Genomic DNA, 71,256 nt, shown 5'->3' on the forward strand with positions numbered 1-71,256 from the left:
CCCCAGGCTAAACATACCCAGCTCTTTCAACCGTTCCTCAGAGGACTGGGTTTCCAGACCCCTCTCCATCCTGGTCACTCTTCTCTGGACATGCTCCAGTTTCTCCTTCTTAAAATGGGCCCCCCAGAACTGGGCACAGGGCTCCAAATGTGGCCCTAGACTGATGCAGAATAGAGCAGAACTATGACTTCCCATGCTCTGTATGCTATGCTTCTGTTAAGACAGCCTAGGATTGCATTCGCCTTTTTAGCAGCTGCATCACACTGCAGGCTCATGTTCAGCTTGTACTCAACTAGGACACCCCTGGGAGTGTTTTGGTGGCTGCTGTGGGAATCAAGGTGGACTACAGGGACCTTTGCTCTGATCCAGTAGTTCCGCCACCAGCGACAATCTACCTCTGAATACCAGCTGCTAGGAGGAACAAGATGGGAGGTGGGTTGTTGCCCCCGTTTCCTATTTTTTGGGCTCTCTGACAACATCTGGTTTGCCACAGTGGGTGACAAGGATGTTGGAATACATGGATGCACTGTAGCCTGAACCAGCAAGTCCCCTGTTACAGTCTCATAAAAGGCGAAATTCACAGAAGACAGGTTGGTGAGCTGCTATTATGAACACACTATCTATTTGGGATCCCATGCATATATTAAAAGGCAGCGGAGGCGGAGAGGTCGATACACAGCTATTCTCCATGATGCCAAAATAGAACCTTCATATTCAGAGGAAGTCTGTCTCTGAATAATCCAAACGACAAGTTAAGAAGTATGCTTCAATTTACACGGATGTGCATATTACACACACATAAACCAAACGCGTTCATGAGGGATCTTTTGGTGTTGAACTCTGGGTGCTCACGAAAGCACGATACTCCCAAAGCTGAGTGAGCCAGGGGCCGCCAACAACATCCTCGAAAGCAAATCTTTTAAAGAATAAAGAAGAATTTAAAGTTCATTAAAATCACACATCAGGGGAATGAGAACCATCTGTCCATCAGGCTGCATTAGGATCATACATGAACACAGAGAACCAGGTCACAAGCATGTACAAATCAGTAGTAAAGCTGGGTGCAACGGGATACATGGAAAATGGGTGTGTGTGTAGCTGATCATGGAGAAGGGGGAAGAAATGGGAGGAGAAAGATGTTTCAGCCTGGGATAAGTTGAATGGGGAGAAACAGACTGTTTTTGGAAAGGTGAGGGCATTTGTGTGTGTGGGGGCGGAGGGCGGTAGAGGAAATGCAGAGGTTGGAGAGGCTGAAAAGAAGGGCCAAGGGTTTTAGAGCTGGGGATAGGGTGAAATATTAGGAAAATGGGAGGAAACAGAATAATTGGGAGTATGGACCAATTAGAAGAAAAATAAAAGTTAATGCAAAGATTTAACTCTCTGAATCAGATGACTTGTGAAGTGATGGGAAGCTCTGTTGAGCTCCTTCTCTGGAAAGGAAGGGGACACAGAGAGAAGGAAGGGGGTTGCTCTTCTGAGCAGCAAATGTAAGGGGTCTTTCTGGGCAGAAAGACTCTCTCTCTCTCTCTCTTTCTCTCAAATCCAGGGATTTGGGTTGCTCTTTTTATGCCTCCTCTTAGGATTTAGCAATTAAGATAAAAAACAAAAGAAGTTCTTGCTTTGGGATTGCTCACAGGATGTTGGGAAATTGATGTTTAGGTGTCAGATGTTGAGAGAAGAAAGAAGACCACGGCTTGCTTTCTCCTCAGTGATGTGAAGCGATCACAGGTCCAGATGAGCAAGATAAATCAGGGGGATCTGGGTGAGGGTCTTAAACAAAGGTGACAAAAGATTTGTGGTGGCACATCTGCTTACATCATATTGGGGGTTTTAGGGTTTCACAGCTTCAAAAGGTATGGACCTGGTTCAGACAACATGACAACCCAGTGTCTGGGTTGAGTATTGGTCAAATATTGGTTGTCATTGAATAGTGGGTTATCGTTGAATCATGGGTTGTTGTGTTGTGTGAACCCAGCTGTACAAACAAACCATGGTTTGTTATCCACAAACAACCCAGAGTTCACAACCTAGCAACCAACCATGGGTTCTGTTCTTGGATTGATCGTGGTTAACAAATCATGCTTTGTTAGCATGGCTACTGTCAGGGTGGAAACTGAGCCGATAGAGCCCCAGAGCAGTTCTGATTCTGAGGAGGATCAGCAATCCATGGGAGAGGAGCTCGCTCATCTCTCACAGGCACAGCAGCTGGCAGAGATTCCTCCTGCCAGCATTCCTGGGATAGATAGTGACCCTGGCAGCGAGAGAGTGCGGGGGGGGGGCTTGCTAGACGCTAGACGCTCTACGCAGACGCAGGGAGGGATGAGCGATGGAGGGTGCGGAAAGGAGGCGTAGCGCCCGTTTGGCACACAAGCAACAGCCACCTCCCGTGGACCCAAGGGAAAGAGGGAGGATCTCTCCCTAGCCCATAAGTTCAGGGTCTGCAAGTGACTCTCCTTCAAACGGGGACCAACTGCCTACTCGGCGCATAGACTACTCTGCTGTTCCTTGCTTAGTCACTGGTGATTAGCATCTGAAAGAGTCATTAAGTTGTAAAAGGATTAAAGCCTTGAAAAGAATCCTTTCATTTGTGTCTTGATCTATTGGAGTCTACTGAAAGAGGCCGCTAGGGCACTCCCGACAGCTTGATCCCCGTTCCTCTTTTTTTCCCCTCTCTCTCTCTTCTCCTCCTGCCGAATGGAGGGTGCCAGGGACCCGGCGGTGCAAGCTCTGGCGCAAGAGAACCAGATTCTCCGTGATCAAGTAGCTCAACTGACGACTGCCGTACAGAATCTACAAGCTGCGGTTCAACCCCCACCACCTCCGATTCCCCCCCACCGCAAGTGCCCGGTGGCTTTGCCAGAGAAGTTTTCTGGTGAGAAAGGACTTTTTCAGATTTTCTGGGCCCAATCGGAGCTGTACATGCGTCTTCAGCCTGAGGATTTCCTGACGGAACAGGTTCGTGTCATTAACCTACTTTCAGGCGTGGCCGCTAAATGGGCTTCGGGACTCCTTCTCGCTAATGACCCTCTGCTCGGGGACTATCAAGGTTTCATGACAGCGATGGCCAGATTTTTCAGTGACCCCCTGGGCATGCAGACAGCTTCTAGGGAGATTCGCCACCTCAGGAAGGGCAAGGACTCAGTTTCCAGCTATGCGACAACCTTTTGCTTGCTGATGCGGGATTTACAGTGGAATGATGCCGCGCTGGTGGCTCAGTTTTTGGACGGTTTGAATGACGAGATCTTGGACGAGTTGGAGCGCACGCCCAGCCCGCCGACTTTGGAGGACCTCATCCAGACCTGCCTCCGGATAGATAGTCGGCTGGAGGGGCGCCGACAGATCCGGCGGGGCGCCAGGGGCCGAGATTTCCCTCCTCCCATTCCCCCCCATTTCCTGCCCCCTCCCCCACCCCCTGCCCCTGTGGTGGGGGCAGAGGAGACCCCGATGCAGCTGGGAGCTACCCGAGCCCCGCTGCTTTCGGTGTGGAAAACTGGGCCATTTCACCAACACCTGCCACGTTAGATCCGCAGCTCCGCTGCCTCCCCCTCCTCTCCTTCCCCCCCTCCTCCTCCTTATCCCCAGGCCTGACTAGACTGCCCCCCAAGCCTGTTGGGGGCCTCCAGTGTGGGGGTCGGTTCCCCACCAGGTGGGTGCCTTCCGCAACCCCCCCACCCTCCCATCTGCTATTGCCAGTTCACCTACGCTCCTCCCAGTGGGGTGGGGTGGATGCCCTGGCTTTAGTGGACTCTGGAGCTACGACCAGTTTCATGGATGAAACCTTCGCCCTCTTCCACAAGATTCCTACCCTGCCCCTCCCTGCCCCCTTGGCAGTGGAGACCATCGCTGGGCATCCTCTTTCTTCGGGTGCGGTGACCCGGATTACAGCTCCGCTCACTCTGCGCGCCCAGTCCCACGTTGAGCAGATCCAGTTTCACCTGGCCAAGGTTCCCCAATACCCAATCGTGCTGGGTGTTTCCAGGCTCTCTAAGCATAATCCTCAGATTTCTTGGGGGCTTCAGCAAGTGGGATTTGTGTCTCCCTACTGCCGGGAGCATTGCCTCCCGACCCAGGCACCAGTCCCAGCCCAGGCCTTAACCCTTTCCTCTCCCTCCTTGTCTGCTTCTGGCAGTTCTTCAGCTACCGTGATCCTTCCAGAGATGTATGCGGCTTTTCGGGATGTTTTCGACAAGAAGGAGGCTGACCAGCTCCCCCACCCCACCCATTTGACTGTGCCACTAACCTCATTCCGGGGGCGACCATCCCCGCTGGCTGGCTGTATTCGATGTCGGAGCCGGAACTTCAAGCTCTGCGTGAGTTTTTGGACACAAATCTCAAACGTGGCTTCATTTGCCCTTCCTCCTCCCCCGCCTGCGCCCCTACCTTTTTTGTTGCCAAACGATCTGGAGAACTCCGCCCTGTGCACGACTATAGAGCCCTCAATTCAGTCTCCATCCCTGACATACCTGAGATGCTGGAGCGCCTGGGGCGAGCCAAGATTTTCACAAAGTTGGACCGGCGTGGCGCCTACAATCTGATTCACATCCGGGAGGGGGATGAGTGGAAGACCTCTTTTGGCACCCAGTACAGAGCATATGAATACCTAGTGATGCCATTTGGGCTCCCCTGCGCCCCCTCCCCACGTTTTCGCGTTTTATGAATGCCATCTTCCGGGACTATTTGGACACTTTCCTCACTGTGTATCTCGACGATTTACTTATATTTTCTGAGAACCCCCACGCCCATCAGCACCATGTCTCCGCCATCCCCCAGCACCTCCACGAGAACCATCTTTATGCCAAGCTGGAGAAATGTGCGTTTGACCTAACCTCTTTGGACTTCCTTGGCTACATTATCTCAGCTGACGGTATCAGGATGGATCCTGCAAAGGTCCACGCTGTCCTCTCCTGGCAGGCTCCATCCACCAAGAAGGACTTGCAACGTTTTCTGGGCTTTACTAATTTTTACAGAAAGTTCCTGCCCAGCTTTGCTCGGCTGACATCTCCTCTCACAGACGTCCTTAAGGGCAGGAAATCTCCTTTTCATTGGACGGCATCTGCCCAACAGGCTTTCGAGGAACTTAAGAAGCTTTTTAGTTCTGAGCCGATCCTGTTACATCCCGACCCAAGGAAGCCTTTTGTGGTGCAAACTGATGCCTCTGCGGTGGGGGCGGTGCTTTTTCAGCCAGATCGGGTGGGCGGCGGGTTGCAACCCTGCGCCTACCACTCCAGGAAGCTGAACATGTCTGAGAGGAATTATACCATCTGGGAGAAGGAACTCTTGGCCATCAAGTCCGCTTTGGAGACCTGGCGTCATCTGCTGGAGGGGGCACAGCACCCAGTTGATGTTAGAACCGACCACTGCAACCTGGAACATCTTCAGACAGCCCGTGCCTTAAACCAGTGGCAGATTAGGTGGTCGCTTTTTCCCCCCCGGTTCCACCTTAAGAATTGCCATGTGAAGGCCTCCGCCAACCGACAAGCAGATGCTCTTTCTCGTAAGCCGGACCTCCAGTCAGGGGGTGAGGGAAATCCCCCCCCCCCGATTCTTCCCCCCCAGAGCCTAGCGGAGGCTGTGGTGTCTCGCTCTTGGGAGGAGCTCCTTCACGATGCACAGGTTCAGGATGCTTTTGCTCTCACAAAAGTGGAGGAATTGGGGCTAGCCTCTGCCCCCCCCCACTCTACCCCCTTCTCTTTGCGAGGTGGCCTGCTTTACAATTCCGGCCGGGTCTATGTGCCTTCTAGGCCCCTCCGTGAGAAGGTCCTCCATCAGTGCCACGACTCCCCCACCACTGGGCATTTTGGCTTCCCCAAGACCCTGCATGGAGTGACGCGGGATTTTTGGTGGCCTCGTGTGTGTCGGGACGTCAAGACCTATGTCGCCTGCTGCCCAACCTGCCAGTGGGCGAAGGCCCCCTCAGGCAAGCCCAAAGGCTTGCTTCACCCCCTGCCTACCCACTCAGGACCTTGGAAACTGCTCTCCCTTGACTTCATCACACAGTAAGACCACCATTCTGGTGGTGGTGGATTTGTTTTCTAAGATGGCCCATTTCATCCCCTGCTCTGGGTTGCCCACAGCCAGGGAGATGGTGGAGCTGTTTTTGGCGCATGTTTTCCGGCTCCACGGATGGCCCAAGGGTCTCATTTCAGATAGAGGGGCCCAATTCACTTTGGGCCCATTTCTGGAGGGAGCTACTTGGGCTTCTCCATGTGACCCTCCATCCTTCCTCTGCCCACCATCCACAGGTGGACGGTCAGACCGAGCGCACCAATGCGACTCTGGAGCAATATTTGCACTGTTATGTCAATTACCAGCAAGATGACTGGTTTTCCTTGCTGCCTCTCGCAGAATTTGCTTATAACAATGCCTGCCATGCTTCCACCCACCAAACTCCATTTTTCGCCAATTTTGGTTACCACCCCGAGGCCTTCCCGTCCACCCTAGCTCCCTCTTTGGTGCCCGTGGCCCATGACTTTTTAGTGGAGTTGCGAGCAGTACACCACCCCTTACGGGACTCCCTCGAGCAAGCCAAGACAGCCTACAAGGCCTCTGCGGACTGGCAGCGCCAGCCGGGTCCCTCTCTGCAACTGGGGGACTGGGTTTGGCTGTCCACCCAATACCTCCCCTCTCACTTGCCCACAAGGAAGCTCGCACCTCACCACACGGGGCCTTTCCAGATTATGGCCCAGATTGACCCTGTTGCTTTTCGCCTGGCTCTCCCCCCCTCCATGAAGATCCATCCTGTTTTTCATCGGTCCTTGCTGTCCCCCCTGGTTTCTGGTGACCCTCATTGCTCAGTCGGCTCCCCCCCCCCGCCGCTGGTGGAGGGGGAGGAGGAGTTTGAGGTCGCAGAGATTCTGGACTCCCACCTTTCTTGCAGCCGCCTGCAATATCTAGTGGACTGGAAGGGGTATGGGCCAGATGAGCAAACTGGGAACCCGTGGAAAATGTGCATGCTTCATTGCTGCTGAGGCGTTTCCACCAGCTGTACCCCCACAAACCCGGGGTCCCAGGGGAAGAGCATGAGGGGGCCCCTCATGGGAGCGGGGATGATGTCAGGGTGGAAACTGAGCCGATAGAGCCCCAGAGCAATTCTGATCCTGAGGAGGATCAGCAATCCGTGGGAAAGGAGCTTGCTCATCTCTCACAGGCACAGCAGCTGGCAGAGATTCCTCCTGCCAGCATTCCTGGATAGATAGTGACCCTGGCAGTGAGAGAGCGCTGGAGGGGGGCTTGCTGGACGCTCGGCGCAGACGCAGGGAGCGACGACAGATGGAGGGCGCGGAAAGGAGGCATAGCGCCCATTTGGCGTGCAAGCAACAGCCGCCTCCCGTGGACCCAAGGGAAAGAGGGAGGATCTCTCCCTAGCCCGTAAGTTCAGGGTCTGCAAGTGACTCTCCTTCAAACGGGGACCAACTGCCTAACCTGGAGCATAGGCTTCTCTGCTGTTCCTTGCTTAGTCGCTGGTGATTCGCATCTGAAAGAGTCATTAAGTCGTAAAAGGATTAAAGCCTTGAAAAGAATCCTTTCGTCTGTGTCTTGAGTTGGCTATTGGAGTCTACTGAAAGAGGCCGCTAGGGCGCTCCTGACAGCTACATTCACACAACACAACAACCCATGATTCAACAACTACCCATGATTCAATGACATCCCATACTTTGGGCTGTCATGTTCTGTGAATGGCTGCACTGAATACCTAAAACAATTAAACAAAGGGAACTGGGCTAATAATGTTTCCTTCCATCTGGCTTAAAGAGGAGCGTTAGAAATCAGGAGAAAATATTCCTTGATGGGGGCTGCTGTGGTTGTCAAGCTGAGGCAAGATCTGAAATTTGCAAGGGTTACTGCAGGAGTATTAAGGCGGCTCGGACGCAATGGCTGGCCACAAAGTTGTTTGCGAGACATCCCACAGGTCGTTTCATTTGGGACGCACAGGTCCTGAATTGCTTCCTGGAGCTGTTATTTTGTTCTCTGCCAAAGCCAAATGAACCACGATCCTTCTAGATACAGGCCCAGTCGTCCCCAAACAGCAGAACTTGGTGGTGCTTTGTAACAGACAGCAGAGGAGGCCTATCAGTTCTCACCTGGCTTGCTTGTGTGGAATTCCAGGAGGCACTTGGCTGGCCTCTGTTGGTAGGACACAGACTAGATTGAATTTTCACCTGCACCACTTCCTTTGACAGACATCTCTCTCTCTCTCTCTCTCTCTTTCTGACTGTCATTGGGTTAAGAACAGATCCTTGCAGTCTTGATGCACTTACTACCTACCTAAGTACTTATGCAAAGTTTATTGATTTGGGCATCTCACCCACAACCATGCGTAAAAGTGCTGCGGCAGAGCTAAGAGAACTGTTTATCCAGAGGGTGGGGCAAAGTATTAAGAAAGGGGGAAATTTTGGTGGAGCAGGGAGGAAATGTTCTTTCTCCACGGTCCTGGTAAAACCACTTAGTTTGTTCTGCAGGGAGAGGGAGACCAGCTGACCGCTGGCAAATGAGTCAGCAACATTTGCTTTCTCATATGGACTAGAAACCCTGACTGGGAAAGATGTTTGTAGGATAATAAGCCCCGCAGAGATCACAGACTCCTGCTTGAGCCCACGGAGAGCCGTTGCCAATTGGCAGAGCGGTCGGTAACCTGGTGTTTTGGACTACAAGTCCCGTCAGCTCCCACCAGCATGGCCAGTGGCTGGGGATTGTCAGAAGTGTAGTCCAAAGCATCTGGAGGGTGCCAGGTTGCTCGTCCCCTGGAGCATTGCGCTTGATCGAGGGCAGCTTTATTTGGAAAGAACAGGGCTGTGAAAGGCCACCCCGACACCCAGCACAGAAGGACTGAGGGTTTGATTTGCTATCAGGCAACTTCTGATGTTCCCATTTAAACCAGCCCTTTACTGAGAACGATGAGGACTAGAACCTTTATTTTGAGGGGTGAGGCTCTAGGTCAAGGGCCGAGCACCTGTGCTGCATGCAGAAAGCCCCGGGTTTGTTTGTTTGCTTATTTCTTTATTGCATTTCTATGCCACCCGATAGACTCAGCATCCCCTGGGTGGGAACAGATCCCCGATGGAGACCCACTGCCCATCAGTGGAGATGATACTGAGCTGGATAAATAGTCTGCCTCAGTAAAAGGCAGTTTCCTAGGTTCCACCATGCCATCACCTCCCGGGGCACCACAAGCTGCCAGTCCTCATGGAGATTGCGGGGGGGGGGGGGGCATCCACCTGACTCCCCTGCTTTGTTTGGCACTGTGGGTTGTCTGAGCTTTCCCGATTCTTCCAGCAGGTCGACTGAAACCCCTTCCTTCACCCCCTGCTGTTTGCAAAGAGCAAAAAACAGGCAGCTCGAGGCAGGAGTGGAAAGGGAAAATCCGGATCAGGGCACATGGCTCACCCTTGTCAAGTGCTGACCAAATATATTATGTGACAGACGCACAGCATAACTGGATTTGCCCAGACGCCAAAAAAGTGGATATTCCTTCCTTCAGGGAAGGCCTTGAATGTATGAGTCAGTCACTCCAGGTTTGCTCCAGACTTTGCTTCTTCCTTCCTTGGGGGGCAGAACTGACTTGCACAACCACACCAGCTAACGCACATTTCTAGCAGAGATCCGCGGCTCCTTCTCTTGGCCTCTCTAAAAACACAGATACGTCCAGGGCACTCGCCTTCTCCCAAGACCTTTGTGGACTTTGACTTCTTTGCTGGCTTTTTTCTGGTTTGCAGATAAATGGGGAACTGGAAAACCGGAGCTGAATGTTCAGTGCTGGTCTCGCCTTTCCATATCATTGAAATGTGTAGACTCTAAGCCCCTGGGGGCAGATACCTTATCCTACCGACAACCCTGTGAGGTAGGTTACGTTAAGACCAACCAGCCAAGGCTTTTCCAGTCACCGACATGGCTGAGTGGCGATTGGGACCCAAGTCCCCCAGCCGGATCTGACATTGTAATCTGTCCGCTAAAGTGTATTTGCTCAGCCAAGGTGAGCAGCTGGTTTATCTGTTTCTGTTGCTCCTGTTTCGGTTTTTAAAGTTGTTTCCTATTGTTCATAGCCTCTCTTTTCTCAGGAATTAATTTTACTGCTGTAAAACAGCCTGGGTGGTCATTTCTAATTCTTCTCTATTTTAATTCTTTTCTATTTTCGATTTTGTAAACCACCCTGGAATAAAATTTGAAGGCAGTATGAACATATTATAAAAAAAATCAAAGCAAATATATGAGAACAGGGTTTTTCATTTATTAAGTGTGCAATCCTACGTGTGCTTATTCTGAAGCAGGTTCCAAGTGTTCAGTGGGGTTTACTCTATAGTATGGGTGTTTAGGATGGAGGCCTAACTTTTATGTAGGTCTATATCTCATCCATCTATCTATCTATCTATCTATCTATCTATCTATCTATCTATCGATCTATCGGTCTATCGGTCTGTCTGTCTGTCTGTCTATCTATCTATCTATCTATCTATCTATCTATCTATCTATCATCTATCTATCTATCTATCTATCCTATCTATCGGACGTTCTTAAAGACTGAAAGTTGGGGTATAAATAGAACATAAAGTTATATATCAGGGTGCAGAATCGCAGGGTCAAGTCCAGCACTTTGGAGCTACCCAGATGGCCCCCTTTTCCTGGCCCCACCCGCTTTCCTCCAACCACCGATCAGTTGGTGGTTTCCTGGTGTTTGTCCAGTTTTTCCCCCATTCTAAAGGCTGGAGTGCCTCTCCCAAGGCTGAGATATGGGCTGGAAGAGGTTTTGTCTAAAACATGCTGCTTTTGCTTTGCCACCTTTTGGGTTTGGCCCCGCCCACCAATGGAATGCGGCCCCCAAGAACTTCTCTGAAATTGAATGTGGCCCGTGGCCTGAAAGAGGTTCTCCACCCCTGCTGAGCTACCAGATTTTTGTTAAGCAGGATTTGGCAACCCGAGGTGCAGAGGGAGGGATTAATGTTTATTTGGGGCCCTCCTGAACCCTCTCTGCAGCCCAGGCATAGCTGAAGAGGACCATACCAAACGTGGCCGCACGTTTTATATTTTAATTAAGACTCTAGTCCTCATGGCCTATCTATCTAGCTTTTTTTTTTCCTGACCTTTTCCTGCTGCCCTTCCTTGTGTTTGATAGAAACTGGATGAATACGTTGTACTCAGCTGATCTTGGCGTCTTGCACCTGATTAATGAATGGCTGTTTGTGAAATGGGAAATTTTTTTGGCTGGGTACACTTGTTGCAACTGGGGAGTTTTTTAGTTCAGCCAGAGTCTGCGATGACACATTTCTCTTGAGGTTGGGTTTTTGTTTTGTTTTCCGCTTTTGGGTGGGGAAGTTTCTTCAGCTGGCAGGCAGATCAATGAACGCCACCGAGGCATTGCATGAGAAGCATCTTCCGAGCCAAGCTGGGTGAGACCACTAGGCTGCCCACCTTGTAGTGTCTCCTTCGATCGCTGGAGGCTCCCCAGGGTCTCAGTCAGAGAGAAGCCCATTCCTAGCAGTGTTGGGATCTTTCCTTTACCTGGAGATGCAAAGGAATGAACCTGGAGAAGCAAAGCTCTGACACTGGGGCAGTGTGCAACGATTCGCTCATTCTTCGACTGCATCTTCTTCTGGATGCAGGTGGAAGAAGCCAACAGCCTGCCGCAACTGGGCGCCACCCTCCAGATGTGGTGGACTAAAATGCCCATCTTCTCCAGCCATGGCTGGGGATCGTGGGCACTGTGGCCCAACACAGCTGGAGGGGAAGCCCTGTTGGAGAAGATTGCAACGAGCCATACAGGCCCAAAGAAAGTGAGGTCACCCCACAGCTCAGACGTACCAGTGGAGCCGAGCGTAACATCAGTGTTCTGCTTATGAGCCAGTAAGTTTGCACCTGTGGGCATTCATCCCTGCAGGAATGAACAGCATTCTGCAGAGTCTTGTAGGGCTCTGGTGACATGGGCCGGAGGGAGCTGTTCACACGCCAAGCCATGGAAAAACCCTTGGCTGCTGGCTGCTGCATTCTTCCGTCCCTCGGCTACCTGTGCAGAGAAATGCTCCGGATTGTGCAACCAGGAAAGGAAATAATGTCTAGGGTCCAAAATGTTCTCTTTTCCAGAAGCTGAGGCAATTTCCTGCTAGAGAAACCCTGAATCTCTTACCTGCTTCCTGAGCTTTGGCTGGAAGTTGGCACTAAGCCACCACGCACACTCACACACGCACTCTCAAGCCGACAATCGGTGCCGGCAGGCCCTCTTTTGCTTTCAAAAAGATCAACACCCCTGGGGGGGGGGGGTGATCACTGGCACCTCCTCTCTTGCCACCCCAGTGCCTGCCTGGGTGCATAAGAAGCCCTGCGAAGCAGCCCAGGTGGCTGAGAAGTCTTTTGCTAGCGCTTTGCAAACAGCTGATCTTTCTCGGGGTGTGCGTGGGTTCGCAGTCAGGGTAATTCTAAACCGCTCCATCACTTCTCCTTTAGTCATTTCTAGCAGAGTCTCTCCTTCTCCATCTGAACTTCATCCTCCTGTCGATTCCTGGAGGGCAAAGACTTTTCTCAACTTTCTTTTGGGGGGAAGTGAGGGTCATCTTTCTCTCCCTTTTGACCACCTTGCTCCTTTCTGACCGCTTTCGGCCAACATCAGTGTGTCTCTGTTCATTGCTTTCTTCCTATTTTTTTTTTTTAAAGTAGACAACACGTTTCAATCTCTAAACCAGAATTGTTGTCATTTTTTTTTTTTAAAGAAGAGACTAGAGCACACACTAAGATCTGACCCGAAAGGTATTTGATGGCAAATTGCATTTGATTCCTGTTTGAATTTGGTCTAGATCTATTGTGGGAATCTTCACTACCTTTTAAATTTTCTTTCAATTGAAATTGCCGAGTAATTTTTGTGGGCTATCTCTAGTGTTGTTTGAATTTTCACCCTTCCATTATCCCTGCTGGGGTTTACTCTCTGCTTTTACCGAACTTGGAACTCCAGTCCGTGAAATAGTTTTCTGCATTGTTTTCTAAGCTCTTCCTTCAGCTTGCTACCGCTGTCATATATTAGTAGCTTTCCTCAGCCCACATTTTGGGGAGCGTTTTCAATTTTGGACACCTCCGCGTTCGGCTTCCCAGCTTGTAAATAGTAATTTACTCTGGGGTTTTGCTCAGTGTGGTCTGTTAGCGAGAATAATCATCATCATCAGTTCATTTTTTCCCCTCCCTGTTTTATGAGGACAGGCTGAGCTAGGTTTAACTGTTGCACTTTTTTTTTCCTGATCCAGGTCTCAGATCTAAACATTTCTCCGGTTCTGTTCTTCTCTCTGTTTTCCCCCCTGAAAATTACGCTTTGAGCTTGCGTGGATCTCTCGGTCCTTTCAGCTTGCTTCGCTCACCAAAGGCTTAACTGCGGGTCTGTTGATTTTGGGAGGTGGCTTACCTGCAAAATGTCCCAGGGAGGTGACTTAGATGTGTTCAAGGCAGAGATGCTAACTTTCAGTTTATGGGATTACGGTGTCTTTGGCCTCATGCTTTTGATCTCCACCACCATTGGCCTTTTCTACGCCCTCTCCAAAGGCGGGCAAAAGACCTCCGAGGACTTCTTCACGGGTGGCCGGCAGATGTCTGCTATTCCCGTGGGCCTCTCTCTCTCCGCCAGTTTCATGTCTGCCATCCAGGTGCTGGGAGTGCCGGCCGAAGCATACCGCTATGGCATGAAATTCTTGTGGATGTGTTTGGGTCAGCTGCTGAACACCCTGCTGACCGTGTACCTCTTCCTCCCGGTCTTTTACCGTCTGGGGCTCACCAGCACTTACGAGGTAAGGGGAAGAAGAATTTGGGGTGCGTGTGTGTGTGCCCAGTAAAAGAGATGTCTTTTACTGGGTTCAGATGGAAGTCATTGATATACGCTTGCTTTCCTCATGTCCTTGTGGTGAGGTTAAGAATGGCGACAAGGAATAATTTCAAGAACAAATCGTTTGGCAGCGGGCTAACAACTTCTCCCCCGAGCGTCCCTATTTTTCAGGGCAGGTCCTCAGTTTTGGGTCTCTGCCCTGGTGAAGTACTGTCTGTATTCATCCGTTTAAAAACAAAACACTAGTGTGATCTGTTAGTGTCACCATTCTTTAGGGTTCGGCTCTCTTCCCTGCGGCTCTCTGGACGTCCAATCTCAGCGTGTACGGGAGCAGCATGGATCTAGTCTGTAACGCACATTAGAAACCAAGAGCCGTGGAACTTGGAAGAGTCAGAGCTGGCAGAACCCAGTGGAGGCTGGTGGCTCCGATGTCCCCGGGGCAGTGAATCTGCTCCGGGTTTCACTCAGAACCAGTCAGAACTCTAAAGGATCTATCCAAGGCACTTTGGATAGCTCCTTTAGAGTCCTGACTGGTCCTGAGTGAAGCCTGGAGCGGATTCACTGCCCCAGGGACATCGGAGCCACCAGCCTCCACTTCAAGATACCTTTGGAGGTCATTTAGTCTAACCCCCTTCTCAATGCAGGCTCCGCACTGCAGGGTGCAGCTACAGCATTTCTGACAGACGGCCATACAGCCTCTGCGTAAAGATCTCCAGCAAAGGAGAACCCACCGCCTCCTGCAGCTGTCTGTTCCACCTCCAAATAGCTCTTGTCCCAAGATGTTTTCCTCCTAGTGTTGAGCCGAAATCTGCTTCCCTGCCATTCCCCCCTGGTGCTTTGAGTCCTGCCCTCTTGAGCAACAGAGGACAACCCCGTTCCCTCTTCTGCATGACGGCCTTCCAAATATTTGCAGACCGCCACCAGCGTGTCTCCCCTTAATCTTCTCCAGAATAAATATGCTCAGCTCTTTCTACTGGTCCTCATGGGACGTGGTTTCCAGCATCTTCTGGAAATGCTCTCTTTCAGCCTTCCCCAACCTGCTGCAGACCAGATGCGTGGGACTGCAGTTCCCATCTTCCCCAGCCAGCGTGGCCATTGGGGGTTGGCCACAGTTAGCACATACTGAAAAGTGTATGTTGCATGCTCAAAACAACTAACAACAAACAAGCTGGAAAGGGCGTGAGCCCATTTGACCTTGAGGCTGGGCGATTCTGAAGGGCCCCGTTGCATCGAGATGTGACATGAGCCGCAATGTGGTGAACATACCCCAGAATGCCTCTGTGAGGCCACCTCTCTGACTTTTGCCAGATTTCCCCACCTTTCCCGTAAACTCTTTGGCACTCACCCTTAATTCCCCTAGTTTTTATAATTTTGACACAGCCAGCTGGGCATGTATGTGGTTATAGACGCTCATGTGCATCAGGGTGGCAGAATTTAGCAGGATATAAATGCAGTAATAAATAAATAATAAAAACAATATTTTGAATTTATTTATGTATTATTACAATTAGGCCCTGCCTTTTTTCTTCCTCCAAGGAGCCCAAGGTAGCTTGCACGGTCCCCTTCCTCTCCGTTTTATCCTCACAACAGCCCTGTGAGGTAGGCTAGGCTGAGAGTCAGGGACTGGCCCAAAGTCACCCAGTGAGCTGCATGGCAGAGGGAGGACTCGAACCCAGGTCTCCTGAGTCGCAGTCCAGCACTGTAGCCACCAGACCACACTGGCTCATTTAAAAGGAGTTTAAAATGCAAACTGCACATGCTCAGAGTATTATTATTTTTTAACTAGGGTTGGCTGACAGTTTTGTTGTGGTGGTGCTAAGGTGTCAGGAATGTAGAAGGCGTTTTCAGGCATGGCGTGAAGGGGGAATGGAAGTGACCCCAAGTGCCCTGCAGGGTAGGCCAGGGCGCCCAGAAGTCAAAGGGCTGCCACCACCCCTGAGTACTTCGGTCCTGTCCGAGCCAGGGGGATCTCGGACCTGCAAGTCTGCCTGGGACCCTAATAAGGCAAGGGCTCAAACCGACCCCCACGGCTTTAGATCCCAGACCCAAAATGTTACGTGGTACCCAATTGCTCAGCCGAGAAAGAGGCACTGAACCTAGCACCAGTGATTACCCAGGAGGAAGACACACAGCTCTGGGGGTAGATAAGTAGTTTGTTAAAAGAAGGGGAAGGGAACGGGGAAAAGGGGAAGGAGGTTGCCCAAGAAAGTACAGAGAACCGTTGGTGCAATGCCCCGAGCAAAAGAGTGACGCACTCCCTGATCTATCCTATATGTTACCGAAGTAAGGGTCTCCCTGAAAGGGTCCTGGCACCCATTCGTGACCCCCCGACACATGAGGTTGGAAGACCCCTCCACCGCCCTCCGTCACCCTTTTATCTCCTAGCCCTAGCAATTCTGGGCAGATCTAGGCCGCCAATCCCAGCCAGTGCCCATAGAGTGTCCCCCCACCCCCCCGGGAGTTGCACTGTCTCCCCAAGACCAGCTGCAACCATTCATCCCAGTTAGCGGGGCCCAGTCGTGGCCTCGGGCACGGAGAACTGCCTGAGCTGCCGTGGGATAGCACATTTCCAGGTGGTTGCACCATCCGTGCTAAGTGGGCCCGGCTCTGATGGTCGAGGCAGCCCGACGAGACACCGGCAACTTGTCCACCGCTCTTGACCCATGGACTGGCTTTCGGAGGGGTGGGGACTGGGGAACAGAAATGCCGCTTGTGTGTTTCACAATGGAAGTAATGCACAGGGCCATCTAAATGGAGGCCCGTTAAGTCCAGGTTCCAGCAGGTGCACCACTGAACCCCCTATGTCCCATACCCTGCTGCAGAGATAGGCTGCCTTTTGGGGCCGTGGGCACATCTGGCAATTTGAGAAACGGTCCTGGGCACCATCACAAAATGGCTGCCCTGGAAGGCACGGGAAGCCGCGAAGGACACGTCACCTGACCCAGACTGAGTATAAGGCGGAGGCAGGGCCTGATCTCCAGCACACTCTTTTGAACCCACCGTTTTCAACCCAAACCGGAACCTATTCCACAGCAATGCCAGCTGCTGGTCAGAAAATGTGTTAATTTAGAAAACAAAGCGGAAAGGAGCAGGGCACCTTCGGGGTGCAAAGAAAGGAGTTTGGGGGTGCATTGGTGCCCACGGGTGCCATGTTGCCAACCTCTGTCCTGCTGTGTAGGTTTAAACCTAACTACATGGAACTGAATTAGGGCACACATTAAAACAGAAAGATGTACACCTAAGGTACTGCATTCTGTCCTAGTCTACGATCCGGTTGCCACAGCACTCTGGGCTCGCCATGGGTTGTTTAACCCACAGTGAACCATGGTGCATGCTGAGTGCCATTTTGAATATGCACCCCCTGATCAGGAGGGGTGGCCAGAAGACAGATCTCCTGATGTGTTGGACTTCAACTCCCATCAGTCCCTGCTAGCATGGCCTGTGGTCAGGAATGCTGGGAGTTGAAGCCCTGACCATCTGGAGATTTACTTTCTGCCCAGCCTAGGGTGGCTCTGTGTCAGCGATGCCACAGTCGCAGATCCCTACAAAAACGCATTTTGTTACAAGGTTTGAGCCCAGAACTGCCCCACGTTCAGAGAAGTGTGAAATCCAAAGGGAAACTCCTTTCTGATGTGCACAGGAGCCCCAGAGGTGTGTGGATCACATCAGTTCGCATGAAAATTGAATTTGGCCAAACATCACTAGCTCAGGGCAATCTGGAGGTGAAAGTCAAGCAGAGGTGTGTGTTGTGTGGCTTGGGTGTTGACTGACTTCAGTCTTGGGGGGGTGACTTCTTTCCTCCCCTGCCTTTACAATCCATGTCATGCACCAATGCGTCCTCCTCTCCAGTTCTCCCTGCGTAACAGGAACACCCCTGATTTTATCCCATCCCTGTAAAACCACAATCCTGCTTTTCTCCCTAAAATGTTATGTACCTCAAAAGCTTTTCGTTCTTTCGGGTTGAGCCCCCTCCCCATGTTCTATCTGAGAAACTTAAACCTCACAGGGGGACGGGGGCGCATAAGGCGTTTTGTCACTACTGTGCATGCCCATGAAAGCTGTGGTCGCATGCAGTGCACATGTTGCCGTTTCACCCACTCACTGCCTCCGATGTGAGTCTCTTTTGGACTGCCGATAACAGATCAGAGGATAAAGATGTTTTCCTAGCGTATCTTTAACTGAAAGAACAAATGACCTCTTGGCTTGTTTAAATCGGCGCTGGACCAACAGTTGTAGAACAAACAAATCCACCAGTTTGAGTGGAATATGGGACGGTCACAGCACAGAGCTTTGGCATGATATCGCAAGGGAGGCCTCTGTTCCCGTCTGGGGAATAACTGGATGGCCATGCCAAGGTGCTTCCAATTTTCCAAAACAAGATGTAGAATGTTCTAGGTTTCTTCATCATTGAGGCCAGGGGTCCCAGGTGTTTGTCTCTTGCTTAGCAACGGAAGAAGCATCTTGCTGGGCTGGAACAAAGTCAGTTGAGTCCCGAGTCCTTCGCAGTAATCCCAGCAACGAGGAGGTGAGAGGTCCCGTCCCCCCCGAAATGGGCTTATCGTAAAATAGGAACATAGCAAAGTGTCTTATATCAAGTTTGATTATTAGTCCATCCAGCTCCGTATTGCCAGCACTGACTGGCAGCAATAATTCTCCGGGGTTTCAGCCAGGAGTCTTTCCTAGCCCTCCCTGGAGATGCTGCTGGGGATCAAAACTGGGACCTTCTGTGTGCAAAGCAGGAGCTCGACCACTGAGCTATGACCCTTCTTCCCCTGAAAACAAAATAAGGTTCCAAGACCTCATGGTTCCGAAGAAAAGGTTGATATAAATAGGATGCTTCCTTATGCCAAATCAGACCAACTAGCTCCGTGCTGGCAATGCTGACCAGCTGGAGCTCTCCAGGATTTTCCCCAGCCAGGGATTGAACCTGGGATCTTCTGTGGGCAAAGCAGCAGCTGTATCAGACGGCTAGGACCCTTCTCCTGAAGCCCAAGTGAGATTCCAGTCCTCATGGTTCCAAACACAGGGTTGATTGGCTGGATGGCATGATGGCAGTTGCAGTGCAATCACTCTGGGGACCCGATGTTGGGAATGGTGTGGAGTATAGTGGCAAGCATGTTGGGCTTGGGCGAGGTTAGGGTTCGGCCCCATTGATTAATTGATCGGTTGATTACATTTCTGTACCACCCAATAGCCAAAGCGCTCTGGGTGGTTTACAAAGATTAAAAAAACATTTTAAAATACACTCTACAGATTTTAAAAACCAATACCATCAACAATCAGGAACAGACAATTTATTTATTTATTTATTTATTCCATTTCTATGCCGCCCAATAGCCGAAGCTCTCTGGGCGGTTCGCAATGTTGGCGCCAGGTGGGCCTTGTCGGGGAGATCATTCCACAATTTGGGGGCCACCAACGAGAAGGCCCTCTCCCTTTTCACCGTCTTCTGAGCTTGCCTCGGAGACTGGAGGAGGGCCTTAGATGTTGAGCATAGTGTACATGTAGGTTTGTGTCGGGAGAAGCACTCCGCCAGGTATTGTGGTCCCAAGCCATGTAAAGCTTTATAGGTTAAAACCAGCGCCTTGAATTGGGCTCAGAAAGATACAGGCAGCCAGTGCAAGTGGGCCAGAGTCAGACTTAGATGTTTCACCTTTTGAATGCCGTGGAAATGATCTGTTTTCTTGTTACGTCCCCCTTGCCCTACAATGCAAGAACCTGACCAAAGCCTGGCTTCCTTTGCAAGAATCCCCCAAATCCATGGCCACTTGACATTCTACCAGAAATTAGCCAGTGGACTTTCTGGATACCATGATCTGCCTTCTGCCTCAGTGATCACACGCTATCGTGCCCTTATAATGCTGCCATTCCATAGCATTTCCCTGTGCCATTCCTTCCCACACTCCTTTGCAACTCATGGCTTCTCGGCTCAGGTGTTGGCCTTGTCGAGCCAAATTCCCATCACGGCCTTCTTCATGTATCCATTTTCTTCCTCAGTTCCCCCTCTAAAGCTCCCGGATAGGATGACGGTTGTTTTGATTCAAGTGCGAGGGTCAGTGATGAAAGTTGGGTGTGAGATTCTAGCTGTCGGTGCCAAGCTACATCCCTCACGGAGCAAGGCAGACTAGCAATCAAAAGCATCTTTGGCAAACCACAAAATAATGCCCGGGGGGGGGCTGAACGCACCTTTAATGGATGCCAAAGGGATGAAGGGTTTGGAGTTCCTAAGTCCCACAGCCTAAGTCTGTCTCCTGATGCTGTCTTCTAATCCATCTAATGATTTGGTAGGGCAAAACAAGCTCATTATCAGCAGGTTCTATACTCCGCAGCGTAATCCCAGTTATCTAGTCCACATGCTTTACTGATTATTAAAGATGAGGTCAGACTACAGGTGACTCATGCCAGATGGCCATTCTGGGCCTTTCTCATCCTGCATGGAGGGCAAAGATTTCAGAGAGGAGATGACACACTGAACCATCCTATGCATTAAATTTCTGAATTGCATCTTAGATTGCAATCCTGTACGCATCTGCTTACTCCCAGGTATGTGTCCATTGGATTGTGGCCCCTTAGGCTGCAATTCTATACCCCAAGGGTGGGGAAACCTGTGCCCCTTCAAATGTTGCCAGACATCAGCTCCCATCAGCCCCAGCTAGCATGGCCAATGGTCAGGGATGGTGGGAGTTGTCGTCCAAAACATTTAGAGAGCAGGTTGAGGAAGACTGCTTGGAAACCCCAAAAGCAGAGTCGGTCAAGTTATTGTTTGGTCACACGTGGCCCTCTCCAGAAGCTACCTGGATAAATCTGAACTACATTGATCCTGGGGAGAGCAAACAGCAAAAGCTCTTGATCCAAGATGCTCTGAGGATGTTGTAAAGGCTCCAAGGAGTTGTAAAGGCTTGAAACTTGGCAACCCGACTATTGGTCGGCCTTCCCTTGATGCAAAAGCGAACCTTGGGTTTTGTCTGCCTGCTGAACCGGGCACCCTGAAGTGCCGCCGAGGGCTCTCCAAGAGGCAAAGTGCCACGGATGGGTTTTGGAGCAGCGTGGGAGAAACAGTCCGAGGACGGCTGGCGGAAGCCAACTTGGGGGCGAGGGCTTGCGCATGCTGGCACCGCAAACAGGTTGCGTGAATGATGCACCTGAGCGACGGAGGTGCTGAAACGATGTGTCCCACGATGCATTCTGAAGAACGTCCTGCACCATCGGCAAAGAGCACCCAGCAAGGTTTTGCAATAAGCCACAACCAGCGCAAAGCCCACCACCAAGTGTGCGCGGTAAGCCGGAGAGGACTTGCATCTGTGTGTTTTGGGGAGGGGGATGTATCTCTGCGCATCCCTCTGTGTTCTCAGTGATACTCACTTCCAGTGTCCCCCCCCCGCCCACTCCACCACATTGAATGCATCGTTCTTCTGAGTCCAGCCTTCAGTCCCTTTAGCCCAACATTGTCTGCTCCACTTGCAGCGTTTCCAGGGTTTCAGGCAGGAGTATTCCCAGCTCTACCCGGAGATGCCATGGATCGAACCTGGGACCTTTGGCATGAAAGCAGGGGCTCCATTAGAGAACATCAGTTATTGGGTGGATTAGAACTGTAATAAATACATAAAAAAAGGAAACCACTGAGCAATAGCCCTTCTTGTAACAGCCCCTGGCTTCGGTCCTTCTTCTAAAAAATAAAGCAAGATTCCAGTCCCCATGGAATAACGGGTGGCTTTAAGTAGGAGCATAGGAAGCTGCCTTATACTGAGCCAGAGCCTTGGTCCATCTAGCCTGGTATTGTCGACACACTGACCAGCAGCCATAGTTCTTCAGGGTTTCTGAGCTGGGTCTCCAAGCCCTACCTGGAGATGCTGCCAGGATTGAACCTGGGACCTTCTGTGTGCAAAGCTGGGGCTCGGCCACTGAACTATGGCCCTTCCCTTAGTAATAAAGTAAGGTTCTAGACCTCATGATTCTGAATCAAGTTCTGATTGAAGTAGGAACATAGGAAGCTGCCTTATACAGAGCCAGGCTGTTGGTCCAGCTACCTCAGCTTTTTCATCACTGAGTGGCAGCAAAAAGACCCCTGTCTGTGGTTTCAGACAGCAGTCTTTTTCCAGTCCTACCTGGAGATGCTGTTGAGGTTCTGCATGCAAAGCAGGGACTATGACACCGAGAGCATCCCTTGTCTTTGCGGCCACTGGCTTAGATGTGGATGTGATGACTTCAGGATGAAGGGGAAGGGGGGTCTGCATGGAGCCAGTAGATGTGGTCCAGCTGGGCTCCTATGATGATATAATGAAAAGGACATAAGACACATTCTGGGGAAAGTTTATCAATGGCTAAGAACACCAGAAGAGCCCAGCTGGATCAGGCCCAGGGTCCACCTAGTCCAGCATTCTGTTCACACAGCAGCCGACCGACCAGCTGCCCACGGGAAGCCCACAAGCAGGACAGGAGTGCACAGCACCCTCCCGCCCACGTTCCCCCTTAGTTTCACTGTGCTGCTATGTTCAGGGGAGGTCTGTTTCCGGGCAGAAGCATAAGTGCTGCCTGTGTGCCTCTGGCTGTCCACTGTGGGAAACAGGATGCAGGGTTGGATGGGCTGTCCTGGATCTCACCCAGCAGGACTCTTCGTATGCTCTCCTGTAATCTCTCCTGAGCCATTGAGGATCAACTCTGCCTCCCTGCATCGTTCTCAGACAACTCTTCTGGTTGTGCAACGCAACCCACGCTTGAGCGTTGTCAAGAGACCGAGTCCAAACACGGGCTTTGGGGTAAATATAGCGAAGCCTTTATGACAGCCTTTATGAAGAGGCGGGGAACACTCGATGTGTGCATCCGTGTGCACATTTCTTCGTGCGGGCGTCTGTGTGCGTACACTGTGGCCATGTTCCTCAGCATGAGAATAAAGTGCACTTTTTAAAAAAGCGGTTGATTGGGTTTCCACCGCTGCATCTCCACACTGGGAAAGGAAGCATAGTGGCAAAGTCTGGAGGCACAAGAGTAAAGTGGTGTGGTGGTAAAATTTGGAGGCACAAGAGTCATGCGCCCAAGGCGCTCATCGTGACATGCCCCCGAGGAAGTTCCAAAAAGTCAGGCACCTCCTGGGATCCATATCAATAAACCAGTTCTAGCAGGGTTTTTTTAATCTCCACCAGGAGCAGGTCTAAAACTAATGCATGAGTGGGGAAACAAACCCGGCCCGCTTGGGGGCTGAATCCAGACCTCTCCACGTCCCTTCCAATGACCCCCTTCCCTGCTGGCCACCAACTGTTGATAGTTTCCCTCCTTTTTGTGCATCCCCCCCCCTTCTAAAAGGTTGAAATACCTCTCTAAAGGCTTTAGTTAGTGGCAGTGAGACCTTTCCTGCCCCCCAGAAGTTGCTGGGATGCCAAACGACACAGCCCAACACATCTGGAGGGCCAGAGATTGGCAGAGGTTGCCCAAGTCTGAGACTGACTGACTGACTTGTGACATTTCTATACCACTCCATAGCTAAAGATGGTTCACAACCATTCCAGCCATAAAACGCAACACAATAAAATATGATACCAAAGTTTAAAACTACAGTACGAAATAAAAGTGACAACCAAATTAAATCTAGCAGCAGTGCAAAGATTTAAAGTGCAGTAACAGATTTAAAACAGATGTAGGGTGTGATCCTTTAGACGGAAAGAAGTCCTACAACTCCCAGCATGCCGCAGCTGCAGCCAGCTATGCTGGGAGGTGTAGGGCTTTTTTTCTGTCTAAACATGTGTAGGATTGCGCCCTTAAACTCCCTTGGGAAGGGATCATGATGCTGACAAAGAACGGCACTCGTAATGAGCTAACCTAGTAATATTTCTACCAAGCATTCCCCCAGTGGCAAAAAATACAGGATCCATACAACCAAGGACAGGGGCCAGAAGAAATCAGGTCTGTCCCCATTTAGATGGGGGCAGTTGAGCATTTGCTACTTTGGGGACAATAATCTCAGCTTTTGCGCAGTCACGTGGATGTGTGACCCTTTGGTGCTTGTGTTCCTTCCTTCCTTGCTTGCTTGCTTTCAAAAAAGGGCAAGGTTCTTGTTTGGAGACCTCGGGCAATGAGCAAGAGTGTGGAAGAAGCTTGGAGCAAAGTTCTCCTCTTCGCTCTTCTCCGCCTTCGCCCCCCAAATCAACACCAGCACGGCGAGAAGAAAAGATGGGAGATTTAAAGGGGTGGAATGTGAAAAATAAACACGTAGAAATGTGTTTCCTTGGAGGAGGGAGGGCTGCAAGGACAGCTGCTGGGCACAAAGTTTGCTTACTATTTGGGGCCAGGAAATAGGAAACAGCTTGGATGGAAACAAAACTGCGGGGATCTCTTTCGACACCCCACGATCCTCCGTTGATCCAATTAGAATGGCGACCTTAAGGGTGCTGACTTTTGGCCTGGGCCCTGCAGTAGTCTGATGAACGCCCTTTCATTTGCAGCGTCCTGCAGGGGACCTCACTGAGCTCCGAGCCACAAAGCAGGCTTCATTGGCAGATTTCTGTGGATTAAATCTCTGCCAAATGGAGAGAAACAAGCTGGGTTTATGTTTTTTGTTCCATGGCCCACTGGGCATGCGAGTCAACTTCTGCATTTCTATGCCCGCAGTGCTATCCTAAACCTGCTTGCTCAGACGTACATCCTGTTGTTTCTAGTGGGGTTTTCTCCCTAGTAAGTGGCAACACATTTCCTGTGGGGTGGGATCTTTCCACTGGGCCCGCTGCAAGCTCCTGCAACAGCGTGACAGGAATGCGAGGGAGATGCTGGAACATCACGTCTTCCTAGCATTGTGGCTGCCCCGTAACCGAAAGATGAGCACAGAGCCACGTTTTGTTTTGCGTTGGCACAATCCATGCTAGCTGGGGTTAATGGGAGAACATCTCGAGAGTGCCAGCTTGGGTTTAGATCAAAAGGTGGGCTGTAAATCGTTGAACACCAGAAATAATCCGAGTAAGTGCAGCCTCAGAGTGCAGCCCCCGTTTTTCAAAACAATTGTTATTTCATCGCGGGTTTGTGTGATGGAGGCTTAAGAGCTTTGCGGCAGGAGGCTGTTAATGGGCTGTTAATCTGCTGCATCTCCTTCTGGTTTCATGGCACTGAGACCAAGCGCTACATGAGGAGTGTTTCCTTTCCTGCGTTTCCACTACATAACTTCTAGGTGGCACTGGGGTGCAGTGGACTAACGTAAACGCACAAGAAGAAATTGCGCTTTCATTCACTTTCACAATTAAATGCCGCATTTCCCCTGCTCTAAAAAAACCTCACCAAAAGTGCTGGTTAGACACAGAAATGAAACTGGAGGGTCGCAGTATCATCTGAAGAACCTGTAAGCAACCATGAATAGGGAAGGATGAGTACATGTTAAATGCCTCGTGTAGAAAAGCCCTTAAGCAGAGATGGATGAATTCGTCTATGGCCAGTCCTTCTTGTTTCCGTGTGTGTTCACTACTTAATCCATACCATCCCTAATTTGCATGAATTTGCCACTTTTCTTCTTTAAAACAAACAAAATTGCGCAAAAAAAATCATTTAAACACAGTACGTACTATAAAAGTCTTTTCTCAGAAAAATAAAATTAAAAATGCACAAGTTCTTGGGGGCTGCTCTTGGTGGGTGGGGCTGAAGACAAAAATACCGACGTATTTTAGCTTAAAAAAGGCATATCCACCTTTTAGGGGGAAACTGCACAAAAGCTGGGAAGCCACCAAACTGTCGGTAGTCATGGGAAAGGGGTAGTGGCCATGTGAGGAAGGATAAGCATGCAGGAAGAATTCCTGCACCCATCTTGCAATACATCAGGCACATTGAAAAAAATTCTGTGCCAGGAGGGATAGAACTGGGAACTGAAAGCAACCTGCTGATCTTAAAACAAGTGGGATGTGTGATAGGAACTGCACCTGCGAGACAGCGGGGCCTGTGAGGTGAAGGCGCTTTCCAAGATGCCCTCCTGCTCTTTATGCACATTCTTCGCTTCTCTGTTTTTGGACAGAGGCCTGCTGAAGAGCTCCGCTGGAAGGACTTCATGAGTCACCCTGTCGATTTCAGTTCCCTTTCCCAATCTTGTCTTCACAGTATCTGGAGCTGAGGTTCTCCAAGAAAGTCCGTCTGTGTGGGACGATCCAGTACATCATTGCCACGGTAAGTCGTCTGGAATATGCTTTGCCTGCAATGGAAACGAAGCATAGTTTTGGGAACAGATAAAGTTTCCGTATCTGGGACCAGACCCCTGGTCCGTCTAGCCCAGTATTGTTGACACTGACAGGTAGCAGGGCTGACTGGGGTTTTGGAAAGAGAAGGGTCTTTTTACCTGGAGATGTCGGAGATCGAATCTGGGACCTTCTTCATTCAAAGCAGGGTTTCTACCAGTGAGCTATGGCCATTCCCTTAAAATAAAGTAAGATGCCAGTCTTCAAGTTCTGAGTAAAGGGTTGCTTTAAATAGGAGCATAGGCAGTTGCATTATGCCAAGTGGTCCATCTGGCTCCATACTGGCAGCACTGACTGGTAGCATCTTCCAGTGTTTCTGATGGGTTTTTTCCCAGCCCCACTTGGAGATGCCAGGGACTGAAACTGAAACCTTCTGCATGTAATGTAGGTGCTCTAGCACTGAGCTCAAATCCCCTTCTCCTTCTGAGGCTCGAATGCAGATTTCAAAAGAGGTTTAGGCATGTCCAATTCTTCCCACCATCTAGATGCTGTATACTGGAATTGTGATCTATGCACCAGCGTTGATCCTCAACCAAGGTACCCTCTATTTCATTTCATTTCATTTCATTTATTATATTATATTATATTTCTACACTGCCCCATAGCCAAAGCTCTCTGGGAGGTTCACAGAAATTTTAAAAACCCATTAAAATACATCATATAAAATATAAAACCATTCACGCAATGACATAGAACAAATAGCACATGCAACGACATATGTCTAATACAGTTTAAAACTATCAGCCAGGGACAATCAAAGAGATTCATTATGTGCTGCCAAATGCCTGACAGAAGAGGGCAGTTTTACCTGGCGCTGAAAAGATGACAACGTTGGTGCCAGGTGGGCTTCATCGGAGATATCGTTCCATAAATGGGGGGTCACCACGGAGAGGGCCCTCTCCCTTGTATGCTTTGTTGTGCAGCCCAATCCTATGCATGTTTACTCAGAAGGAAGTTCTGCAGAGTCCAGTGACGTTTACTCCCTAGTCTGTCTGCTTAGGATCACAGCCTTAGGTTTCCTTTCAAATACCCTCAAATGTGGTGGACGGGCCTTGAAGAGAAGCTCAGCTCATGGGAATTATGCTACAAAACATTTCTTAGCTAAGGATGAGTGATAAATATCGATATATATCTTACCAAAATTTGCAGATTTCTTCATCAACTGGATGGAAGGAATTTGAGATTTAAAAAAAGTCCAGCGTGGGAGAAATCAAAACGGAAGAGATCCATCCGTCCAGCTCCAGAGATTTGAGTTTTAGCCCTTCAAATTCTGGGTTCGAATATTGGTGTATTCAACCTGTTTGTGGTGCAGAATTAGGGCTGCCATCTCTTTATTTGATTATTCCTGTCAAGCATTTTTAACAACCACATGGCATGAAGGTACAACACGGTAGAAACAGCTGTACCTGCTGAATTTGGCTGAGGATTCTGCTCAGTTGTTGTTGTTGTTGTTTGGACAAAACGTACCAAAATCCGCAGTATTTTTTCATCAGTGGGATGGAAATAACATGAGATTTTTTTGAAATTTGAAGGTGGCAAGGAGAAAACGATTAGTCTGTCCCTATTCTTAGCAAGTGGCTGATGTTATGGAAGAGGAATTCACCTACCAGATTTCTGTGTGTCAAGGGTGCATTTTAAGACACCCAGAATAGAAATTGTTCCTGAAAAAATGCTGATTAAATTAGCCAATAAAACTAGACTTTTATAGATGTTTTAAGAGATAGCCGCTGTCTCCTAAACCACCTTCTTTCTCATTTCCCTAGTGACTGGACTGGATATTTGGGCCTCCCTTCTTTCCACTGGTGTCATCTGTACATTTTACACCACCATTGTAAGTATACTTTGGACATTCTCAGAGAGGACATTCTCTCCGTCCAGATGTTAGCCAATGTCCTCTGACATCTTCTTCTCCCTGAACCATTCCATCAGACACCTCATATGAAAGCTTCCAAAGTCCTGACACATACACCCCTCCTGCTATGAAATGATCTTGAAAGTTTGGGGGTATGTGGAAAATGGGCAAAGCATATTCTGTGGAGCTCCTCCTCACGCAGTAACGAGTTTTTAAAACCCATTTAAACATTTGTAGGGTTGACGCCATACACACCTCAGTGGGGAGGGAACTGCATAACCTGGAGATACCACTGAGAAGGACCTGTCCCTCCTGTCAGCCAACTAAACAGATCTTGCAGGCAGGCCTACAAACTGGTCCTCTGAGGTAGTTCTTAATACCTGGGCAGGTTCAAATGTAAGTTGGGATGGGGGAAAATGTGGCCCTCCAAATATTTTACCCAGTGGTGAGTGATGAATTGTAGGCCAAAATATCTGGAGGCCCAAAAGTTTTCCATTCCTGGTGTAGGCAGCCCTTAGAGTAATCTGGTGTCAAGCCATTTAGTAATCTGGCCCCAAATTTTTGCCTCCTCTTCTCCTTGAACTGTATACAACCTCAGTGGGTCATTGTCAGAACTTTGTTACTAAGACTGAGTGCCCGCTTTAGCTTCTGTTCTTTCCTCCTCCTCCCTCCCCGTTGCTTTTCCTTTTGTGTCGTGTCTTTTTAGATTGTAAGCTTGAGGTGAGGGACTGGGCTGAAGAGCAGCGTCGAAAAGCTTCAAATAAATATATAGTTAGACAAAGCGGCTCATTTCCGATGTCTGCTCTGGAGCAATGGCCAGCTTACGCTGCTAAATTACCCTTCTGCCTTTCAGGGCGGGATGAAAGCTGTCATCTGGACGGACGTCTTCCAGGTCTTCGTCATGCTCTCGGGCTTTGTGGCCATCTTGATTCAGGGGACGCTGCTGGTGGGAGGACCGTACGAAGTCCTTGCCATTGCCTACAACAACTCCAGGATCAACTTTGATGAGTAGGTCCTCGACAATGACTGTCAGTGGTGCTGTGCCGAATTTCCGCAAGGTCCCATTTTGGCTGCGGACGTTGCCTTTTGGAGGGTGTAAAAGCATTCGAGAAAAATCCTTGCTTTCCCTCCCCTCTCTAAATGGGTGGGTGGGGGGGTGTCTTTGCCATCACTGTCCCCCACTCTAATCTGCTCCTGAGTTTATTTATTTAAAGCATTTTTATGCCGCTCCTCAGCACCTGCCCACCCAACACACACAAAAGTTTCCCAGAGCGGCTTACAATCAATCAATAAAATAAGATGGTCCCTGCCCCTGCAGGCCTACAATCTTAAAAAGATGCAACACGCAAGGAGAACGGGATTGGGAGGGAAGAGGGAAACATGAAGTAGATTGTTCCCTCTACTTAAGGGGACAATTAAGTAGAGGGAACTCTGTCTCTCCTCTACTTCACTTCCTCTCTCGCTCCTTCCTCTTTCCCACACAGGGCAGTTGAGTTGGGGGAGAGAAAAACATATTGCCCTTGACAAGGTGACTGAACCAATATGCCGCCTCACTGAGAGCACTTTAACACTGAACGCAGGTGCCATTTCTCTGCCCTGCATTACTATCAACTGTGTGTGTGTGGGGGGGGGGGGGACACACAACTTTTATTCCTGCAGCCTTCCCCAAAATTTAAACCAGCCCCTTTCCATAATACGGTCTTTCATGTTTGGCCTCCTTCGCCACGGGCGAAGGAGGCTGAGAGTCACATCCCAAAACCAGCATCTTGGATATGTTTTGAAAGTGTATGGGGAAGGGGCAAATCATCTCCCAGTGGAGATCAGACAGGAAAAAGAAGTTTGAAATCGCCGGGCTTGCTCCAATTGGCTTCCCCCCTGGAGTTCCTAGGCTCCACCCTTTGAGTCTGAACCTCATGAGATCTAGCAACCCTAAGGGCGGACAAATAGCTATTGAGATGGCTGTTTCACTTCCTACACTTCTTCCTTCCATCCTCCAGTTTCAACCCAGATCCCCGCAGCCGTTACACTTTCTGGACCTTCATCTGTGGCGGGACACTGCTTTGGCTTTCTATGTACGGTGTGAATCAGGCCCAGGTGCAGCGTTACGTAGCCTGCAAGACGGAGAAAGAAGCAAAAGTGTGAGTCAGGGAGAAGGGAGCCAAGGGGGTGCCTTCCTTAGTGTTGCACTTACAGCTGAGTCCAGTTCGAATCCTTGCAACACCCAACATTTGGTGATTTGATTTGGAGCGATATGCCTGCTGCACATCCAGGGGGATCAATGAAAACAAAAATGAAAGCAAATAAGGGGAAAGTGGGAAAGAAAAATACGTAAAATACAGATGTGGAACATCATTGCTTCTGTCTGTTTGCCAGATTGAGACATTTTAACCATTTCAAGCAGCTTTCCCCAACCTGGTCCGCTCCAAATGTGTAGGACTGCAGCTCCCATCATTCTCAGCCAGCCTGGCCAATGATCGGAATTGCAGTCCAGCACATCTGGAAGGCACCGGTGTCCAAAAAAAGGAAAGGACCAGAAGCCTTGTAGCACTTTCAAGACTTACAAATTTATTATGGCATAGAACCTGCTTGTGGGTTCCTGGTCGACAGCTGGCTGGCCACTGTGCGAACAGAATGCTGGACTAGAGGGACCCGTGGTCCGATCCAGCAGGGCTCTTCTGATGTTCCTAACCAGTTTTGGTTAGCGGAGGGGCTCCACTTCAACAGATGCCACTAGTGCACAAAAGCTTCTGCTACAATAAGACTATTTGTGCTTTTTACGATGCCACAGGACTCATGGCTCCCACTGGTGTGCCAGACGAGCGCCCCCTCCGCCAAGATGCTGTGCTTGTGTTCTGGTTGCCTTGCACCTCCAGCCTTTGAGATAGGGAGTGCCATAAATCAGGGTGCCTTGGTCCAGCGGCAGGAACATACAGCCCAAGGCTCTTTCCTTTTTTGTGTGCGCAGCTCTCGTATCAACTGCAGGCTTTTTTCTGTCTTTTTTCTTTTCTTTTCTTCCGGTATCGGGGTTGTGTCACTGGGATGCCTGCCAAAGACGCTCCACGGTTTTGTGTTCTTTCTCCTTCCACCTGATTCTATAGACTCAAGCTGTGTTTCTCACTGGACTTGATAACCCCCAGGCTGCATCTAGTGTTTTCCTCACAACCCCACCCATGTTCCAGCCCACTAGGGTCACCAAAGACTATCAGAAGCAGACAGAGCTTGCCCAGAGCGTCTGCGCTGTGCTGATTAAAAAAGAAAACGGCAATTTGGCGTTGGAGGCAGGTTCTGGATTGGGAGTTCTGATGCTTGAGTTTGCAAAGTGCGTGCAGTGTGCGTGCATAAGGAAACTTCCTGATATGGAGCCAGGACCTGAGTCCATCTAGCCCAGTATTGCCAACGTTGACCGGCGGCAGCAGCTCTCCAGCGTTTCCGGCAGAATTCTTTCCTTGCCCTACCTGGAGATGCTGCTGGGGATTGAACCTGCGGCCTTTCATATGCAAAGTATGTGCTCTGTAACTGAGCTATGGCCCTTCCCCTAAACATACAGCAAGACCCTAGTCCTCTGTTTCTGAACAAAGGACTGATTTTTAAAGGAACACAGCAAGCTGTCTTACATGGCCTAAGACCACTGGGCCATGTATTTCTGGGGTCTCCAGTGCGGTGCCTGCGGGCAATGATGATTCCACTCATTCTTTTTGATTCAGCTAATTCTTTAGTGCTGCCTTCCCCAAACTAGAGCTCTCCAGATGTCTGAAGTGACAACTCTGGGATTCGTGATCATTGGCTGTGCTGCCCGGGGCAGATGAGACATGACTTCCAAAACATCTGGAGGGCAGGAGGCTGAGGAAGGCTGGTTTAGTAGAAGAATCCCGAGGTTCCTTGACTTTGAACTGCATCTCTGAAATGTTTAATTCCCTGTGCTCATACTTGTCCTTTCCGTTTTGTTCTCTCTGCTTCCTCTCCTCTCCTCCTCTCCTCTCTGTACCTCCCACCACCCCAACGGCAGAGCTCTCCTGGTCAATCAAGTGGGCCTCTTCGTCATAGTCTCCAGCGCGGTGGGCTGTGGCATTGTGATGTTTGCTCTCTACAAGGACTGTGATCCTCTCTTGGCTGGCCACATCTCGGCACCTGACCAGGTATTCACCTGCCACTTATGTCAACCTCAGGTGTGGGAGGGGAGTGTTTGGACAGCCAAAGGAACTACTTAAAATCGGAGAGAACCAAGGGTTAAACAAACAAGGCAAGAGCCAAACAAATAAACAGACAGGAGCCCCTGATTTTATTTAGTATTTATTACATTTCTAATCCGCCCAAGAACTCACGTTCTCTGGGCAGATCAGACAGTTAAAAAACTAAAATGCTGTACAATGGTTACAAACAAAAAATACAATACAAATCTTTAAACGAAGAAAGTGCAATATAATGCCAAACATTAAACACCATGGCAATGGATAAAACAGCGATAATAACTTAGAACTATGTCTCTGAAATGCCTATATTTATTCATTTAATACAGAACAGAACCGGGCAGTGAGGCAAAAAATGTACCATCCTCTGAGTCAAGTTGAAATGTACATTCAGACGAGGAATGTCAGAGAAATCCACAACTGAACCGAATGAGTTCAGATTTTCATGAATCTGACCAGCGGATTCCACAGTGGGCTCAGCTTTCCCTGTCAGGTGGATTCCATGGACTTACGGACCGTTTTTCTAACATTCCCGAATTTTGCACAAATTTACTCATTGAAAATTTGCAAAAAAAGAGGCCAGAAATGCACATTTCTCCATAGGCCAAAGTATGAAAATGCGCATTTGGGGGAATTGGTGTATTTTTACACATGTGAATTTGCACAAATGCACATTTGTCTTCTCAAGGCTAAACATATCCAGCTCTTCCAGTCTCTCTTCATAGGGCTTTGTTTCCAGTCCCCTGATCATCCTCATTGCCCTCCTCTAAACCCTCTCCAGTTTGTCTGCATCCTTCTTAAAGTGTGGTGCCCAGAACTGGAAACAGTACTCAAGACCTAACCAGTGCTGAGTAGAGGGGAATTAGTACTTTTCTGGATTTGGAAGCTGTACTTCTATTAATGCAGCTCAAAATAGCATTTGCCTTTTTTGCAGACATATCACATTGTTGGCTCATGTTCAGCTTGTTATCTACAACAATTCCAAGATCCTTCTTGCTTGTAGTATTGTTGAGCCACGTATCCCCCATCTTGTAACTGTGCCTTTGGTTTCTTTGTCCTAGGTGCAGAACTGGGCATTTATCCCTATTAAATGTCATTCTGTTGTTTTCTGCCCAGCTCTCCAGTCTATCCAGATCACTTTGAATTTTGTTTTTGTCTTAAAAAGTATTAGCTATCCCGCCCCATTTTGTGTCATCTGCAAATGTGATCAGCATTCCCTGCACCTCCTCCTCCAAGTCATTAATAACAATGTTGAAGAGCACTGGGCCCAGCACTGAGCCCTGCGGTACCCAGCTCACTACTACTTTTCAGTTTGAGAAGGTCCCATTGAGAAGCACTCTTTGAGTTCTATTCTGTAGCTACTGGATCGTTGTTTCATCTCGCCCACTTTGAGCTAGTTTGCTAATTAGGATATCATGGGGCACTTTGTCGAAAGCCTTGCTAAAGTCAAGGTATATGATGTCCACAGCATAAAATGAGATCAGATTTATCTGGCAGGATTTGTTCTTGACAAATCCATGTTGGCTTCAAGTAATCACTGCATTGTTTCCAGGGTGCTTACAGACTGATTGCTTTATAATCTGCTCCAGAATTTTCGCAGAGATCGACGTCAGACTGACTGGTCTGTAGTTCCCAGGTTCCTCTTTTTTGCCCCTTTTGACGATAGGGACAACATTAGCCCTCCTCCAGTCATCTGGCACTTCCCCCGTCCTCCATGATTTCTCAAAGAGAATAGACAGCGGTTCTGAGAGTTCTGCTGCCAGTTCCTTTATTACTCTAGGATGCAGCTCATCTGGCCCTGGAGATTTGAACCCATTCCAAGTAATTAGGTGTTCCTTCTTGACCATATGCCTGTTGATCTCAAGCTGCAATCCTGCCCCTTCAGCCTGTACTTCGCCTTTGCCAGGTGGGTCATAGACCCTCTTTCAGGAGAAGACTGAGCCAAAGTAGGAAATGAGCACTTCTGCCTCTTCCTTGTCATCTGTTATCATTTTGCCATCCTCATTGAATAGTTGAACCACCATTTCTTTCCTCTGCCTTTTACTATGCATGTAGCTGAAGAAAGCTTTTTTGTTGCTTTTAGCCTCCCTCGCTAACCTCAGCTCGTTCTCAGCTTTAGCCTTCCTGACGCCATCCCTGCAATTCTGTGCTACCTGCCTGTACTCTTCCTTTGTTGCTTGGCCTTGTTTCCACTTCCTATATGTGTCCTTTTTCGTTTTCAGGTCATCCCTAAGCTTGTTGTGAAGCCACATTGGCTTCTTCTGTTGTCTTCCACCTTTTCTTCTTGTTGGAATTGTTTGTGATTATGCCTTGAGAATTTCCTTTTTTAAAAGCTCCCACCCATCTCGGGCTCCTTTTCTCATTAGCGTCGCTTGCCATGGGACCTTATTGATCATTGCTCTGAGTTTATTAAAATCAGCTTTCCTAAAATCCAGGGTACGCGCTTGACTACACTCGGCTTTTGCTTCCCTTAGAACCAAGAACTCAAGTGCGACATAGTCGCTTTCCCCCAGAGTTCCTGTAACTGCTGCTTTATCCACTAAGTCATCTCTGTTGGTTAGGATCAAGTCAAGGACAGCCGATCCTCTAGTTCCTTCCTCTCCTTTCTGTAGGAGGAAGTTATCCACCACACAAGTCAGGAATTTCCTGGAGGGGCCATGTTTGGCAGAATTTGTCTCCCAACAAATATCGGGCAAATTGAAGTCCCCCATTACTACTACATCATGCTTCCTTGAAACATTGGCTATTTGCTTTTCGAAAGTTTCATCCTCGTCTTCTCCTTGGTTGGGTGGCCGGTAGTAGACTCCGACCACCAGGTTCCTTTTATTCTTTGCTCCATTTATTTTAATCCAGGAAGTATAGCCTGTGGTCCGAGTGGATAATTCAGACATACAGGGGACCATCTGGGTTCCTATTCCTATCATGGCCTAATATAAACTCTCCCTCCTCATCCTTTTCCACCACCACCATGAATTTGTCTGATTTCTGGCCACCCCCGCATCTTGAGGCTGCTGTGCATTGGCTGCCCTGCAACTGGAACATGGGATCTGTGCCGTGCCCTGGGGGCAAGCAGCATTTCAATTGCTGTTTGGATAAACCCCAGTGTCCCAGTGTGGTCCTGCCAACACCTCATTTTGTTCTGTGAAATGAGTGGATCATCCCTGCATGGTTCCTGTCAGGAGCTTGCGAGGAAGATGCCAAAACTCCTATGTAGGAAGCTTGACTTGCCCTTTTTTTCTCTGTAGATATACCCTTTAAAAATCAATTTAAGAAAAGCAAAGGAGCAAAGCTTTCTCTCTGTCTATGCCTGTGAGGAATCGCTGCAGCTTTGCTCTTTTGCTTTACTGAAACTGATTGTTAAAGGGTTAGATAGGAAGGAAGGAGGGAGGGAAGGGAACTTCCTACTTGTGGAATTTCTGCATTTTCTTTACAAGTCTTTAGTCTGAAACGCGTAGAGCAACAATAAAGATTTCTGTTATCACGCAACACCAGAGTCTTTTCCTCCTTTCTGGTTTGCATAATGGAGGTGCTGCTCCCCCCCCCCCCGCCACCACTCCCTTGCACTTCACTCATTTTCACCGTGCAACTGAAAACTAAAACAAACAACCCCAAGCCCCTCAAGGATTTGCACAGACTTTTTGAGAATCCACGCGCCCCTTCCCTGCCAAGTCCTCCACCTCATTTTTCATCTGAAGCGTCATAAGGTAAAATCCAGCCTAAGTCTGACTTATGCCCCATTCATTTCAACGGGTCTGCTTGAACTAGGACTTCTGTGGGGTTTTAGCCACAGAATAATAGAGTCACAGAATCGGAGGCTATCATGCTCGATGCAGGAAAATCAGAGCCAGAACATCCCCAACAGATAGTTGACAGCCTCTGCTCAAAGACTACCAGCAAGGGAGAGGCCCCCACCCCGCAGGTAATTGCTTCCTTTCTCCAGCTGCTCTGACTGTCCAGATGTTTCTCCTAAGGTCGACCAAAATCTACCGTCCAGTAAGTTAAATCCCTTTAGACTCAGTCCTTTGCCCTCTGGAACGGCAGAGAACAATCCTTTGCCCTTATTTACTGAACAGCCCCTACCCACCCACCAGGTTCCCACCATACACAAGTTCTGTCAACCTTTGCACATGGGATTTCTTTCCCATACCCCTTTCCATTTTTGTTGCCCCCCTTTGCACCTGTTGCGATTTGTCTACAGCCTTCTTAGTGGTCCAGTTAGGTAATTGTAGACTCTGGATTTAATGGTCTTATGGGATGCCTGCCTCTGGATTTAATGGTCTTATGGGATGCCTGCCTCTGGATTTAATGGTCTTATGGGATGCCTGCCATAATGTGGTAATGCACCACATTACCATAATGTGGTAATGCACATGCCTGCCATAATGTGGTAATGCACATTTCTTTACTTACTTCAAAATGGGGTACGCCAGCCCTGGCGTTTGGGGCACTCCTCATTCTGCCCAGTGGGGCCTGGGATTTCTGCCTCACGGTCCTGCTCTGTCAGCACCACTAATCCATCATAAAGTGCACCGCCCAGAATCATAGAATCATAGAATAGTAGGGTTGGAAGGGGCCTACAAGGCCATCCAGTCCAACCCCCTGCTCAATGCAAGAATCCAACTCAGAGCATCCCTGACAGATGGCTGTCCAGCTTCATCTTGAAGAAATAGACACAGGACTCCAGACAAGGTCCGATTTAGTGAGGAATAAAGTGGTGGAATTATTAGTGTTTGGCAATGGTGGCTGCTATGCCTGCAGCCTAAGGATCACATTAGCTCTTTTTGCAGCTGTGTCACACGGGTGGCTCATGTTTGGCTTGCAAATCTTGGCCTTTTGCTGAAATGCATCTCTTGTCTTCTTGTCCTTTCCTAGTATATGCCTTATTTGGTCTTGGATATCTTTGAGAAATACCCTGGGGTACCTGGGCTTTTCCTGGCCTGTGCATACAGTGGAACCCTGAGGTGAGTAAAAACCCCTTTGCCATACCTCCCCTGAAGGGACTACCCTTTTTCAGTCTTTGACATGCAACTTGAGTGGAGTTTGGTGGCCTGATCAACAGCGCACCTGGCTTTAGTCAGATTACCCAGTAACACAAAAGCTGCCTTGTTGGATCCACATCAAGCGTCCGTCTAGTCCAGCATGCAGCCTAAGGAAGCCTTGTAGCAACCCCTGGCTGTGAAATATGAGGTGGCAGTAAGTGGATGCCAAAATTCACCCCCAAACCTAGCCCAGACTTTGCACCTTCCGATGTCCAGCCCAGCTAGAGATAAAATGGGGCTTGGTCTCAGCCAAATGCCTGTACGGTTGGACTTGATGTCACAGGAATATTTGCTGCCTTGGACATCGTCAGACCCCCCCTGGGTCCATCTAGCCCAGGATTGTTGACATGGACTGGCAGCAAAGTCTCTCCGAGGTTTCAGGCAAGGATGTTCCCCAGCCCTACCCGGAGATGCTGCCAGGGTTCGAACCTGGGACCTTCTGAGTGCAAAGCAGGGGCTCTCCCACTGAGCTATGGCCCCTCCCCATGGGTTAAAACAACATCAGCTCTGCTGAATGTACAACCTTACGTAAATATTTGCTCTTGCGTCATGTAATTTCAGTTTCAGTTCTGTTTGTCGAAGAGCAAAGTCTTAGCCAGGGCCGTTATCCTCACCCCACCCCACCCGGTAATCTTCAAGCAGCCCTCCTTAGCCCTTGTGTCTTCATGCTGCATTGTGCACATGCTTCTGAATGCAGCCGTCATGGGTGTAAGCAGCCCAGACAATCCACCGGCCCAGCTAAAAGCTGCTGCTGCTATCTCAGAGCTTACTCTAGTGAACTATTTACGGTCCTCTGGCATTGAGACATGACATACTAATGTTGGCACACACTCATCATAAAATAATAATAATAATAATAATAATAGACCCTTAATCCATCTAGCACAGTATTGTCAACCCTGACAGGCAGCAGCAGCTCTCCAGGGTTTCAGGCAGGATTCCTTCTCAGCCCTTCCTGGAGATGCTGCTGGGGACTGAACGTGAGACCTGCATGCAAACTGGACATTGGAGAAATCCATTTGGGGGATACAGTTTGATGAGTTTTCCTAGGTTCAGCCCCCCATGCTTCAGTCCAGTTCCTTCCTGCTACAGTGCCTGACACAGTCTGCAGCAAGTCAGGCCAGCTCACAGATTTTCTGAACATTTTGTGCCTTTTTTTCCCTGCAGGTTCCATTATTAATTAATTAATTAATTAATTAATTACATTTCTATACCGGCCAATAGCTGAAGCTGTCTGGGCGGTTCACAAAAATTCAAACCACAAAGTACAGAATAAAAAACAGTATACAATATAAAAGCTTAAAACTATAGTATAAAAATTCAACCACAATAAAACCTAGCAGCAATGCAGAGATTTAAAATGCAGTTAACAGATTTAAAACAGCAAAGTTAAAAGGGGCTGTTAGTGGGTGGTTTGTCTGCCCGGCTAGGTGATATTCAACCTGTTCTGGAGGGGGCTGCACTCCCCCTAAAGGATCAGGTTCGTAGTTTGGGGGTGCTCTTGGACCCAGAACTGTCACTTGAGGCACAGTGAGCTCAGTGGCACGGAGCACTTTTTATCAGCTTAGGCTGGTATACCAACTACTTATTTATTCATTTATTTATTATTTAATTTATTAATCGCCCATCTGGCTGGTCACCCAGCCACTCTGGGCGATGTACAGCATACAATAAAACAATAAAATTCTATAATAAAAACATTTTCTAAAATACCTTAACCCACCCCAAATACCTGCCTGAACAGCCATGTTTTTAATGCACGGCGGAAGTTCATTAAAGAGGGGGCATGGCGGAGTTCCCTAGGGAGGGAGTTCCACAGAGTGGGGGCCACCACAGAAAAGGCCCTCTCCCTCATCCCCACCAGTCTAGCTGTCCTGGCTGATGGGACAGAGAGAAGGCCATCCGAGGCTGATCTTGTTAAGCGGCCTGTCTGGTGCTGCTGGAGGCGCTCCTTAAGATAGGCTGGGCCGGAACCATATAGGGTTTTAAAGGTCAAAACCAACACCTTGAATTTGGCCCGGAAAACAACTGGTAACCAGTGCAACTCCTTCAGCACTGGAGTGATGTGATCTCGCCGGCGGCTGCCTTTAATCAGGCGAGCCGCCGCGTTCTGTACCAGCTGCAGTTTCCGAACCGTCTTCAAGGGTAACCCCACGTAGAGCGCATTACAGTAGTCTAAACAAGAGGAGACCAGGGCATGTACTACCGATGGGAGCAGATGGTCGGGAAGGTAGGGGCACAGCCGCCGTATCAGATGGAGTTGATACAGCGCTGTCCGGCTCACAGCTGACACCTGAGCCTCCATGGACAGCTGGGAGTCCAAAATGACCCCCAGGCTGCGGACCTGGTCTTTCAAGGGTAGCCGTACCCCATTCAACACCAGGTCAACATCCCCCAGCCTCCTCTTGTCTCCCACCAAAAGTACCTCGGTCTTGTCAGGGTTCAGCTTTAGCCTATTCCTCCCCATCCAGCCACTCACCGTCTCCAGACATTTGGACAGGGATTCGACGGCCAACCTTGGTGAAGATTTGAACGAGAGGTAGAGCTGCGTGTCATCCGCATATTGATGACACTGCACCCCAAACCTCCTGATGATAGCCCCCAGCGGCTTCACATAGATGTTAAATAGCAACGGGGAGAGGATGGAACCCTGTGGCACCCCACAAGTGAGTGGCCACAGGTCCGAAACCTCCTCTCCCAATGCTACCCTCTGGTACCTGCCGGAGAGGAAGGACTACGCCCTTATCTGGCCAGAGAGAGCCTAGCTACAGCTATTCACGCTCCGATAACTTCTCATCTGGATTACTGCAATGCGTTATAGGTGGGGCTGCCTTTCAAAACGGTCCAGAAACTTCAGCTGCTCCAAAATAGGGCAGTGAGATTGTTAACAGGGACTGGCCAGGGAGCTCATGTTACGCCTGTCCTTTTCCAGCTGCATTGGCTGCCAGTCCATTTCCAGGCCCGATTTAAAGTGCTGGTGTTAACATTCAAAGCCCTGAACGGCTTGGGGCCAGGTTACCTGAAGGATCGCCTCCCCCCATATGTGCCTGCCTGGACCTTAAGATCATCCTCAGCGGCCCTCCTCCGTGAGCCCCTGCCAAAGGAAGTGAGGCGGGTGTCTACCAGGAGGAGGGCTTTTTCTGCTGTGGCCCCCTCATCTGTGGAATGAGCTCCCTAGTGAGATTCGCCTGGCACCTACATTGTATTCCTTTCGGCGCCAGCTGAAGACCTTTTTATTTTCCCAGGCATTTTAGCATTTTAGCTTTCTAGACTTTTAGCTTTGCTGTTTAAAGTCTGTATTTTAAATCCCTGCACTGCTGCTAGGTTTTATTCTGGTTGTATTGTTATACTGTGGTTTTAATGTTCTATATGTTTTATATTGTTTTATTGTGTGCTGTTTGGTTTTAATTTTTGTGAACCACCCAGAGACCTTCGGCTATTGGGTGGTATAGAAATGAAATGAATGAATGAATGAATACATAAAATTAAAAGACTAAAATGCTAAAATGCTGGGGAAATAAAAAGATCTTCACCTGACGCTGGAAGGAGTACAACGTAGGTGCCAGGCAAACCTCTCTAGGAAGCTCATTCCACAGCCGGGGTGCCACAGCATAAAAGGCCCTCTTCCTGGTAGCCACATGGAACAATCTACACAGATTGCTCAGAAATTTGTGCAACTTGTGGAACCTGTGAAAAAAGGTGAAAAAACATTCCCGGAGTTCAGGGTAAAACCCGCAACTCAGCTTGCAAATCCAAATTGAGTTGCACACATTGTCAAGTCAAAAAAAGAACTGGACTTCCCAGCGATGGACAGTCCTAATGCAAAGCAGGGGCTCTACCACTGAGCCACGGTCCTTCCCGCAAAGATAAAGTAAGCTTCCAGTCCTCGTGGCTGCCTTTACACTAAAGAAAACTCCCACAGTCCTCCCGTTCTGGAGCCTTTCCACGCTTATCACGGGCTCCCAGGCAGCGACCACGTGATTGCCGAGAGGGGAAACTTTTAATTTTCAGTGTTCCGTAGACCTCAATGAAACAGCACCATCTAGTAGCTGTTTTAATCATGTTACATTCCGAGTTTAAAAAATGGTTCATTAGTTCCGGATCTGTTTGAGACAGAAAAGCCAGGAAATACCTCTGGATGTGCCCTGGAAGTTGACGACGTTACGAAAAGAACTCACAAACTTCCCCGAGTGAGCAATCACAATCGCAGGATAAAAGCTCCATGTGAAGGAGCCCCATGGCTCTGAAGAAAGGGCTGGTTTAAACAGGAAGAGAGGAAGCTGCCTTATAAAGAGTCTTGGTGCATCTAGCAACAGCTCTCCAAGGTTTCAGACAGGGGTCCATCCCAGCCCTATTAGGACATGATGAAGACTGAACCGGGGACTTTCTGCATGCAGAAAGGGAGTATGCAGGGCCTGCCAGGGCCGCTCCTCACGTCCCTCCCCTCCCGCCCCCAGAATATTTGTGATGTCTGGTCCTTCTTCTCCCCTCACAGCACAGCTTCCACGAGCATCAACGCCATGGCTGCAGTGACTGTGGAGGACTTGATCAAGCCGAACCTGCCAAACCTGTCGCCGCGGAGACTCACCCTCATCTCCAAAGGACTCTGTGAGTGGACAACGGTGGGGGATGACTGAAGCGGCACTTCTGGGAAAGGCTGGAGGTGGGGAGGGTGCCTAGAGGGGGCTAACTCTTGAGCGCCCTTCCCGTGCCCTGCAGGGAGGCCTTTATTTAAGCTGTGAAGGTATCTCCACAGAGCTGCACACCCAGCGGCCCATGGAACGAACGCCAAAGGCACATCCAGACCATGAGATTGACACCGCGCATGGGTCGCAGAAGTTCCCCAACACCGAGCAAGTGACACCATCAGTGCCCCCCCCCCCCTTCCATCAACATTCATGGATGAAGGAATGCTGGGAATTCTGGGACTTTTTTCTGGCTGGGGAGTGCTGGTAGTTAAGAACATAAGAAGGGCCCCGCTGGATCAGACCTAGGGTCCATCGAGTCCAGCGTTCTGTTCACACAAGGGCCGACCAGCTGCCCAGGGGACACCCACAGGCAGGACACGGGTGCAGCAGCACCCTCCCACCCATGCTCCCCAGCAACTGGGGTACGCAGACACGCTGCCCCTGAGACTGGAGGTAGCCCAGGGCCGTCAGGGCTGGCAGCCCTCGATCGCCTCCTCTCCAGGAACGTGTCCATTCCCGGAAGTTGTTGGCTCGTCGCCGCTGCACACACGGACGAGCCACTTGCTTTGCTGTCAGCAGAAGCAAAGAGTCTGACGGAGGAAACCGTCTGTTCTTTATGCCCCCAGCGCTGATCTACGGCACCTCGTGCATCACCGTTGCGGCCCTGTCGTCGCTGCTGGGAGGCGGAGTGCTGCAGGTAACGGTCGTCCGTGCAAGGGTGCCACGGCCACCTCTCGCCCAGTTCGTTCTCTTCTTGTGTGGATATATGTCTGAACCAGCTGATTGTTTTTCTTAATGATTCACGCTTGTAATTGTTCTAAGACCTTGTTTGCAGAACAAACATCGCCAACTTGATTAGGGCTTCAGGTTCCCAGGTGTAAATCGTAGCAGTTCCGCATCCAGCTGATAGAGCTGGACCCCGATAACGTCTCTCACCCCAGCTCGCCCCAGGGTGCAGCGCCCTTCAGGGTCAAAGCTCCCCCGCCCCTTCTCATTTCGCACACACCCGCCTTTCACTCTGGCCTTGCGCACGTCCACCTGCTAGGGAGGGGCCGTGGCTCAGTGGGGGAGCCCCCGCTTTGCACGCAGAAGGTTCAATCCCCGGCAGCATCTCCAGGTAAGGCTAGGGGGGGAAATTCTTGCCTGAAACCCTGGAGAGCCGCTGCTGCCAGTCAGTGTCAACAACGCTGGGCTAGATGTACTGATGGTCCAACTCAGTGTAAGGGAGAACTTCACCTGTCCCTGCGTTCAGCATTTCCCATCAACAGACAGCTTGTTTACTGTGGCGACATTATTTCTGGAGTACATTATTATGCCCAGTGGGAGACTTGGGCACCACTCAGCAATATAAATGTCATCATTTGCTCTACATATGTGTTAGGTACAATGCAGTACAGTTGTTTTTTAAGGAAAACCACAATGCAAAGTGAAATGTATTGTCCCTAACCGTCTCCAAGAGCAGTCCCATGCACAGCGTGTTACAGTAGTCTAAACTGAAAGTCCCCAAGCTATCTTGTAAGGTGTAGCTGGAGAACCAACTGCGCCTTGTTACGACGTAGAAAGTAAATTCTTGTGCTCAGTCCTTTCTTCTCTGTTCTATCAACAAGAATGTCCTCCACCCATGTTTGAAGGAGGAGACATGCACAGAAGACTCTTATCACAGAAGAATCTTAACTTATCAATATCCATTATATCCCAAATGTTAGCAACCAAAGGGGCATATCTGGGAACCTAATTTGTCCTCCTAAATTTTTGCTACTCCTATCTTAGCTGCTGATAATGAATTCCACACTTAAAAGTCACCATCCTATATGTGTACTTCTGTTTTCTACCTCACAACGAACCTGCTGAATCTGTTTTGCTGAAGGTTGGAAATAGTTCTGGGTAACTGCGGGGTTTTATACATTCTCCTGTTTAGGTTCCCGTAATGAGCTCTATGCGGGGCTGGCCTTGAACAGTGTTTGGAAACTGCCGCTGGTGCAAAATGCATCAGCCAAGTTGCTTGCTGGTCTGTGTGCTTTGTACCATGTTACATCAGACCTACATCGGTTGCACTGGGTTCCAGTTTGATTTTGGGCCTAATTCAAGTGGCTGGTTCCTACCTAGGATGCTCCAAACAGCTTGGGGGCAGGATATCAGAAAGGGTACTTCCTCCTGTGTGAACCTGCCTGCCATTTAAGAACTTCTTCAGACGCTGCTGCCAAGAGAGGCTATGTTGGTGGAAACATGACAAGACCTTTTTGGTAACAGCATCCTGGCTGTGGAATTCCTGTCCAGGGAGGTCAGATTGGACCCATCTTTACTTTGCTTGCGGGGAGGAGGGGAGCTGTAAAAACGTCGGGTATATTTTAGGGATAGTTGTGTTCTGTTCTTGATTTCTGATCTGTTGTTTGTATGGGTCGTTTTAATGTTTATATATCACCTTGGGAGCAAAAAGGGATTCATAAATATTTTAATACAAATGATAAAAATTAATAAATACAGATTCAAAAATGGGGGATCAGCCATTGATTGTTTTTGGTCCCAGCAATCTGAAACCTGCATGGTAGCACCCGCAACCAGCACTGCACCTAATCCAATTAAGGCTGCAAACCTTTAGCCGTTGACTTGGGAGTAGGTCCTATTGACCTCAGTGGGGTTTACATCTGAGTAGACATGTGCAGGATTGCACTGCATGCTGATAATCCTGGAGAGCTCAAAAATATGCTTGCTATTCTGTGGACATTTTGCGATGGTCCTAATTGGGGTATCACCTGGCTGCAGATTTTGGCATTTTCCCAACACGTTTCCTTTTGCTTTTTGTCTTTCTGTCTTTAGGGCTCCTTCACTGTCATGGGGGTTATCAGCGGCCCCCTTCTAGGAGCATTCATCTTAGGGATGTTCGTACCATTTTGCAACACGGTGGTAAGTCATGATGACAGACAGGATACATTTGGGGGGTGCTGATCAATACCGTGGGTTGTCCAGCAAGCAGAGAACAATGTCCAACCCTATAAAGGGGTATTGGAAGGAGAATGCTGTGAGCATGGAAGGGCTGAGAGCCTCTGCCATGGATCAAGTCCTCATGATCAAGCAGCGAGCCTAGGAGAGCCACCCATTCCCGGGAAATCACACATCTGTCCACTGAAGGGAGTTAGTCTGTTCTCTCAGTCCTGTGAGATGCCCTTGCAAATGATTTCCTTCCAGTTTTTGCCCTTCCATTCTCAGGCAGCAAAAAAATGGAGGGAACCCATTTGGTGGGGGTGGCAGTGCGAGCAAATTGGGGCAAAAGGGGGGGTCTTATGGGCAGCAGCACCAGAATTCTCTTGACATCTGAAGGATGCCGTCTTTATTTCCCTTAAGACCCCTTTGTGTTGACACAGAATCATTCCCAGGGCAGCACCCGTGGGGTGGAGTGGTCGGAATGTCGGACTAGAGCTGGGGAGAGCTGGGTTCAAATCCCCACTCAGCCATGAAGCTCAGCTGGGTGACGTTGGGCCAGTCACTGATTTTCAGCCTAATCTGCCTCACAGGGTTGTTGTGTAACAAATCAATATAACTCTTGGGAAATAAAAATGGTGTCTGTCGGCTGTTGGGAGACCTGTGCGGCCTGCCACCACTGCAAAAACATGTCGAGATAGTTTTAAATATGTTCAGTGGTATATAACCCTCTTAAAGAAATAAAAATAAATGCATTAAAGGGGTAGTGGAAAAAGGTACGCAGGAGGTGGTTTTGCCCCCAAACACCCTCCTCATTCCAGCTAAAAGTTATTTGGGGGGAATTTTCAGCGAAGATCTCGTGTAAGCCTCAGTCTCATCTTTGCTTCCAGGGGGTTTTCTCCGGCCTCGGCGTTGGCTTCGCCCTCTCTTTCTGGGTAGCAGTGGGGGGGACTATTTATCCGCCCAGTGCCACCACCATGGGCGTGCTGCCGTCCTACGGAGACTTCTGCCCGCTCTACAACGCCTCCGAGGGGGTGAACAGCACCATTGTGTTTGGGCCGTTGCCCCCACAGAACATCTTGGAACCTTTGAAGAGGTGAGAGGGGGAAAGAAGGCAGAAATGGAGCTTGCTGAGGTTCTCCGAGTTCTGCCTGGAAGCCCTCCTTGTTTCCATTCCCATTTGTGAGCTTTTGTCATTGTTGCGCGAATGGGAAGAGTGCACATTTAAGTTAGGGATGTCCATCACAGGGAAATCCGCTTCTTTTTTTCCTTGACTGAGTTCTGCAGTGTGTACGACTCACTTTGTGTGTGCAAGCTGAGCTGTGAGCTGTTCCCCAGACTTCAGGAACTCCTTTGTGCATTTTTTCTTAAGGTTCTGCAATTTGTGGAAATTTCTGAGCAGCGGGTAAAATCCAACATAAGCCCTACTTACAGTAGAGCTATTGCAGTGAATGGGACTTCAGTTAGTCATGACTAACTGAAGTGCCATTCACTTCAGTGGTTCCACTCTAAGTAGGACTGACATTGGATTTCACCCAATTTGTGCAAATGTGGCCATAATTTGCGCAAATTGCTAAGAAATGTCTGCAAATTGCACAACTTCCCTCCACCCCCCCAATGCGCAAAATTCCTGGATAATCCACAAATTGGCTGAACTTGCTGCACATCAAGTCGAGTGGTACAGTGGGAACCAAAACAAAGTCCCGGGGGAAACCCATTGAACTCCAGCCCTCAAATGCATTTGTCCGGCATCCCTAATTTGAATACACATTTTTTTAAAGTGTGCACCCAAATGCATACTTCTCCCCACTGACCAAAGCATGAAAATGTGCATTTTTCCAAAATGCACATTTTTTAAGTGCACACTTTTCTACAGTGCACACTTTCTGAAGCAGCATCACAAGCTCGGGAACGCAAAATATGCTCATATTCAGGGGTACAAACGTGGCAAGGTCACCGATGAACCGTAACAAAATTCCCATACATCCATCCCTAGTGATGACCAGGGAGATGGATGGGATGTGAGATCGGAAGAAGAAAATAGGCAAAACTTGTTCCATCTGGACTAGGTGAACCAAAAATCAGACCTATTGGGAACCAGCTTCGTGGATGTTCATGCTCTACGATGCAGATTTTGGTGGTCTGATTTTGGAAGCCCCCCAGACACACCCTCTCCCATAGGAACCCTTTGTCAGGTCACTTCCTGCGCATCTCATGACATCATTTCCTTTGCAGGCCGGCCATCGCAGATGACTTCTACGCCATGTCTTACCTTTACTACGGTGCCTTTGGAACCTTATCCACGGTTCTCGTTGGGGCCCTGGCGAGCTGCCTGAAAGGTGACTGGCTGTGTGGAGCTGTTAGGCAATTATCATTTTGCTTTAGTTTTTAAACTCCATTAACACTCGTCCTGTGGGCTCAAAAACATTTGTTAGTACAATATCTTAATGCACTCCAAGGAACTTTTTTTGGTCTAGGCCTTTTTCTTTTAGAGAATGAAGCTTGCTGAAGTGATGGCACTTGAGAAGGGCTGGCCCATAGTTTTGTGGTAGACCAGGGGGTGTTTATTATTATTAATATTATTACATTTATATCCCACCCTTTTTCCTCTTGCAAGGAACCCAAGGTGGGCTTACACGGTCCTCCTTCACTCCATTTTATCCTCACAACAACCCTGAGAGGTAGGTTAGCCTGAGAGTCAGGGACTGGCCCAAAGTTGCCCAGTGAGCTTCATGGCTGAGTGGGGGCTCGAACCCGCATCTCCTGAGTCCCAGTCCAGCACATCACCACACTGGCTCTTGTGTGGAACCTCTTTCAGGCCAAGGGGTGAATTCCATTTCAGAGAAGCCCTGGGCAGAGGGGTCTTGTGATTAGCCCCAAAGTCCAGCCCTTCCTACACCACCGATCCTGGTGGTTGATAAGGACAAGGGCCTTCTCAGCAGTGGCCCCAGTTGTGGAAGGCTCTCCCCACTGAGGTCCAGCTGGCACCAACATAGTTATCTTCTTGTCGCCAGGTTGAGACTTTCCTTGGCTCCCAGGCATTTGTTGTTGTTGTTGTTGTTCAGTCGTTCAGTCGTGTCCGACTCTTCGTGACCCCATGGACCATAGCACGCCAGGCCTTCCTGTCCTCCAGGCATTTGTGGGGCTTCCTAATTTAGTTGTTTTACTGGTTCATGGCACTGAAAATTGTTTTTCGTACTTTTGAAGTTGTTTTAACTTCTTGCATGTGTTAATCCCTCCGGTAAGATGCCTTAGACCTATTTTTTTTTAAGAGAAAGGCATGATGATGCCATTGGCAGTGCAGCTGTCAAAGCCAGAGCAGTATAACCTATTCTGTAACAAGCTGATCAAGGCATGCGCTCCGTGTGGACTTGCTTCCTCACCATTCTGGGTTGTGTGTTTTAAAATTCCAGGGCCGGCTAAAAAGAGCTTGAAGCGTCCAAGCGTGCTGTGGTGGGACATCATGAAGCAGACGTCCTCGGTCTCCCCAGAGGGAGCCAAGAAACCATTCACCAAGGTGCAGAGGAGGGAAATGGGTGTGCGGGCACTGGGATATTTGGGGAGCAGACTGGGGGCAAATGTCATCTAACAATCGTCACGTCTCCTGCCAGGAGTTCCCTACAATATCAGCCTTCGGGTGCTGAGAACCCCAGATCACCTTTCCCCCCAAATGGTGCCCGGCAGATCTTCTGGATTACAACTTGCCCCAGCCCCAGCTGATGTGGCCAGTGGCCATGGAGAATGGGAGTTGTAGCCAAAACCATCTGGATCAGGGATGTTGCCCCCAGACTTGTGGGCCCCACTGGGAGAGAAAAAATGAAGAAAATCAAAATCAAAAGGGCCAGAGCACTCATTAGTGCCACAAGGGTTACATTTAGCTCGAAAACAAGTTATTCGTTGCAATTTTTAAACAAAAAAGTTGGGGTGTGTCAATGGGCAGCGGGGGGGGGGCCTTCTGGGCCTGATGTTGCCCACCCTCATCCAGTGATGGATGAGCCCTCGATTCGGACTTGAGCTTGGCAAAGCAATATATAATTGGAGAATACCTTGGCTTTCCCCAAGCCCAGCTCTGGAATTTGGAACATCCATCAGCCTCTCAATTAAATCACCGAGAACATGGCTAAACACCTCCCCTGAACCCCGGGAGCCCATGGGCTCTGTGCTACCATCTCCACCCCCAACGGTGCACAGCTCCTTCCATTGGCTCTATAGCGGGGCAGGACAGAGCGGGATGGCGAGCCCCCGAGGGGGTGAGGCCTGTGGAAAGGGGTGTGACCTGGGGCAGTCTGGAGCTCTGCAGGGCCGGAGCTTCACCACCCTTGTCTTGTAGGGTGAATTTTTCCGCAAGGTCACAAGCTGGGACACTACAGCCTCGGGCTCGTGGCCGTTCTCTTCTTTGGAACCCCATCTGTCGTGCACCAGGGCTCATGTCACGTGGTCCTGGAATCCCAGCATGCACAGCTCTGTCACCCATGGGGGGTGCCAGTGATGGAGTGGGCGCTTATTCCGTCTGCTCTGCTTTTGTCCATACAGGAGTCTCCCACTCTGCAAAAGAAGGCCTTCGGTTCAACTTCCCTGGTTCCTGGGTTCCCAGCTGAGGACAAGGCTCTGTTGACGCAACAGCAGGCGGCCTCATCAAAGGGCTTGGAGGAGTCCGTCTGCGTGTGCGCCGCTTTGGACCACAGCTGTTTCCACCTGCTCAGAGAGACCGACGTATAAGGGTCCCAGCACCTGGCCGCCAGAAACTGCCCAGACCGGCTCTGTCTGGGGGGAGATCGGCTTAAACGGCCTGGGCCTTGATTCATTCAGAGATGGACACACAAGGGGTGTATCTTCATCCAGACCAGGCTGCAAGCTCGGACAAATTGCGGGAGGGGGTTGTTTGTCTGCTACCAAAATGTGGCTAAGCTGCGCCAAGAAACACCCAACAGGCCCGGGCCCTTGGACACTTCCGTTGGTCCCTTTTGAGAGTCCGCCCAGAGGGCCACCCCCCACCCCATGTCACCTGGGGAGGGGTGGGGGAGTTTAAAACCTGCAGGTGGGGAGGAGGAGGAGAAGGAAGGGAAGCTTTGCAAACCAGAAAGAATTGCCCCTTCTTCTTGCCGTCCTCCCACCCAAGACAATTTTCGTCTGCTGGAAAATGATTCATGATGGGGTGGGCTCAGAACCCCTTCCCTCTTTCTGCATCTGTGTCCCACCCTCTTCTGAAAGATGGTGCCAGGCCAGCCCTGGCACTGCACCGTATCTCGGTTGCGTGCTGACTGAGCTGCCATGGTTTCTCCCAGAGGGTGCTGGGAATCGTGGTTTGGCGAGGTGCTGAGGCTCCTCTTCTGTATCTCTAGGCATCGGTCCCCACAGTTTCCTGGGGAGGGGGAACGTCTCTTAGTGATATCGTGCTGTGTGGGTATATAGACCCAGAGAAAATGTCTGCATGCACTGGAGTCGGGTTTCGGTTTTGCTTATTGGGCAGTTGTTGGGAGGAGCAACCAGGCCAGTGCTGGAGCCCTTCCGTTGTATGCAGAAGGTTCCTGGTTCTGTCCCCTCCATCTCCACTTGAAAGGATCTCGCGGAGCAGGGCTGCAAAACAAATCTTGCTCTCCCCGTCTTTGGAGAGCTTGTCAAGGAAGACAAGCCCGGGCTAGATTTCAGCTAATCTACCAAGGAACTCCCAGCTCTGTGATAGAAAATGCCTTGCCCAGGTTAAGAGCGTAAGAACAGGCAAACTGGATCAGGTCAAAGCCTATCTGTCCAGCATTCTGTTTCCTGGAGTGGCCAACCGGATGTCCCCGTGGGAAGCCCACAGACAGGACATGAGTGTCAGGGTGGACACTGAGCCCATAGGACCTCAGAGCAGTTCTGATTCTGAGGAGGAACAGCCGTCCATGGGAGAGGAGTGCGCTCATCCCTCCCAGGCCCTGCAGCCGGCAGAGATTCCTTCTGCCGGCATTCCAGAGATAGATAGCGCTCCTGGGAGTGAAGGAGTGCAGGAGGAGAGCTGGCTGGATGCTCAACGCAGACGCAAAGAGCGACGAGCTATGGAGGGCACGGAAAGGAGGCGTCGCACCCGTTTGGCGCGCAAGCAACAGTCGCGCCCAGAGGACCCAAGGGAAAAGGGGAGGGACTCTCCCTAGCCCATAAGTTCAGGGTCTGCAAGTGATTCTCATTCAAACGGGAACCAACTGTTTCCAACCTGGGGCATAGGTTACGCTGCTGTTCATAGCTTAGTCTCTGGTGATAGAGTTATTAAGTTGTAAAAGGAATAAAGCCTTGAAAAGAATCCTTTGTCTGTGTCTGGAGCTGGCTACTGGAGTAGACTGAAAGAGGCCGGCTAGGGCCCCCTGACAATGAGTGAGAGAGATAGCATTCTCCGGCTTGTGTCCTCCAGCACACTGCCTTCAATCCTGGCGGTACTAATATCACTATTGACCTCCATGTCTAAATCATCAATCTCCACTTGATCTTGCAGTGCAGAGGTGGGGATGGACAACTGCCATCATCCTCAGCCAGCACGCTTTCTGGGGATTATGGGATACGCAAATCCAACCCATCTGGAGGGTGAAGGCTGATGCAGACCAACAGATAAATCCTATGTATTTCTACACAGAGAAATATGTCCCACTGAGCTTAATGGGGCTTGGTCCCAGGAAAGCACGTGTGCCCAGATTGCAGAATGCTTTTGGTCCCAAACCCCCTCTGATGCTGAGCCCCCTCCTATCGGTGTGTAGATAGAAAGGTCAACAGCTGCTTCTAGATACGGCATTTGGAGAGTGTGGATGCAGTGTGTGGGTTGAAGGGGTGCTTGCGGTTTGAACGCTGCCGTTGCTGCCAAGGAACAGAGTATATGAAGAGCTGCCATTTGGGGAAGTTGGTTCCCAGGTGCTGGACTACATTCAAGACATGAAATATTGTCCAAAGCCAAGCTGGCTGTCTCAGGTTTCAGATGGGGGTCCTTTCCCAGCACTACTTGGAGACACCGGGGATCAAACCGGGGACCTTCTGCATGCCAAGTAGGGGCTCCACTACTGAGCTTTGGTCTTTCCCCTAAAATAAAGTAAGGTTCCAGTCCTTATGGTCCTGAAGAAAGCACTGAAGAAAGGGCCATCTAGCTTGGTTGTACAGTCTAACCTAAAGGTTCTCTCCAGGGTCTCAAACTGGGGTCTTTTTCTAGCCCTACCTGGAGATGCTGCTGGGGATCAAACCTGGAACCTTCTGCATGCAAAGCGGGGGCTCTGCTACTGAGGTGCTTCTCTTAGTAATGTCCATACGTCATGTGAGAGCTCCATGGCCTTTGGCTGGCTACTGCTGGCAACGCTGGATGCCGGGGTGGGTTCTGGCTTGGAAAGATCCATTTGGCTTTCTTTAGCTTTCACCTCTTCTTCTGTCTTTCCTGATGCCATCTACCCTGCTGTCTCCGTTTGCTGAGGGCCTGGAGCCTCCCTGGCGTTTGCGCTCTTTGCTCCAAGTCGGAAATGGCTGCTTTCGAAATACTGTTAATAAAGTTTTTAAGAAGACGTTGACTAACGGACGGCTGCTGTTGTTGCTCTTTGTGCGGTTTGCCACAGTACTCTCGGGATCCCACTGGAAGGATGGGCGGCAAAAGGGGGAATGTCTAAAATTATTTATTATCTTAGTTTCCACAATGACCAAGTGGAGCGGCTGCAGAAGGACAGAGGCTAGGGAAAGGAGCAGCCAAGAGGTGGGCTGGAGGGGGGGGCCCTGACTCAGGGGGCAGCCAAGGGTTCTAAGTTATCCATAGAGCGCAGACTTCCATTTTGTGGGACTCGACTGTATGGACCTGGAGGTTTCTTGTTCTACGGAGCTCTTGGGCACCCTTTGCTATTTAGGGTGGTTAAAACAGAAAGGGATTGTGAAGAGCTTCAAAAGGGTCTCTCCAAACTGGGAGAATGGGCATCTAATTGGAAATGCGGTTCAGTATAAGGAAGTGCAAAGTGATGCGTGTTGGGAGAAAAAAAATCCCACAACTTCATGTATACGCTGATGGAATCTGAGCCATGAGTGACCAGGAAAGGATCTTGGAAATGTGATGGATGGCTCTATGAAAGTGTCAGTCGATCCCGTGAGCAGCGGCTGTGAAAAGGCAACTTCTGTGTTCGCTGGGAGCCTGGGACAGAATCAAGAATAAAACTGCTAATATCACAATACCTTTAAACAAATCTATGGTGCAACCGCACTTGGAATATTGTGTACAGTTCTGATTACCTCAAAGAGGGTTCCGTAGAGCCTGGAAAGCCAGGGACCTCATTGCTGGAGGGAATTTACCCCTCTCACCTCCTCTATCTGTGTCATGGAGCGTTAAGCAATCTCCAATAATATACAGCATAACATTCTATCGGTAAGTTCTTGGGGGCAGAAAAGGGAAACCAAAATGATTAAAGGGCTGGAGCAACTCCCCTATGAGAAAGGCTGCAAGGTTCAGGGCTCTTTAGTGTAGAAAAAGGATGCATAAAGAGTAGGGGACCTGACAGGGGTCTCTAAAATCATGCATGGTGTGGAGAAAGTGGATAGGACAAGGGTAAGGGCCATTGATCTTCTGCCAACCTAGCAGTTCAAAAGCAAGAAATTGCAAGTAGATAAATAGGTACCGCCTCGGCGGGAAAGGTAACAGCGTTCCGTGCACCTCGGTGTTCAGTCATGCCGGCCACATGGCCACGGAAGCGTCTTCGGACAGCGCTGGCTCTTCGGCTTAGAAACGGGGATGAGCACCGCACCCTAGAGCCGGGCACGACTGGTTGGGGACACCTTTACCTTTTTAAGGGCCATTGATCTGGGCTAACGTTGTTGTTGACCTGGACTCCATCTTGGATCAGCATCAAACAGGACTGAGGCCAGAACCTGACAACAAAGGCTCCTGGGCCTGTCTGTCCCACAGAGAAGCAGAGAGGGCGGCAAGCATGTTTTTCCTCTATCGAGCTCCAAAGGGAGCCTGGAGCTGTGAGGGTGAGATTATTTCTCTCCCCTGGGATTGATTGTCAGGATAACCGTCTTCCTTGCTAAATCCCTGTGGTTTTCCACCCAGAACGTGAAGAACAAAGAAATCCAGGGCAAAAGACTCATGTGATGAATACACCCTGAGCCTTCCCAAGTGGGTGGCCGTTTCTCCCTGCTGTCTCAAACCCCGGCTGGAACCTGCGCAGTCCGCTGCCCTTCAGGCTTTGTGCTAAACTCAGTTTCTCACCCAGGAGGGGCAGTCTGTTTTTGACGATTTGGGTGCTGCTGTACTTTGCCAATGCCTTCCCCAGTCGTGACTACCTTTCCCCCAGCAAGCTGGGTCCTCATTTTACCAACCTCAGAAGGATGGAGGGCTGAGTCGACCTGAGCCGGCTACCCGAGACCCGGCTTCCGCTGGGATCGAACTCGGGTCGTGGGGAGAGTTTCGGTTGCAATCCCGCCGCCTAGCGCTCTGCGCCACACGAGGCTCTTCTCTGTCGTGGACCTTTATGCAATCGCCCATAAAACACAGGCTAACATTTTATCGGTAAGTTCTTGGGGGTGGAATATGCATTAGTGTGCTTTTCGTTCGGAAACTAATTCCGCCCCCTACGCAAGCACCAGAAAAAGTTCAATCCCTCCACCTTCTGCAGTCCCAGAAATTATCAGTGCTGCATCCCACCCAAACTGAAGCTATTTGCGTTTAAAAAAAAAAAACCTGCAGGTTTAACGCAAAGACATATTTATCATTACATCTGCCAGGGATGCTCTGACTTGGATTCCTGCACTGAGCAGGGGTTGGACCCGATGGCCTTGTAGGCCCCTTCCAACCCGACTAGTCGATGATTCTACACCTAGGTGGGCCAAGACATACCTGGTTTCATGTGCAATCTTCATCAAAATATTCCCATGCCTGCATGCTTAGAAACCCTGTGCTAAGAACAACCCAAAGGATCGTTGAGTTTTGGAGAGCTGTGAAGAGTTTTCCACAGAGATGAATATTATGGGATGAATATTCACAGGATGGTGCCTGGCACGCTTTTGGTGCCTTTCTTGTCATGCTCTCTTTCCTGTGCCTTGGGCCTCACGTTGGGATGGGGAAACACAAAACCGGGTTTCTGACTTAGCGTGATGGACCCCCATGTCCTGTTGATGATGTGGCTGCCACTCCTGGATCGCCCCCCCCAGATCCTTTCAGCACCTATATCAGGTGTAGGCATAAGGTAGTTCGGGATGGATTTGTATACTCTCTCTCTCTCTGCTCCACACTCTGTATTCATTCTTGCAATGTTTTAAATCTTTCATTTGCAAGCAAGGAAGCATTTGTCTTGGGAGAAGGAGAGGATGAACCTGAGGTCTTACAGTGAATTTTCAAGGTCTATAGCCTGCCTTTCAACCTAATGGTTCTCAAGGCAGATTGCAACAGGCTGTAAGACACACACACCAAGTAATTCCTCCAAAGAAACACGCACAAAGACACACAGCACCCTTTCGTCCCCTGGCTGATGGACGAAGCTAGCGGGTGCTAAAGGGCCATCCCACAGATTAATGGAGGACAGGTATCAAGAGGTATGATAGCTAAATGGACTGGCTTCTGAAATACTAACACATCTTGGGAAGAGTGAGTTGGAGAAAACCAGAAATTCTCCTTTCAATAAAGTATTGGAGTTTTCTCCTAAAGGGACTAGCTGTCAGGATTCCTTCTGCCCCTGCTGAACTTCAAAAGCCAAATCGAAACACAGACAAAAGGCTTCAATCCACGGCTTTTTGATCCAATTACTTCATGGGTCATACAGATGCAAATTCTCAGTGACTCACAGTCTGCAAAGGAAATGCCTTCAGGGAGTTCGAAGGAAAGCTACGAAAGTTGCCCACCGTTTGAAGAAAAGGCGGGTTCACTATCCTAACTTAAGGGCTGTGGGGGGAATCTCCCTCTCTCTCGTGAGGTCTCTAAGCACAGCTGTTCACACTGGGCCAATCGGGCAGATCGCCTAAGCTCAGCCCCTGCCATCTCTCTCTTGGTTCTGCGTCTGCACCTGGCGTCTAAGAATTCAGGGTCTCAAGCCCCACCTCTCCCTGTTCGCTATCTCTCACAGGGGTGTGTGAAGAGGGGCCATCTCCCTCCAGCTGGGCTTTTGAAACCTGAAGAATCTGCCTATCCATGTCTGGAAGAGCCTGGGAAACTTCCTCCCCCAAAACCAAAGAGTTTTGTGGTTCTATTTATTTATTTATTTATTTATTATTAAATTTATTAATCGCCCATCTGGCTGGTCACCCAGCCACTCTGGGCGATGTACAACATACAATAAAAACAGTTTAAAACAATAGAATTCTACAATAAAAACATTTTCTAAAATACCCTAACCCACCCCAAATGCCTGCCTGAACAACAGCGTTTTTAATGCACGACGGAAGCTCATTAAAGAGGGGGCATGACGGAGTTCCCTAGGGAGGGAGTTCCACAGAGTGGGGGCCACCACAGAGAAGGCCCTCTCCCTCATCCCCACCAGTCTAGCTCTCCTGGCTGATGGGACAGAGAGAAGGCCATCCGAGGCTGATCTTGTTAAGCGGCCCGTCTGGTGCTGCTGGAGGCGCTCCTTGAGATAGGCTGGGCCGGAACCATATATGGTTTTAAAGGTCAAAACCAACACCTTGAATTTGGCCCGGAAAACAACTGGTAACCAGTGCAACTCCTTCAGCACTGGAGTGATGTGATCTCGCCGGTGGCTGCCTTTAATCAGGCGAGCCGCCGCGTTCTGTACCAGCTGCAGTTTCCGAACCGTCTTCAAGGGTAACCCCACGTAGAGCGCATTACAGTAGCCTAAACGAGAGGAGACCAGGGCATGTACTACCGATGGGAGCAGATGGTCGGGAAGGAAGGGGCGCAGCCGCCGTATCAGATGGAGTTGATACAGCGCTGTCCAGCTCACAGCTGACACCTGAGCCTCCATGGACAGCTGGGAGTCCAAAATGACCCCCAGGCTGCGGACCTGGTCTTTCAAGGGTAGCCGTGCCCCATTCTTCAGAATCTGAACTACTTTGCCACTCCCTGGGCTCAGAGGCAACCCTGACACTACCTCACTCTCAGCCTATAAACATAATTGGCTATTTTGCCTCATTGGCCATTGAAAAGTTTACTTATTCAGGTAGTGAAACAATCTTTTAATGATATCAGTTATTAGAGTTTGTTATTAGAGTGGGTTATGTACCTTAAGAATTGTCTATAGGAGTCCCTGATGAAGACTATGTATAGTCAAAAAGGGAATATCATAGACTGGCATGAGTGATGTGGTGTAGGCTGACCATACGTACTATTTTAAATGGGACAATACCGTTTTTTTTTCATATTTCCCGACCGTCCCGTCATTTTAATATAAATTCAATTTTGTCCCGTTTTTAATTTTTTGTAAAAAACTGAACGCATTTATCATAAGGCTCTATGCTAATCAATGCGTGCAGTAAAACTGCTAGTGTGACGAAAGAGGAAGTTCCATTTCCTTTTCCAGCCAGGGCCAGGCGTCTTGAGCGAGCGACGATCAGATGCCGCCCCCCGGCTTGTCTGCAGTGGCGGGGAACTCAAGAGGCGGCCGCTGAGCCCCATTCAGCGTGTGGGAGCCAGGAGGGGGGGTCCTACAGTTATTTCTACCATCATTCCGCCCATAGAGATTCTTTCCACCCTACATTCGGTTTGATTCGGACTTTTCAGACTCATGTTTCGGTTCAACAGGCTGTGAGCTATTTTTTTATTACAGCGGAACTCTCTGTGGGACATCAGCATATACCAGCTTGTGATAGCAGTCGGGGTGTTCATTCCTTTCTCTTTTTGGGGTGTGTTTATGATTTTGTGCAGTCTGGCCACTGCAGTCCTGCATTACAGTGCTCAGTGTGGCATGCCATACAGATTTATTTACTGCTCCTGTGATATTTTGTACGTATTTTATATACGCTATATATATTATTGTTTTGTTATTTTGTTACCGTCTTACTTTTTCATGAATGCAGAATATTACATAACCCCATCCCGTTTTTGTCATCCCAATATCCCGGTTTTGTCTCAAGGAAATACGGTCATCCAATTGTCATGACATTGTTATGACTGCTTGTGTACCATCAAGTGCTTTATTTAAAAACACTGCACAAAATTATCTTGTTGGTCTACTGAAGTCCCGTCAGGTCTTTGCACCTTGTGTGTTTGTTCTGAGCAGCTAAATGGACCCTCCATGTTCATAAATAGTGTCCCACTGAATACCAGTCATTCAGGAGCAAAGAGACCAGTTGCCTTCATGCCAAGCTTGAGGGGTTACAGGGGGCAGGATGCCAGATTAATTGGACCGTCAGTATTTTCTAGCAGAGTGCTCTCTCTTGGCGTGTGTGTTTGGGTGTGTTTGTAGGGGCAATATAACTATGTAAGAAGTCTTTAGTCTTTCTGTTCCTGTTGCATTAAATCTGTTGTTCAGTCGTTCAGTCGTGTCCGACTCTTCGTGACCCCATGGACCAGAGCACGCCAGGCCTTCCTGTCCTGCGCTCTCTCCCGGAGCGTGCTCAAGTTCATATTCATTGCATTAAATCTGTTACGGTATTTTAAATCTTTGCATTGCTGCTAGGTTTTGTTTTGGTTTTTACTTCTCTTTTATCCTGTAGTTCTAAACTTCTAACCCCTATCTTACGTTGTATTTTATGGTTTTAATTGTTGGGAACCGCCCAGAGAGCTTTGGCTATTGGGCAATATAGAAATGTAATAATAATAATAATAACAACAACGACAACATGCGACGAGTGTTGGGATCTGTCGCTGTGTAAGCAGGTTGGGTTCGATGGGCAGTACTGCATGCTGTTTTTCTACTGTTTTGTTCCGATCCCCACATTGTGTGCCTCTCATTGCAGGCCAGCGCCCAAGAACTACCAGCACATACTTGCCTTGGCTTTTGCCATCAATGAGCTCAATAAGGCTCCAGCGGTCCTAGGTAATGCCACGCTAGGCTTCCGTATCTATGAGGACAGCAATTATGGAAGGGCCGTCTTTATGGCCGGCTTCTCTCTCCTCTCCACGCGTGGGCGATTGGCTCCCCCCTGCAAATGCGACAGGAAGGAGACGCTAACATCCATCATTGGGAGTCTCGCCTCTGAAGTCTTGAGGCAGATGGACTCCACCTTGAGCATCCTCAAGATCCCACAGGTAAGGGAGGCGGACACAGGCCAGGGCCAGGAAGGAAGAGATGTACTGCAGATTTGCAAGTGCTGTTCCCTGAGGGCATGTTTATCTACAGCTAAGAACACAAGGGAGGACCACGCAACGGCCTCTCTAGTCCACCACCCTGAGTCTTGCAGCGGCCCACCAGTTATGCTCCAGTGGGAAACCCACAAGCAGGACAGGCACGCAATACGCTCCTGCTGCCATTGTTGACTGGTATTGAGAGGCAGGCTGCTTCTGACCATGGCGGCGGTGGGTCGCTTTCCTGCCTAGGAACTGTTGATATCAAGCCGAGACAACAGGTCCTCACAGACAGGTCTTCTTGAAACTGCCCCAGCCAGACTCGGCAGTTTTCTCTGCCACCAGTCTGGAACTGGGGGGGGGGGGTGATTTTGTCCCAGCCTTAGCTTACGCATGCCGTAGATGCATGGCTGAGGGATGAGGACAGGTGTAGAGGAGAGGGGATTTCTGGGGTGCTGCAAAGTAGAAAATATTTTGGTGTCTTTCTCTCAGCTGGCCACTGTATGTTGAAAGCACTAGTGTGTTTCAAGGCACGAGTGGGTGGGCAGACTTCAGGCTTGGGGGGTCTATGTTATACTTTACTAGGACCCCTTGAGATCCACCAAATGGAGCCCGGTGAATACACGCTCACAAGTCCTTGCACACAAAAACCCAGTCTTGGTTCCTCTATCCCCAAACATTCTCTTTCCACAACGGGGTGGGGTGGGGGGTATTTTCCATAGAAACATTGTTGCTGTTGTTAGATGATTGGGAATTGGAAACCCTTGCTGATCACCAGGGATCTACCAGTAGTTTCCAATCTACCTTCTGGTCACCCCTGTTGTAAAGAGTGGACAAGGAGCCACAATTGCACTGGTTTCTCTGAGTAGTTAATTCTTTAAAATACAGTATATACGTGGCTAATTTGGGTCCTCCAATTTGCTGGGGGGGGGGTCAGTTTGAGCCATCCTCTTTGGCTACTCCATCATATGGCAGCCTTGGCAGGGGCTAGGGGTCCCGGCAGGATATTGTCCCAATGCCCCTAATTCAGCCCTGTGCCATATTTTCATCTCCTCAGTTCTGTCCAGGAGCTTTTTTTGTCCAACCCAATGAATGCAAATTGCAATGATCATCCAGCAAAAACAATGGGAGGTTTTGCCCCACTGGTCATATCTCCCAAATGCAGACAAGTCCTGTGCCCTCTGATCTCTCTGACTCCAGTTTCTCTGAGGTTTTATCAGACTTCTCTCCAGCTGCAAAGCAGACAAGCCTTGACTTCCTGGGCTAACACAAAGGTTCTTGTTACAGACTCAGCTCTTTAGCATGTGTGAGTGGAAGAATTAGATCAGGAGAATGCCCCCCATAGAGAGCGGGACCCCTTCCCGATATCAACCAGCTCTCCACAGTCCCCCACCCCACACATGACAACATTTCAGTCCTCTTGCAGACAATCAAAACAGGATTTATTTATTTTGTTTAGAATGAAGGTAAATGGGAGAAGAAGGAGAGGAAGAATGACTATAAAAGGGATAAAAAATACTACTGTGTCGTCACAGCTTCGAGAAAGCCAGCCTCTCCTGTTGTTACAATATGAGCTCGTGCCCTGTGCTTATATAAAAGATCCAGAAATGAGCCTCCCACCCTACCCACAATGTTATCTACCCACATCTCATGGCTGCGCCATCTCCCAGTGGCCATCCCCCCCAAAATTCATCCTCCTTCTCAGTAAAATACCATTGCCAAGCTAGTTCCTTCATTGCGACAGCCCAGATGGACGGTTCCCCTAGCTTCTGAGCTAGCAAGATCAGGCACAAAAAGGGCATGTGACCTTATTGATTGATTGATTCATTTGATTGATTGATTGATTGATTGATTCGTACCCAGCCGTTCCACCAAGAAAATGGTATGCAAGGTGGCTTACAATCTCCGGAGCTAATTAAAAAAACTTCAGTTTTTAAAAGAAAGTTGATGAAAACAATACTAAAACAAATACTGGAGTGGATGGACCCTTGTTATGGTCCAGCACGGCTCTTCTTACGTTCTTTAAAACACAGTTAAAAACACAGCAGTCACAGAATTAAAACAGCACTCGACCCAACAGATCCACTTACGTGCCAACAGCCTGCTTGAATAAAAACATATTTGCCTGCCAACGGAAGGGCAGCAGAGAGGGAGTAAACCTAGCCTCCCGTGACAGGGAGCTCCACAGGCTGGGAGCAGCCGCCCAGAGGCCCCTCTCTCTTGGGTCACCACCAAATGCACCTCTACTGAAAGAGAGTAGTGTGTCTTTCTGGTAGCGTGCTTCCAAGCCTCCTTGTAGGTAAGGAGGTGGTTTAACCCAGAAATAGGGGGTGCGATGGGAGTACAGCGAGTCTTGAAGGCAAAACAAGAGGCTTGCATCATTTGCATATGTCCACTTTTAAAATAAAGGCCTTCCTTGTTTCAGCTTGGTTATTTATTTATTTATTTATTTATTTATTTATTACATCTCTATCCCGCCGTTTTTCCTCCTTAAGGAACCCAAGGCGGCATACATTCTCCTCCTCCTCTCCGTTTTGTCCTCACAACAACAACCCTGCGAGGTGGGTTGGGCTGAGAGTCTGCGACTGGCCCAAAGTCACCCAGTGAGCTTCCATGGCCCAGTGGGGACCAGAACCTGGGTCTCCTAGCTCCCAGTCCAACGTTCTAGCCGCTCCACCACCTCTACATCTCTCTACATCGTACAGAGAAACACACTGTGCATTCACAAAAAAGGGCCATCTCTGTGCTGGGATGCAGAGATTTGGCATGCACTCCGGGGAGACAGAACTGGCACTGACTTTGCTTTCTTGTCAGCCCCAAATTAAAATATTTCTGTTTGCCCAGGCATTCTAAAATTTAAAGGGTATGTGCCTGTTTGTGTTTTAGCTGAATTTAAATATGTCACAGAAGGGGACAGACTTTTCCCCCTCCCAGCTAAGGATGCAGTAATCCAGGGGTCTCTGTGTGGGGAGATGGCTGTTCTTGAGTCAGACAAGAAGGGGTAGACTCAGGCTCTATAAGCGTCCCGTACGTACCGTTTTAAATGGGACAACACCGTGTTTTTTTTTCATATTTCCCGACCGTCCCGTCGTTTTAATATAAATGTCAATTTTGTCCCGTTTTTAATTTTTTGTAAAAAAAAAAACTGAACGCGTTTATCATAAGGCTCTATGCTAATCAATGCGTGCAGTAAAACTGCTAGTGTGACGAAAGAGGAAGTTCCATTTCCTTCGTCCAGCCAGGGCCAGGCGTCTTGAGCGAGCGACGATCAGACGCCCCCCCCCCGGCTTGTCTGCAGTGGCGGGGAACTCAAGAGGCGGCCGCTGAGCCCCATTCAGCGTGTGGGAGCCAGGAGGGGGGGTCCTGCTGTTATTTCTACCATCATTCCGCCCATAGAGATTCTTTCTCTAATAAAACTTTTGTTACCTGTGGAACTCCCTCCCTAGGGAACTCCGCCATGCCCCCTCTTTAATGAGCTTCCGTCGTGCATTAAAAACGTGGTTGTTCAGGCAGGCATTTGGGGTGGGCTAGGGTATTTAAAAACAAAAATTATGGCAGAATTTTATTGTTTTAAATTGTTTTATGGTGTGTTGTACATCGCCCAGAGTGGCTGGGTGACCAGCCAGATGGGCGATTAATGGATTTAATAATAAATAATAAAATAAATATAGTCTTACTTTTTCATGAATACAGAATATTACATAACCCCGTCCCGTTTTTGTCATCCCAATTTCCCGTTTTTGTCTCAAGGAAATATGGTAAGCCTAGTCTTAGGGTGCTGGATGTCTCCTGAGCCATCTGATGTGTGACCAGTGGTCTGTTGGAATGTATAGGCTGAGCCGCCATCATCTACGATCAACAGGCATATGTGTAAGTGAACGTAAATATTGCACAATACACTCCAGTGACTTCCTTCCAGAGGGAACCAAAACCAGGCAAGGTCTGTGCCCTGGAACATCTCAATGCCTGGATGAACAAGGTGAACACGACAGTATCGACAAAGCACCAGACCTCTCACGGTCATGACCAGTCAACCTGTTTTCGAAGAGCTTTTCTAAATGAGGCTTATTAATCACTGTATCCACTTCCAGTTTCGTCGCAGAATTGAAATCTGAGTTCTTCACAAAAAGCTTTTCCGGTCCTACTTTTATGTTACATTAGTTTTATGCTAACCTCTAGCTGGAGCTGTGCTATAGCGGAACAGCGCAAATACACAAGTGCGAACTGCGCTTCAAGAAATAAGACCCCATTTTCCCCATGCTAGCCCCCCCCCCAAAAAAAAGTGCTCTGAAAAAACAGAAGCGAAACTGGAGGATCATGACATTATCTAAAGAACCCGTAAACAACTGTAAGGAAGCACGAGAGCACAATAAATGCCTGTGTAGAAAAGCTCTAAGTGTCTCCTTCTTTTCAGATCCTTGCCACTTTGAGGAACATCCGGTTCAACAACAGTGCTGGAGATGAAGTATCTCTTACTGATAACAGGGAGAGATCACCTCACTATGACATCCTGAACTGGATCATCTTCCCAAATGGGACTTCAACTTCTGTTGTGAAAGTTGGAAGGATGGATCTGGGGGCTACCCCCAGGCCAAGACTTCACTGTTGATGCAGATGCCATTGTATGGGCTACCCAGGTGGGCACAAAGAGGGGATGAGATAATGTTGCATTTCCAGTCCCTTGAGAATGGCCCTTCCTGGATCAGGCAAAAAGCTTATGAAATGTTGATCCTGGAATGATTAATGTCACACTTTATCTGAGTCTCTTTTTTGAGGCTCTGAACAATCTGAAAATGCCTGCAAGAGATTTCAGGTGGATGATTCATTTCCATCAAGAGGGATACCACTTTGAGTCTCGCCCTATTTGTTTAATGTGAGAAAAATATTCAAGTTGTGAAGAAAACCTCAGCAGTTTTTCTTTTCCCTTTTGGAGCATCGCTTTTGCCAGGTGTGTGGAGAGATGTCCTCCAGGGCAGAGCCGAAAAGTTCCAAAAGGGAAGCAGATTTGCTGCTACAAATGCATCCGTTGTCCAGAAGGGACTTTTTCTAACCAGACAGGTAGCTGAAACTTTGAAACCCTTATTTACTTGCAGAACTTGCTGGGAGTGATAAGGGTGCAGGTGAGCATGGGGTGGCGGTGGGGTGTGTGTGTGCATGTGTATAATCATGGACAAAGAGAAGAGTCCACCAATTTTCACAGTGGATCAATTTAAATATAATTATTATTATTATTATTATTATTTTTCAGAAGATATTTTCTAATTAAATGTCTAATGGATTTTCTCCCATAATAGCATTGGCTTGGATTTTCATATGTAACTTTTTCAACAGCATGTTCTGAAATTCAATAGTTCTGGGTTCAGAAATAAAGCTGTTCATTCAGTTTTGATTCAAGGGTCAAACAGCTTTTGAAGGAGAGGCAGTTGGGTGGTCTTTGCAGCAACTGAAGCATGACCTACGGACTAGGGATGGCAGAGAAATCATGGACTTCTAAAGAATCCGGCCCCCTGGAGTCTGTGGCGGAACGGACTGCTCCCCCCCGCACCCCGCAAAGTCCAGTAGGGACAGACCCTACCTGGCACTGGCTGGTCCAGGCCAATCTGCTGCCATCTGCAGCCATCCAGTGCCGGGCTGCAGATGCAAATGGCGTCCGGCGTAACGGACGCCATTTGCGTCCCTGCCCTTTGCCATGATTGGCTACATAAATATTTATGTAGCCTATCATGGCAAAGAGCAGGGACGCAAATGGCATAGCAGACGCCATTTGCGTCCCTGCTCTTTTTGTGACTGGCTACGTAAATATTTACGTAGCTTATCACGGCCAAGGGCAGGGACGCAAATGGCATCCGCTACGCTGGACGCCATTTGCGTGGCAGTGGCCGGAAGTCCGTCTGTGGCCGGGCCCGGCTGGTGGCTCCGCGGACTCACCACAGAGCGGAGCCGGCCGGGAAGGATTCTGGGGGGAGGGACTGATCGCCTCCCCCCCCCCAGCGGATGCCCCGGACCAGACAGGTGAGTGGGGTTCATACACCCCTACTACAGACCCCAAATAAAAGCTGCGTTTTCCCATACAGGGTCTCTTGCAATCTGGGGTCCTTCTTTTTCTGCACCACTTCATGTCTTGACAGTGTAGGGCTCAGGAGACCCCTGCAGATATTGGCTCAATTCTTCCAGTTAATAAGATTCAGTTTTTTCCTTCTTCAACACAGAATGGGGTGGGGATGCAGTGTTTATTGCAAATGTTGAAACTAAGATCACCACTTACAAAAAAAAAGCATAGGGGGATTTATTTTATTTCTTTTGTGCCTCATCAAAGTATGTATAGGCTGCAACTCCAATGCTTAAAGTTTAAAAAAAAAAAGCACCCAACAATATGTTGAATTAGATACACTTCTCCTTGGGTATGCATTAAATAACAAGTAAAACAACAAGTCAACAAGTTTGATACACGTTTGTCATGCTTGATATATTTAAATAGTGTTGTTGTTTTTAATTCCAGATGCAGCTCACTGTGCCAGGTGTCCAGAAGATCAATATCCAAACAAAAAGATCAGTGTGTCTCAAAAAATATCCACTTCCTTTCTTATCATGGGATCTTGGGGTTTGCTTTAGTTTCTTTTGCTCTTTTCCTGACTCTGATCACATCTCTAGTGCTGGCAACCGTCATTAAACACCATGACACTGCAATTGTCAAAGCCAACGATCGAGACCTCACATACGTCCTTCTTCTCTCCCTCCTGCTCTGCTTCCTCTGCTCCTTCCTATTCATTGGCCAACCCACAACCATCACCTGTCTTCTGCAACAAACTGTCAGGAGCGCCCTAGCTGCCTCTTGCAGTCCCCTCCAATAGCCAACTCAGGACACAGACGACGAGGATCCTTTCCAAGGCTTTATTCCTTTATTTATGACTCTTACAGATACTAATCACTAGCGACTAAGCAAGGAACTGCACTGGGGTAGATAGCAGAGTAGCCTAAGCTCCAGGTAAGCTCCCCGTTTGAAGGAGAACCGCGAGAAGACTCTGAACTTATGGGCTATGAAGAGATCCTCCCTCTTTCCCTTGGGTCCTCGGGATGCGGCTGTTATTTGAGAACCAAACGAGCAGAGCACCTCCTTTCGGCGCCCTCCATCTGTCGTCGCTCCCTGCGTCTGCGCCGAGCATCCAGCAAGCCCCCCTCCAGCGCTCTCTCACTGCCAGGGTCACTATCTATCCCAGGAATGCCGGCAGGAGGAATCTCTGCCAGCTGCTGTGCTTGTGAGAGATGAGCGAGCTCCTCTCCCACGGATTGCTCTTCCTCCTCAGAATCAGAACTGCTCTGGGGCTCTATGGGCTCAGTTTCCACCCTGACACAAACTGCTTTTGGTATAATCTTCTCTGTCGCAGTGTCTTCCATTTTGGCAAAAACTGTCATGGTGGTTCTGGCCTTCATGGCCACCAAGCCAGGAGATGTGGCAAGAAAACTCTTGGGAAGACAACTGACAAACTCCATTGTCCTGGCCTGTCCGCTCATCCAAGCTGTTATCTCTACTGTATGGCTGGTAACTTCTCCCCTGTTCCCAAACTTGGACTTTCATTCCCTAGCCAGAGAAATCATAGTGGAATGTGATGAAGGCTCAGTCACCATGTCTTACACTGTCTTGGGTTACATGGGCTTCCTGTCCCTTGCTAGTTTTATGGTGGCTTTCCTAGCTAGGAAACTGCCTGACAGTTTTAGTGAAGCCAAGTTTATCACCTTCAGCATGCTGGTGTTTTGCAGCATTTGGGTCTCCTTTGTGCCCACCTACTTGAGCACTAAGGGGAAGTCCATGGTGGCCGTGGAGGTCTTCTCCATCTTGGCTTCTGGGGCTGTTCTCTTGGGTTGTATCTTTCTCCCCAAATGCTACATTATTCTCCTAAGACCCAATCACAATAATCGAATATGGAAGAAGTATCAGGGAGCCTAACATACTAAACTGTTTCTTGATAGTTCCATTTGTAATGTAATAGGGATCAAACCCCACCACCACCATCCCAAACTGTCATCTTATATGGCTTGCCAGTATAGGGGAACATTTTTATTTTATTAGTCTCCCCCTTGTAATAAAGCAGCGACAGCATGAAGAGTGGAAGGGGAGTGAAGAGTGGCTGGTCAGCGCCCCTCACTCTTTTTGTCTTTCATCCTGGAAATAGCTGAGAAAGTTGTTGTTGTTGTTGTTGTTGATAATAATAATAATAATAATAATAATGATGATGTGCCGTCAATGCACATGGCACGTACTAAATAAAACAATAATACAACAAATCCCTACTAGAAAAGCATATATTCTAATAAAAGCCCAGTATAGAACCAAAAGGAAGGGAAGGCAATGCACCAAACGGGAACGCTACAAAAACAAATGATCACCATTAGCAAGCAATGAATAAAATCTAAGCTAAAGTTCCAAAAGCTTTGGAAAAGAGAAAAGTGTTTAACTGAGATTTAAAAACAGTAATTGAACCAGCCAACTGCAAATACTCTGGAAGAGAATTCCAGGAACATGGAGCGGAAAGAGAGAATGGGAAGTGCCAAGCAAGGGAAGAAGAAACCCTTGGGAAGGTAAGGAACATAGCCTTCGAGGAGCGAAGAATAAGGGCTGAAAGACATGGAGGAGCTAGTCCAGGGCAGGCTTTAAAAGTCAGAAGAAGAAGCTTATAATGCATCCTAGAAGAGAAAGGAAGCCAGTGAAGAGATTTCAGAAGTGGCGTAACATGGTCAAAGCTACAGGCCAAGAACGCGATCTTCACAGCAGAAAGTTGAACAGCAACCAAAGAACTAACACGAGATAAAGGAAGACCAGTCAAGAGAAGATTACAATAGTCGAGACGAGAAATGACCAGAGCACGAACAAGAGCCTTAGCAGAAGAGACAGATAAGAAAGGTCGCATCCTGGCAATGTCATAGAGGAAGAAATGACAAGACTTTGCCACGTCTTCGCTACAAGGGTGGTGAAATCTTCCTGCCTCTCCCAGAGGAGGAAAAATGTCTTTAAAATAAAGGGCAACCATTATACTTGAATGGTGCAACTCGAGGGCCTGAGGTAGATTAGCCTCGCCTCTTCGGAGAAGCAGAGTGACCGCTTCTGTCTGAGAGTTGTGGTTGCCTCCTTCGCTTCGCTTCATTTTTTACCTCAAACCTACTAGGCCTCAATGGTGCTTTTACCACTCTCCAAACTTGCACCTCATATAAAGGAAGAGGCTGTAGAGTTCCTTGCAAGGGGCAGATGGTCCAGGACTCTGACCAGGTGTATAACAGGTGGAAATTACATGGGTGCAGCTTTACCATGCATGCAAAGGTGGAAGAAGCACCAGTGGGTATTCTGCCTGCATTTCAGCAGCATCAGTCAGAACTTCAGTTCCCAACTCAAAGGCATGTTGGAAGAAAACCAGGTTTCACCGCTAGAAATTGCCACTCGGGTCTTCCACCATGGAGCTCGAACAGCTGAGTGATGGGCAGAACCTCAGTAAGCTGGGTTTCCCACGCCAGCATTTGAAGGTGGGAACTGCATGTGTTGAAGCTCTGGCTGTCATGCAGCTGACACACAGGCCAAATATGCATAGGTGCTGTTATCGTAGGCTAGGTGAAGCTGCTGTACCTATTTAATTTCTGCCTGTCGTGCAGCTGTGACTGACCAGAGTTCAGCAAAAAAAGAGAAAAGGATAACAGGTTACTTATAACTGCTTTCTAGAGAAAATGGAACAATAGATATGTTTTAGAAGAAGATGCTATGGTTTTATACAGACAAGATGCTGGAAAGCCAGGTGGAGCACATCTTTTTTTCTATTCTTATATGATGTATAGAAGATTTGAAGGCAGTAATCAAATTACTCCAAAACACTGGATGTTTGCAGGGGATCACTTAAATTGTGGTATCTGGCCATATGTTGTCTCCATAGGTAGCCAGCCTCTGGGCAGGTTCTGTCCTACATTTTATGTTACGGAAAGAATGTAGATTTGCAATAATGCTGAATAAATCAATAACTAAATGTGTATATGCTCCCTTTCCTTCTTGGCCCCAAACGTTGCACAGTACTACACATGCCTACTCAGAAGTAACTCCCGTGGGTGCTTAGGATTGCAGCCTCAGCTTATCAAGAAAAAATTGTTGGATTTATTAGAAGGGGAAGGAAAACAAGTTTAAAGAGTCAAGAAGCGGAATTCATTTGAGGTAAATGTCCCCAATGTCACATTTTCTGAATTCTAATAATGTTTCCCCAAAAAAGGTGTAATTGCTTTCTCCTACTCTGTATCCCTTCACCTCCATCCCCCATTTCAAATTATGGTCATTTAGTGTTGCTACCCTTTATTTTTTAAACATTATTTAGAAAGCGGGATTGGATTACATTTGAGTACGAGCACATCTTTTTCTTCTAAAAGAAAAGGGGTTTTTTTGCCATTAAAAATCATGGATTGGAGAACTTTTTAATGTAATTTTAATTCAAAACGCCACCTTACAAAAGAGATTATTGTACGGAAGGAAATGAATCATGTCCAATGCAGTGCTTTCAGTTATATCTGCAAAAGAGAAAAAGGATACACATACGCTTTCTCTTTCTTTACTTGATTATTTTGGAAGATATAAATATAGTGACCCCCTTCTCTTCCCCAATGAAACTGGTGTATGTGTGTGTTCGTGTTGCTTATCAAATTCAAAAGTGGTTTCCTTCCTCCCCACCCTCATTAGGCACTTGCGGAGGGGGGGGGAGAGCCACTTTAGCTTCTTCCCTTGGAGTGTGCACTCTTGTGGGACCCCACTGTTAGCAGACTCAAAACAAAACGAAACAAAAGGAGGTAGAAAGGAAACTGAAAAAGCAGCATACCTAGCCATTTCCCCACAACTGCAGCATGCCGAGACCTGTGTCAGGTGCTCAGGCTACAAACACAAAGGACAGAGCACACACGACATTTCAAACTCCTCAGCAGTTTGGAGAGATCCTTCTGGAGCTTTTCGCAGTGCCTTCTTGTTTTAACCACCCTAAATAATTTGGTGTAGGGATGCACGAAACCCCGCTTACCTGGCTCTGCCGGGTTCTGCAGGTGGGAGGAGGCGATCCGTTCCTCCCCCCGGAACCCTGCCCGGCCAGCTCCGCTCTGCGGCCAGGCGGGGCTTCCACCTGCTGCCAGGCTGCTGCGGATGCAAATGGCGTCCTGCGTAGGGGACGCCATTTGCGTCCCTGCTTTAGCCGTGATAGGCTACGTAAAAATATATGAAGCCTATCACGGGCCAGCATAGGGACACAAATGGCGGTCGCTACGACAGCCGCCATTTGCAGCTGCAGCAGCCTGGCAGCACCCGGAGCCGCCGCCGGAGCCGCAGCCAAGTTTCACGGAGCTTTCGCGGGGCGGTGGGGCAGGGGGCTCCATTCCGCCACAGATTGCGGGGGGCCGAATTCACTGGAATTCGGCCCCCCTGGGATCTGTGGCGGAATTCTCTAACGTCCCTAATTTGGTGTCATCCGCAAACTTGGCCACTTCACTGCTCACTCCTAATTCCAGATCATTTATGAACAGGTTGAAAAGCATTGGTCCTAACACAGAACTGTGTGGGACCCCACTATTTACTTCCCTCCATTGGGAGAATTTACCATTTATTCCTGCTCTCTGCGTTCTGTTCTTTAACCAGTTACTGATCCATAAGAGGACCTCTCCTCATATTCCATGACTGCTAGGTTTGCTCAGGAGTCTTTGGTGAGGGACTTTGTCAAAAGCCTTTTGGAAGTCCAAGTAAACAACATCTACTGGATCACTCGTCTACATGTTTACTGACACTTTCAAAGAACTCCAGAACGTTAGTGAGACAGGACTTACCTTTACGGAAGCCATGTTGATTCTTTTTCAGCAGGGCTTGTCCTTCTATATGCTTACTAGTTTTATCTTTAATAATGCCTTCAAACAATTTACCCAGAACAGATGTTAAGTTAATTGGCCTGTAATTTCCCGGATCCCCCCGGATACCTTTTTGAAAATTGGTGTTACATTGGCCATCTTCCTGTCCTCTGGTATAGAGGGTAATCTTAGGGACATGTTGCATATTTTGGGTAGAAGATCAGCAATTTCATATTTGAGTTCTTTGAGAACTCTAGGCTGGGTACCATCTGGGCCCGGTGATTTATTTGCTTTCAATTTATCGATAAGGTGGAGAACTTCATCTTTTCTCACCACTATTTGCCTCAGTTCCTCAGACCCTTTCCTGAAAACATCCGTTCAGGCACAGGAATCTGTCCTGTATCTTCTGCAGTGAAGACGGGTGAAAAGAATTCATTCAGCTTCTCTGCAGTCTCCTTGTCCTCCTTCACTACTCCTTTAACTCCATTGTCATCCAGTGGTCCAACTGCCCCCCAGCTGGTTTTCTGCTTCTGATGTATTTAAAGAATTCTTTACTGTTGGCCTTGATGTTGTTAGC

General features: G+C 48.9%; 1 protein-coding gene across 1 annotated transcript; it reads left to right on the forward strand.

Moving 5' to 3' along the window:
• Nucleotides 1–12,629: 12,629 nt before the first annotated feature.
• LOC146333454 (sodium/iodide cotransporter-like) lies at nt 12,630–52,193 on the forward strand. Its single transcript, XM_084826275.1, has 15 exons — nt 12,630–13,754; nt 25,856–25,921; nt 26,475–26,526; nt 27,753–27,820; nt 28,695–28,849; nt 29,839–29,979; nt 31,848–31,977; nt 36,901–36,989; nt 41,563–41,675; nt 42,382–42,452; nt 44,573–44,659; nt 45,565–45,770; nt 46,910–47,013; nt 48,088–48,191; nt 49,208–52,193. Exons 1-15 carry the CDS (start codon nt 13,383–13,385, stop codon nt 49,391–49,393), a joined length of 1,944 nt encoding a protein of 647 aa, XP_084682401.1. The 5' UTR covers nt 12,630–13,382; the 3' UTR covers nt 49,394–52,193.
• The last annotated feature ends 19,063 nt before the right edge of the window (nt 52,194–71,256 follow it).

The sequence above is a fragment of the Heloderma suspectum genome, chromosome Z (assembly GCF_057233095.1).
Source record: "Heloderma suspectum isolate Gila_16-S chromosome Z, 16-S_ref, whole genome shotgun sequence".
Lineage (NCBI taxonomy): Eukaryota > Metazoa > Chordata > Lepidosauria > Squamata > Helodermatidae > Heloderma > Heloderma suspectum.

Coding starts and splice junctions, on each gene's coding strand:
- LOC146333454 (XM_084826275.1), top strand. CDS start 13,383: ATGTCCCAGGGAGGTGACTTAGATGTGTTCAAGGCAGAGATGCTAACT. Junction 13,755..25,855: donor GGCTCACCAGCACTTACGAG/GTAAGGGGAAGA, acceptor TTGTCTTCACAG/TATCTGGAGCTGAGGTTCTC. Junction 26,527..27,752: donor AGCGTTGATCCTCAACCAAG/GTACCCTCTATT, acceptor TCATTTCCCTAG/TGACTGGACTGGATATTTGG.